General features: G+C 44.3%; 4 protein-coding genes and 1 pseudogene across 6 annotated transcripts; 3 read left to right on the top strand and 2 right to left on the bottom strand.

Annotated features, from left to right (window-relative positions):
* The first annotated feature begins 25,668 nt into the window (after positions 1–25,668).
* LOC100276850 (uncharacterized) lies at positions 25,669–28,345 on the top strand. Its single transcript, NM_001374070.1, has 6 exons — positions 25,669–25,860; positions 26,020–26,118; positions 26,225–26,336; positions 26,447–26,508; positions 26,691–27,092; positions 27,330–28,345. Exons 2-6 carry the CDS (start codon positions 26,029–26,031, stop codon positions 27,987–27,989), a joined length of 1,326 nt encoding a protein of 441 aa, NP_001360999.1. The 5' UTR covers positions 25,669–25,860; positions 26,020–26,028; the 3' UTR covers positions 27,990–28,345.
* Positions 28,346–28,528: 183 nt separating this feature from the next.
* On the top strand, positions 28,529–43,682 carry LOC100192513 (uncharacterized). Its single transcript, NM_001137733.1, has 2 exons — positions 28,529–28,729; positions 42,149–43,682. The coding sequence occupies exon 2, from the start codon at positions 42,904–42,906 to the stop codon at positions 43,207–43,209; it is 306 nt and encodes a 101-aa protein (NP_001131205.1). The 5' UTR covers positions 28,529–28,729; positions 42,149–42,903; the 3' UTR covers positions 43,210–43,682.
* Positions 28,951–42,428, bottom strand: LOC103627563 (PH, RCC1 and FYVE domains-containing protein 1-like; annotated as a pseudogene).
* Positions 43,683–46,644: 2,962 nt separating the features above from the next.
* LOC100274901 (uncharacterized) lies at positions 46,645–53,023 on the bottom strand. 3 transcript variants are annotated; one of them, XM_008683364.3, is made up of 8 exons: positions 52,674–53,023; positions 52,025–52,123; positions 51,152–51,515; positions 50,586–50,720; positions 50,121–50,203; positions 49,871–49,976; positions 49,677–49,770; positions 46,645–47,382 (listed from the first exon to the last, which is right to left on the bottom strand). In XM_008683364.3, the coding sequence occupies exons 1-8, from the start codon at positions 52,826–52,828 to the stop codon at positions 47,369–47,371; spliced, it is 1,050 nt and encodes a 349-aa protein (XP_008681586.1). In that variant the 5' UTR covers positions 52,829–53,023; the 3' UTR covers positions 46,645–47,368. The 3 variants fall into 3 exon arrangements, with proteins under 3 accessions (XP_008681586.1, XP_020408781.1, NP_001142629.1); XM_020553192.3 differs by having other exon boundaries at positions 52,025–52,492; positions 52,674–53,008; NM_001149157.1 differs by lacking the exon at positions 46,645–47,382 and having other exon boundaries at positions 49,340–49,770; positions 52,674–52,993.
* Positions 53,024–68,025: 15,002 nt separating this feature from the next.
* On the top strand, positions 68,026–69,088 carry LOC100281838 (chitinase 1). The gene is given in 1 exon segment (NM_001154758.2): positions 68,026–69,088. A coding segment is annotated over 1 exon segment (861 nt). The 5' UTR covers positions 68,026–68,092; the 3' UTR covers positions 68,954–69,088.
* The last annotated feature ends 2,436 nt before the right edge of the window (positions 69,089–71,524 follow it).

Below are 71,524 nucleotides of genomic sequence, written 5' to 3'. Positions count from 1 at the left end.
ACCACCAGTGCTGAAACCGCCACGACGGGCCACGTCGACTCAACAAGCTGAAGGTTTGTTGCTATATATCTCTTGCATGACTCATGTGGTGAGCACCGCGTTGGTAGTCGAGCGAGCAGAGGAAGGACATGCCTACCCAGTGCAACATCCTGTTTATTTCATCAGTGAAGTTCTGGGTCCCTCAAAGAAAAAATATCCTCAAGTTCAGAAGCTATTATATGGAGTACTTCTAACTGCACGCAAGCTACGTCACTACTTCGACGACCACAAAGTCATAGTAGTCACTGGTTTTCCGATAGGGGATATTTTTCGCAACAAAGAAGCCATTGGCAGAATAGCCAAGTGGGCCTGCGAGTTGGGATCTCATGACATTGAATTTCGACCTCGCACTGCCATCAAAACTCAAGCACTGGTTGATTTCGTATCAGAATGGACTGAACAACAAGTACCAGATAACCCAGAAACTGCAGAAGTATGGCGAATGTATTTTGACGGCTCGTTAAAGCTGCAGGGAGCAGGCGTGGGGATCCTCTTTACCGCACCTGGGGGCTAGCACCTCAGATATGCCCTTCAGTTGTTATTCCCAACCTCTAACAATGCAGCCGAATATGAAGCTCTGATTCATGGACTGAATATTGCTATATCACTGGGCATCAAGAGACTGATGGTATACGGAGATTCTCTGGTAGTCATAAGCCAGATAAACAAAGAATGTGATTGATCGAGCGATTCAATGGGAAAATACTGCGCTGCCGTCCGGAAACTAGAAGATAAATTTGAAGGTCTGGAATTTCACCATATAGAGAGAGACCGAAACATGGCAGCTGATGTATTGTCCAAGCTAGGATCCAGTCGAATTCAGGTCCCATCTGGAGTCTTTGTACAAGAAATACCACACCCAAGCATCTCACTGGATCAGGCAGAAGAATGTAATACCTTGAGCTAGCTAGAGTCAGATTCCGATGACTGGAGGAAGCCGATCATCAGATATATAAAGAATGAAGAGGAACCAGATGACAAAAATGCAGCCGAGCGCATCGCTAGATAGTCAGCTCACTACACACTCATTGGGGAAACACTATACAGAAGAGGCGCATCGGGCGTCCTCATGAAATGCATTCTCTCATCTACTGGGAAGCAACTTCTGGATGAGGTCCATGCTGGGCAATGTGGAATACACGCAGCATCCAAGACGCTAGTCGGGAAAGTCTTCAGGTCGGGATTCTATTGGCCAACAGCAAAAAGTGATGCAACCGAGTTAGTTCAGAGGTGCGAAGCCTGCCAGAACTTGTCAAAACAACAACATCTACCAGCGCAGCAATTGTAGACCATACCAGTAACTTGGTCGTTCGCATGCTGGGGACTGGATATGATTGGACCTTTCAAGAAAGCTCAAGGAGGATACACTCATATACTGGTAGCAATCGACAAATTCACTAAATGGATAGAGTTCAAACCCATTGCTTCTTTAACTTCAGCTAAGGCCGTGGAATTCATACAAGACATAATATTCAGATTCGGAATACCGAATAATATCATAACTGACCTAGGATCCAACTTCACAAGTTCAGAATTCTTCGATTTCTGCGAACAAAAGAGCATTCAGATCAAATATGCTTCGGTGGCACACCCCAGAGCCAACGGGCAGGTTGAAAGAGCTAACATGATGATATTGGAGGCACTCAGGGAAAAAGTCTTCGATAAAAATGAAAAGTTCGCAGGAAAGTGGATAAGAGAGTTGCCCTACGTCGTTTGGAGCCTAAGAACTCAACCTAGTCGAGCTCTGCATGGAAATACTCCTTTCTTCATGGTCTACGGGTCAGAGGCAGTACTACATGCTGATCTCAAGTTTGGGGCGCCAAGGTTGATCTTTTAAAGCATAGCAGAAGCCGAGGCTACTAGGCTGGAGGATGTTGATATACTCGAAGAAGAACGACTGAACACGGTAATTCAATCAGCACGGTACCAACAAACTCTGAGGCGCTATCACGATAAGACCATGCGACGTCGATCCTTCGAAGTGGGAGACCTCGTCCTCCGCCGAATTCTAACGGGGGAGGGACGTCACAAGTTGTCGCCTCTATGGGAAGGACCATTCATAGTAGCAGAGGTTACTTGGCCAGGATCATATCGTCTCACTCAGATGGACGGCACGGAAATTGGGAACTCATGGAACATAGAACACCTCAGGAAGTTTTACCCCTAGCTGTATCTCAAAAGCTATCAGGACGACAATGTACTCTGTAAACTGGGAAATATATCATCAATAAAAAGACCTCAAGAATACTCAAATTGTTCATGGTCGACCTGCATTCTTACTTAACTCGGGGTGACAACTATGCCCCGCTAACGGAGCAATCGGCTTAAGTCGGCAACGACTTAAGACGGTGCAACATGCTCGCGCTTACTTAACTCGGGGTGACCACTATGCCCTGCTAACGGAGCAATCGGCTTAAGTCGGCAACGACTTAAGACGATGCAACATGCTCGCGCTTACTTAACTCGGGGTGACCACTATGCCCTGCTTACGGAGCAATCGGCTTAAGTCGGCGATGACTTAAGACGGTGCAACATGCTCGCGCTTACTTAACTCGGGGTGACCACTATGCCCTGCTTACGGAGCAATCGGCTTAAGTCGGCAATGACTTAAGACGGTGCAACATGCTCGCGCTTACTTAACTCGGGGTGACCACTATGCCCCACTAACGGAGCAATCGGCTTAAGTCGGCGATGACTTAAGACGGTGCCACATGCTCGCGCTTGCTTAACTCGGGGTGACCACTATGCCCCACTAACAGAGCAATCGGCTTAAGTCGGCGATGACTTAAGACGGTGCCACATGCTCGCGCCTGCTTAACTCGAGGTGGCCACTGAAAAGAGCGATCGGTTTGAGTTAATACTAACTTAAACTGGTGCAGCACACTCGGCGCGCATACAGTTACTCATATAGGGGCGGCCTCTATGTCCCATGAAGAAGTCTCAAAATCATCACACAACATTTTACTTCTGCAAATTTAGATACTGCTGAATTCTAAACAATAGGAGAATAATAGTAGCATTAAATATTAAGCAGGTGTCCTCTAACAAAATATCCGAGCACGTTAACCACGCGCTCAAAGCACGCAATGTTTTTCTATTTTGCAACATTCTTCTCAGGAGCAACCGACGAAGAAGGGCGACTTGAGGAATCAGGAGCAGCGTTCACATCAGCCCTTATGTCGTCGGGGACAATCACACCAGGTCTCCTCATCAAGATCCGCCCTGCGCGAATGGCTTTATCCATAGCTCTGTCACGCTGGGCCCTCAGAGTAGCGGAAGTTTCTTCAGCAACCTTGACAGCCAACTGAGCGGTCTCTAGCTCCTGGGCGATGGACTTCTTGGAAGCACACAGTTCCTTGATGACAGCATCTTTAGCCGATATCAACTGCCTGAGGCGAATCACGTCGTCCAAGGATTCCTGCAGCTTATAACGATGATTGTCTAACTCCTCCATGGTGAAGCGATGACTCCTCTCCAAGATGGTCAACGAGTTGCTAGAGTCACGATATAACCTATCGAGATTGTCACGAGAAGTAACAAGGGCACGTTTTTCTTCCTGCAAACAAGAATCAGCTCCTTCAAACGTCAAGCAAGCAATAAGAACACAACAAAACAAAGCCCAGATTTTCAGGTCACCTTTTCAGAATCGAGCTGAGCGCGGAGAGTAGAGTTCAGCACGTTAGCATCATTCAGAACAACAGAAACCTGGGCTAGCTCAGTCTGACCTTGGGAATACTTTTCCTCAAGATCGGAACACCGCCGGACCAGTTCAGCATGACTTTGGGAATGCTTCTCTTCAAGAACAGAATACTGCCGGGCCATATCTGGCGAAGAAACAGTCAAGCAAAAGGGTTAAAGTAAGAAGCAGTTTAATAAGGTAGCCAAAAGGAAGCAGAAAAGCACTAACCAACATTCGCCGCCTCTAAGACAGAAACACGCTGCTGTTGGGGTCGTGCTTCGGTGCGCCGAAGGTCTCACACGAAGAAGCAGCTTCGGCTGAAGTCGTCTCCAAGAGATGGCCGAAGGTCCCTTTTCATGGAGCTTCGGCGTTTTAAACCGACATAGAGATAGAATGACCTTTTTATACATATAGGTCTGAGTCAATGCTGTAAACTTTCGCAAGGGGCATAATTGTAATTTGTCACAGGCTGCGACCTGTGCCTATAAATAGATGAACAGTACCTCTGTACTGTTCACGCGAACTTGTCATTTGCTTTCGCATCACGCTTGTACTTTTGCCTTCCGCAGGACCGAAGGTACATTTGTAATTCAAAGTCATTTATATTCATTGATACAAGTAGAGATAATTCTATGACAATATTTAAATGTTTATTTCATATTCTATGATTTATGTGAATGCTTCATTCTTCGTTGTTATGCTTACGAAGGTATGACCTTCGTAACCTTCGTCCGAGATGCTATATATCCCGAGGGGATATATTGTTATGGAGGACGAAGGACCTTAACGCTTAACATTTTTTGTGTTGCCTTGTTCTTAATTCTTAGCATTTGAGAACAAGTCCCCAACATTGGCGCCCACCTCCGGTCAACTCACTTCCACCTTTCTGAGCTGATGGCTTCGTTCAACACTCAAGCTGGAGCTGCTTCGGCTTCGAAGCTGGTGCTCCCGATAACAGGCGGTTCTTGCTCAGAGCCAGCTAACAAAAAGCAGAAGAAGGAGGCTCAAAGAAGGGTGCAGCATGTTGGAGTGCAGGGACCCTTCATTAAGTCAAAATGGTCTCACATTCCAATTACCTTCTCTCAGGAAGATCTTCAGCTCAAGGACTATCCCCACAATGATGCTATGGTCATTTCTTGTGTGATCAAAGGGTTTCTGGTTCACAATGTTCTAGTTGACACAGGCAGTGCAGCTGACATTATATTTGCCAAAGCCTTCAGACAGATGCAAGAGCCTGAAGACAAGATTCATGATGCTACGCACCCTCTTTGTGGCTTCGGAGGGCGGCAGATTGTGGCACTCGGGAAGATTACCATGCCGGTAACCTTCGGATTTGTTAATAACACAAGGACTGAGCAAATTGTGTTTGATATTGTTGACATGGAATACCCCTACAACGCCATCATTGGTCGTGGTACTCTAAATGCTTTTGAAGCAATTCTTCACCCAGCTTATCTCTGCATGAAGATACCTTCGGATCAAGGGCCTATTGCTATTCATGGGAGTCAGGAAGCTGCCAGAAGGGCCGAAGGAAGCTGGACTGATTCCAAGGCAATCCATAATATAGATGGAGCTGAAGCTTGTGAACAGTACAAGTTCAGGAGGGAAAAAGCAGCTTCGGCTGATCAGCCGAAGCCCATGCTGCTGTGTGAGGATATAGCAGAGCAGAGGGTGCTATTGGGCTCGCAATTATCTGAAGATCAAGAGAAAACCTTGATAAGGTTTTTATTCAACAATAAAGATGTTTTTGCATGGTCAGCCAATGATCTATGTGGAGTGAATCGGGATGTTATTGAACATTCGCTCAATATTGACCCATCCTTCAGACCCCGCAAGCAGAGGCTTCGGAAAATGTCTGATGACAAGGCCGAAGGGGCTCGCAACGAAGTAAAAAGACTCCTAAGTGCAGGAGTTATCAGAGAAGTGAAGTATCCAGAATGGCTAGCTAACACTGTTATGGTGAAGAAGGCCAATGGAAAATGGAGAATGTGTATTGATTTCACAGATCTCAACAAGGCTTGTCCGAAGGATGAGTTCCCGCTGCCACGGATAGACTCTTTAGTTGATGCAGCAGCTTCTTCGGAACTCATGAGTCTCCTGGATTGTTATTCAGGCTATCATCAAATCTGGATGAAAAAGGAGGATGAGCCGAAGACTAGTTTCATAACCCCAAGTGGTACATATTGCTATCTTCGGATGCCTGAGGGGCTTAAGAATGCTGGAGGGAGTTTCAGCAGGATGACTGCGAAGGTTCTCCAATCTCAGATAGGCAGAAATGTGTTGACCTATGTTGATGACATTATTGTAAAAAGCACGAAGCAAGAAGACCATATTGCTGATCTGCAGGAGACCTTCGCCAGCTTCAGACAAGCTGGTCTGAAGCTGAATCCAGAAAAATGTGTCTTCGGAGTAAAGAAGGGTAAGTTCCTTGGATGCTTGGTTTCAACAAAGGGAATTGAAGCTAACCCAAATAAAATCGAAGCTATACTTCGAATGGAGCCACCAACCACAAGAAAGGGGGCCCAAAGATTGACAGGAAGACTGGCATCTCTTAACAGATTTATATCCAGATCAGCGGAAAGAAATCTACCCTTCTTCGAGGTGCTAAAATCAGCTGAAGTCTTTCAATGGGGCCCAGCTCAACAAAAAGCTTTCGAAGAACTCAAGCAATACCTGATAGATCTAACAACATTAACTCCACCAATGCCAGGGGCTCCTCTGTTGTTGTATGTGGCAGCTTCGCACTCAGCAGTAAGTGCGGCACTTGTGCAGGAGAAGTTTGATGGACAAATCAAGAAGCAGGTCCCAGTATATTTTGTATCTGAAGTCCTTAGTGTCTCGAAGAAAAATTATACAGAACTGGAGAAGGTGTTGTATGCCGTTCTAATGGCATCCAGGAAGCTTCGGCATTATTTTCAGGCATATAACATTATTGTTCCTTCTTCGCAGCCGTTGAAAGATATCATGAGAAATAAAGAAGCTACTGGCCGAATTGGAAAATGGGCTGCGGAGCTTAATGAATTTTACATTGATTATGTGCACAGATCCTCGATCCAATCTCAAGCATTGGCAGATTTTATTGCCGACTGGACGCCAGGGGCTCAGGGCGAAGAAGCGAATAAAGATGCCGAAGCATGGACAGTGTTTTGTGATGGCTCCTGGGGAACCTTCGGAGCAGGAGCAGCTGCTGTTTTGGTTTCACCATCCAAGGTTAAAACTTGCTACGCAGCAAGACTGGATTTCAGCTGCACAAATAATATTGCTGAGTACGAAGCCTTGCTCCTGGGTCTTCGGAAACTAAAGGCGATGGGGATCAGGAGGGCGATCCTTAAAACTGATTCTCAGATTGTTTCGGGTCATATTGACAAAAGCTGCAAGGCTAAAGACCCGAAGCTTGAAAAATACCTAGACACAGTCCGAAGGATCGAAGCTTCCTTCGAAGGATTCTCTGTTAAGAATATCCCTCGAGGGCAAAATGAACATGCTGATTTGTTAGCCAGGTCTGCAGCACAGGGGCTGCCGCTACCTTCGGATGTATTCTTTGAAACAATAAAGGCACCTTCGGTGGAGTTACTTGAAAGAGCAGTTCTTACTATTTCCCCTGTGTACAGTGAAGATTGGAGAACTGAAATAATTTCTTACCTTCAGGGCAACTTCCTATCAGATGACGAAGCTTATAATAAAAGAATAGAGGCAAGAGCTCGTCCGTATATCATTATAGAAGGGGAGTTATACAAGCATGGAGTTTGTGCCCCGTTGCTCAAGTGCTTGTCTAGAGCCGAAGGTATAGAGTTGATGAAGGAGATACATGCAGGCCTTTGTGGATCCCACATCGGATCCAGGCCGTTACTTGGAAAAGTGTTCCGTCAAGGATTTTATTGGCCGAAGGCAGCTGCGGATGCAGCTGAGTTAGTTCGAAAGTGCGAAGGTTGTCAGAAATGTGCAAGAGATCAAAAACAACCTTCGTCTTTGACACAGCTAATACAACCCATCTGGCCACTGCAAAGGTGGGGCCTCGATCTGCTGGGCCCATTACCACCGGCTCAGGGCAATCTGAGATATGTTGTAGTTGCTGTGGAATATTTTTCTAAGTGGATTGAGGCGAAGCCATTAGCTACAATAACTTCGGCCACTGTCCAAAAATTTTTCTGGCAGAATATTGTCTGTCGCTTCGGAGTACCGAAGGCTATAACTGTAGATAATGGAACACAATTTGACTCCGAAGAATTCAGAAATTTTTGTGATCAAATTGGCACGAAGATCCACTTTGCGTCAGTCAGGCACCCGGAGTCAAATGGGCTTGTTGAAAGGGCCAACGGCATCATAATGACAGGAATAATGAAGCTAATCTTCAATCAACCAAGGGGAAAGTGGCCAGATCAGCTTACCAAAGTGGTATGGAGCCATAACACAACAGCATCAAGATCTACAGGCTTTACCCCATTTAAGTTGTTATTTGGTGACGAAGCAATAACCCCGGAAGAGGCCAAAGCTGGATCAATAAGAGTGGTAGCTTCGGCAGAATCAGGTCCCGAAGATACTTGTCTCGTGGAAAAAGATGCCTTAGAAGGGATCAGGCTCCAGGCCGTGGAGAATATCAATAAGTACCAGGCTGAAACAGTTAAATGGCGAGATAGAAAGGTCCGGCTAAAAAATATTGAGCCAGGACACTTGGTGCTTCGGAGAGTGGCCAACCCGGATACAGTGGGCAAATTGCAACTGAAATGGGAAGGGCCTTTCTTAGTAGCATCTTCGTCAAGGCCTGGTTCGTACAGACTGAAGGACATGGATGGCAATGAAATTCCAAGATCTTGGAATGCGGATGAGCTTCGGCGGTTTTATGTATAACTCGATGTAATTTTGACTTTTCTTTTCTTTTTCATGGCACCCTTTTCCTTTCTAAAGGGGGAGAAAGGTTTTTAATGGGGCCATCACATGTAATTTTTCTTTTTAGTTTTATAAGAGCAAAATCCCCCAAAGATGTACATGTAAAAGCTGAGAGCGCACCATCGAGTGCCGAAGCTGAAAAAGAGAAAAAGCTCCGAAGACGTCCCTAAGGGGATGCAGAGCTTACAGCGAAAAGTCAACGCTGATTCCGCCGAAAGTAAAAGGCGAAGAAGCTCCAAAGACGTTCCCAAGGGAATGCAGAGCTTATACCGTCTAAGTAAAAGACGAAGAAGCTCCAAAGACGTCCCTAAGGGGATGCAGAGCTTACAGCGAAAAGTCAACGCTGATATTGCCTAAGTAAGAGGCGAAGAAGCTCCAAAGTCGTTCCTAAGGGAATGCAGAGCTAATGTGTGGTTGTTTTCAAGTAATGGCTGACAATATGGCTTCGGACATATGCTTCGGATATCCATTCGTGCATTACATTACATCATAACATTCGCATGCATAAGCATTCATTCATAGCATTTGTGTTCCCAAGTGGCTGCTTCGGCAAAAAAGCTTCGGAGAAGTGCCTTTTTATGACTTGTTACGCTATGTTGTGTGCAAAAGTGAAAAGTTCTGTTGCTTTGACACAAAGAAAAGTTTCAGTATAAGGGAGAACTGGATTTTTATGAATCGTTGTGTAAAAGAGTAGTAGTCTTTTATGTTTTGTCATGTAAAGGAAAGCTTCGGCAGAAAAGAGAAAGTAGTTCTTTATGTTTTGTAAAGGAAAGCTTCGGCAGAAAGGAGAAGTAGTCTTTTATGTTTTGCCATGTACAAAAAAGCAAAGCTTCGGCAAAAAGAAGAAGCGACCTTTTAGGCTTCGTTGTGTACGAAAAGAAGGGAAGGTGTTTTTTCGCCTTCGGCTCAAAATACTAATTTCGTCCACAACAAAGCGCCTCAAGCAAAAGGGTAAGAATATATTACAAGGTATGTACAAAGTTCCTTGAAGGTAGTCTAGTTGTGTTTACAAGAATTGTTACAAAAATATCCTGAGTTTTTCTACAGTACACTTCTACTGATCTTCATTAAGTTTCAGCTTCGACGACATAATTTAGGCATCATCTTCACCTTCGTCATCCTACATAAATTAAGAGTTTATGAGTAAAAATCAAGAGCAAAGGAAAAAGGTAACTCCGAAGTATCATTTCTTACTGGCTCAAGATGACTTCGTGCTTCGTCTCCAGCTTTCTCCCGCCCGCCTTTTGTCCATATCATTTTTATAAATCTATTGGAGATGCTTCGGGCGAGGTCAGGCATATCATCCAGGATTGATGGAGATAAGGTGAAGTTGGGCCTGTTGACAATTTTTCCGTGTTCGCAGCCGGCCTTCAGAAATGCAGCAGCAGTCCCTCGAGAAGCCACCCAGGCACAGAAGTCACCATGCCCAGCTATGACTTCGTCGAGCTCGTCAATTTCCTCCTCAATGTGTTCAAAGGTTTTCGGTAGATCTTCAGCTGAGGGGATAAATTTTTCGCTGCTAGCTCCAACCGAGTAAAAAATCTTTCTTAATCGTTGAATGCACTTGTTGCTAAATTCCAGGCATTTTTCTTGAAGATTTGTCAGTAGTTTTCTCAAATCTGAATTCTGCTGAGCTCCGGCTTCAAGTTTTTCATTGAGATCTTGTTTCTCTCGTTCGAACTGCTCGGACTGGCGGAGAAGCTTCGAGTTTAGTTCTGATATTTTTGCTTCAGCTTCCGCTAGTAAGCCTTCGGCTGCCTGGAGCTCAAAGTTCTTTTTCTCAAAAGCATCTGATTGCTCCTTTATTTTGCTCTCTAAATTTTCAATTATAGCTTCGTGCTTCTTATCTTCTAGATCTTGCTGCATCCTCAAAGCTTTGCTTAGAAGCATGCTCTACAAATAAACAAACCTTCGTTAAAGAATATTGCCATTATTAAAAAGCAATAGAAGTTAGGGAGAAGGATGTTTACCTTGAAATTTGAATAAAATAAGCTGCCAACGATATGTTGTCGTCGATAGCGGCTGATGTCTGTCTCTAGCTTCGGAAAACCGATACTCTTTGATAGAGTACCGATGACCTTAGCTCCAGCTGAGTCCCGGATGCAGCCCAGCTGTTCGTCATCAATGCCCCCAAATAGGAGGGCACCTGACTTGTAGCCGCAAGACTTGGCGTAGTCTTTAAGTTCTTCTATTTCGTCCTTCGTCAGTTTTTGCCCAACTAAGTTCTGGAAAGAGTAGACTTCGTCGTCCGAAGGGTCTTCGGCTATTTCTTTTCCTTTCTCAGGCACTGTGGCCATGGTTTTTTCAGTAGTCGCACCAGCTTCTTCCGCAGCCATGTCTTCCAAAATCTTGTTGACATTCTCAATCGTGGATTTTAAGTTTGTATCTTCGGCTGTAGCGGCTTCGGTAGCCGCGACCCCCGAAGCTACGCCCTCGACGATTGTTGTATCTTCGGCAGCTGCCGATTTTTGGATTGACGCCCTTGGCGGCGTCTTATCGATAACTTCAGTTACCGCAATGATTCTTTGCCGCTTGGGTTTGCTTGTCTTCGTTTGATCCGGCTCGTCCACCTTTCGAAAAAGCTTCGTCAGTTGGAGCCCTAGTGGACTTAGCTTCGTGGGCATGGGTTCAGTCATTACCTTTAAAATTTCATCCACGTCGCTGGTAGAAGGCGGTGTGGGGGACCCCTCTTCTTCGGGAGATTGGCGCTTCGGAGTGGATATTGTTCTTTTCTTGATAATTTTCTTTTTCTTTGCTGGTCCTTCTTCACTTCTGATCAGAGTTTCGGTTTCAGCCACTCTTTTTCTTTTGTGGCCTTCGGCACCCTTATTCAACTGCTCATAGTCTGGATACTCGAGGCCCAGGGCATCGAATACTCGGTTCAGCCTCCGCTTCGGTCGGGTTCCGAAGGCTGCTGTCATTAATTGATCCTCCTTTTTGGAGTAATTCCCCAAGATTTCATTGCACATTGTCTCAACTGTGTCTAACCACTCTTTGCAGGGTTTCTTAAAGTACTTCTTGAATTTAAAGTGATAAGGCAGACGAACTAGCTCCCCCTCCTTCTTCTCTCCCTCCAGCTTCGGCATTTCCCACTCTTTTAGAGTAGGGAAAACCCTGAATGCCAAGAATTCCTGAACGAGATCCCTGGTGCCAATATTTTTTGAGATAATTTCAAATTCACCCAGAGCAGCCCAGGTGGGACCTTTTAGGTCGCCAATGTGGCATTGTGGCCTTGTCTCTCCGAAGGTTAACTCCAGAGGGCTTTGAGCCAATTTTTCTTTGCCTTCATCGACTTTTACATAAAACCACTCAGATTTCCAACCTGCTGACCATTTGCTTCGGTAGCTGATGACAGGACACTTTGTTGACTTCCGGTAGGCAAAATTGTAGCAACCAAAATTATCATGTAGCCCATCTTTTCTAGCCCTTGTTTGGTAATGTAATTCGTGAGCACGGCAGAAGCTGTCAGCAAATGGTTCCACAGCTTGGCTTCGGAGGGCCCAGATATAAACATTGAGCCTAACGATGGCGTTAGGAGTCAATTGATGAAAGTAGATACCAAACCTCCTTAGTATCTCCGCAACAATACCGTGGAGAGGGAATCTAAGCCCAGCCTTTAAAAAACTCTTGAAAATAACAATCTCATCCTCCCTTGGCTTCGGGGTGGTTTCTTCTTCCCCGAAGCGGAGTAACTTCTTCTGGTCCTCTTTGAAATAACCTGCTTTCACCATCTTCGAAAGGTCAGCTTTTGAAACAGTTGATTTCCCAAAATCTAGGTGGCTGGGCTTGCTGGGCGTAGCAAGGTGATAGTCATCTTCGGAGTCAGTCCCTTCAATGTCTTCTTCTCCTTCGACAGTTGTTGGGCCTGCTTCAGCAGCAGGCATTTCTTCTGTAGTTAGTAGACCGGAACGCTGCATTGCTTCGGAGATGGGCACAGTGTCTGAACCTTCGGCTTCGTCTCCCTCACGTACAACTTTGGCAGTAGATCGTATTCTCGCCATTTGATTCTAAGTTTGAGAAGTCAAAAACTTTTTTCCTTTCTTCTCTCTCCGAAGCTCTTCTTTCTGACGAAGCGGACGTTGAGAAGCACCTTCGTTCGATTCTGAGACTTCAGCTTCGGCTATGGTGAAAAATTTTGGCAGCGAAACAGTGCAAATAGCAATGAATGCTGTGGTAACTTCACACCCACCTGTTTGTTTATATAGTACTGCAGGTAGGAAGGCGAAGCGGTGGAACTGTTACACCAGGCGCGCAGTAACTCATACCCGCTGCGCAGTGGACCGCAAGGATAAAACAGTAACTCTGCAAGGTGGGACCGACACGCGCTCGGAAGTCGGATCGTTTCTCCGCAACGAGCTCAGGGAAGGTGTTTTTTGGACCTTCGGCTTCCCGAAGCTGAAGAGGCTTTTTTCACGGGTCAAGCTCGTTACGAAGAACGATCTAGCACCGCGAAAGGGGCTACTGTTGGGGTCGTGCTTCGGTGCGCCGAAGGTCTCACACGAAGAAGCAGCTTCGGCTGAAGTCGTCTCCAAGAGATGGCCGAAGGTCCCTTTTCATGGAGCTTCGGCGTTTTAAACCGACATAGAGATAGAATGACCTTTTTATACATATAGGTCTGAGTCAATGCTGTAAACTTTCGCAAGGGGCATAATTGTAATTTGTCACAGGCTGCGACCTGTGCCTATAAATAGATGAACAGTACCTCTGTACTGTTCACGCGAACTTGTCATTTGCTTTCGCATCACGCTTGTACTTTTGCCTTCCGCAGGACCGAAGGTACATTTGTAATTCAAAGTCATTTATATTCATTGATACAAGTAGAGATAATTCTATGACAATATTTAAATGTTTATTTCATATTCTATGATTTATGTGAATGCTTCATTCTTCGTTGTTATGCTTACGAAGGTATGACCTTCGTAACCTTCGTCCGAGATGCTATATATCCCGAGGGGATATATTGTTATGGAGGACGAAGGACCTTAACGCTTAACATTTTTTGTGTTGCCTTGTTCTTAATTCTTAGCATTTGAGAACAAGTCCCCAACAGCTGCTGAAGCAGCACCGGATTCCAACGCGCCAGAGACGAAGCTCCTTCTGGAACAGAAGCACCCTGCAACTTCAGTTGACTAGCCATCCCATCCACCAATGCCTGATATTAAGAACAGATGAGTGTAATAACAACAGTTTATCCGGTGTAAAAGTCAGACTAGGATAAACCATAATACCTGGAGGTTGGATAAGAATGAGGAAACCCCCAAATCGTGAGAGATCAACTGATGGCTCGGCGAAGGATCACCACCCGGAGCAACTTGCAATGAATCAGCAGGAACCAATTCAGTGTCATCAGCAGAACCCAAAACTTTGTCGTCAGGTACGCTAGCCTCTAAAGCGACTCCTTGACCAAAGGCTTGGGCTACCACCATGCAACCAGAATGTGGAGGAGACCCTACGTGAACATCCATGGAAGTACAAGAGGGAGAACCCGCTCGGACGCCCTCGGGGGCTGGGTCATAGTTTGCGCTACCCATTCGAGCCGGATCGTCTCCGGCAACACCCTCAGGGGCTGGGTCGCAGTTTGCGTTACCCATCTGAGCCGAGTCACCCTCGGCAACACCCTCGGGGGCTGGGTGAGCGCCAACACCATCCTTGAGGGCCGAGTTCTCTGCAGCAGCCACCTCTAAGGCTGAAGGTCCCTCAGTCACTTCCATGGGAGTAGGACAATCCAAGTTAGCTTCTTGACCCTTAAGACCGCGCTCCAAGGTCGATGAGGCGCGGGACGCTGCCCGGGATGACCCTAACCCAGCGTCGAACACATCAGCACAAGCATCCATCGCGTCACCATCCGTCGGTTCTGATAACAGATCCTCTGGAACCATATCTTCAAGAGTTTGATCAAAGTTCGCCAGAGACAATTCTTGTAGACCAATGAGGGCAGACAAAGCAGGAGAAGGAACTCCACTACTTTCCCCACTGGCTACGTAGCGCCGACTGTTCTTCCGAATCAGAGGGATTTCATCTTCTTCTTCCTCCTCATTTTCATCAGCAACACGGACAACACACCCATTGGGGTCAGCGTCAGATGGGTCGCACCCATTGGGGTCAGCATCGGTAAATTCAGGCACGGGCACTTCCTCAGCAGCAGGAGCCGAAGGACCAGCATCCTGATCCAAGCTAGACACTCGCCGAAGACGTCTCTTCTTATTTTTCTGCTCATCGGCAGGAGAAGCAGGCTGATTGGCTCGGCAAGGGCGTTTCGGGCGAACACTGACAGGCCTCTGAATATCCAAGGCTTTACTAGCTTCTGGGAGAGGCGCCACCGTCAATGTTCCAGCAGGAGCGGCATCAGAAGAATCCTCGGCTAACATATCAAGCATAACACTTATCTCTGCATCACTGGGATCCAAAGGCACCTCAAAGTGAACCTGTCGTTCATCATCAGGAATTTCTCCAAGCAAAGCAACCAAAGCACTAACTTCTTCGGCAGAGGGTCGCACTCTAAGGCCCAAACCGCCATCACCAGCAGGAGGATTTGACACGAAATGGGTAAAGGCCTTGGAAGGAGGCAAGTTCCAGGCCGAGTAGGCAACATGGGCACCAACATTTGATACCTTGCCTCTGAGTATCATTTCGAGCCGGCTCACCAAGTCTGTAGCAGGAATTCTTCTATTGGTGACCCGGGTGGAGTCAGCTAGGCCTCGGTACAGATAGGCCGGGTATGCCCTGTCCTTCAATGACAGAACATTCTTGAAGACAAAGTCAGCAACCACAACCTCTGCAGTCAGACCCCTCTCCTTCAACAATCCAACTTCAGCTAGCAGAACTCCTGCCTCAGCCACATCTTGGTCTGTGGGGGACTCGGTCCAGCTCGGAGTGCGAACATCCGGCTGTCTCCCTGACCGTGGGGGGAGAGAATTTCCGTGATTCTCAACAATAAACCACTCCAAGCGCCATCCTTTAATGCTGTCCTTGAGAGGAATGTCGAGATAATCAGTTTTCCTTCCGCGGCGCATCTCCAAGCTCGCGCCTCCCACCAGCTGATGCTGTCCTCCGGCCATCCCAGGCCGACAGTGATACAAATATTTCTATAGTCCAAAGTGTGGCAGGATGCCAAGAAAAGCCTCACATAAATGAACAAAGATGGAGATTTGCAGAATGGAATTAGGGTTCAGATGGGTCAGATTCAAGTGATAGAAATCAAGGAGACCGCGGAAAAAGGGGGAAATAGGAAGAGCAAGACCGCGGAGAAGAAAAGGAACATATACAACGGATTCGTGGGTGTCCTCTGTTGGAACAGTGACCACATGTCAAATCCGCCAAGAACAGAGCTCCTTCAGAGGAAGAACCCCGATGGACACGAGATGGAGAAGATCAGACTCAGAAATAACAGACATATGGTTACCTACGAAAGGCAACTGGCTGTTGGGATCGATGGGGGGAATGACAGCAACAGATGAATTTGATGCTTTCCGCTTGGGCGCCATCTCAATCTTGCTGGCGAGCGGAACGAAAGCAGTATCGCGTGAGCGCAAGGAAGGCTTGGAAGCAGAAAAGCAAGAACTAGGGCACGAAAAGCAGAGGCGCGCAACAATGCAGTACACACGGGGTTTTCCTGGGTCAGATACCGTTTCCAGAAAGCGCCCAGTCATCACCCGACAGTTATTCCTAAAAAGCTGGCGTGCCATGTCATCACTCGGCCGTTATTTCCAAAACGGCCGACGCGGCCCGTTCTAACTTGGCTGTTACCTCTAAAACACCGACAACACCATCAGTCACTCGGCTGTTACCTCTAAAACGCCGACATCACAATAAGTCACTCGGTCGTTACCTCTAAAACGCCGACATTGCCGTCAATCACTCGGCTGTTACCTCTAAAACGCCGACATTGCCGTCAATCACTCGGTTGTTACCTCTAAAACGCCGACATTGCCATTAGTCACTCGGCTGATTACCTCTAAAACACCGGCGTCACATCCATCACTCGGCCACTATCACTAAATCGGTAAGGTAGCTCCAAAGGATTCGGCCGTTACTTCCAAAACACCGGTATCATCAGCAACCGTTTGGTCGTTATCTCTAAAACACCGACACGACCCACCGTAACTCGGCCGTCATTCCTAAAGCAACGACGAGATTTCGGATGACTCGGCCGCAACCACCAAAGCGCTATCATTACAAATAAGGCAATTAGAAATGTGATTCGATGATCACAGATACTCCTCGCACATTGATAAGATTGGCGAACAGCGAGAAAGCAACATAACACATACAGAAGTGGAGCGAAATCACTTTTCATTATAAAGGGAAGCTACAGAACTTACAAATCAACTCGTTATGAGTTGATGACCTCCGTACTACTACATTACACTTCACTACTCTATACTACTAACTACTACTACATTATTTCATTATACTACTTCTAATCTATACTAACATTTAAAAAAACCAGTGGCATTTAGCCACTAGCCTTGTTGCTGCCCTTGCTGCCGCTGCCATTGCCGCCCTTGCTGCCACCGTCGCCGCCCCTGTCGCCGTCGCCGCCCCTGCCGCCGTCGCCGCCCCTGCCGTTGTCGCCTCCGTCGTCGCCGTCATCACCGCCATCGCCACCGCTGCTCTCCTCGGACGAGTCCGAGGAGTCCTCCTCGTCCGAGGAGTACTCCGACTCATCCGAGCCCTCGAGCCCGGAGCGCTCGACGGCCCGGATGTAGGTCCAGACCTCCGCGGCAATCCCCTGGGAGTCGTCTGAATCATCAGACGACGCCGGGGGAGAGACGGGAGCCGGAGATCCCTCGGACTCGGAGGAGAACTCCTCCTCCGAGTACTCCGAGTCGCCGAAGTCCTCCGAAGGAGGAGTCGGCTCACGTTTGCGCTTGTCACCAGAGCGAGGAGAAGAACCGCTACCTTTCTTACTCTTGCCCATGGTGGCAGTGGAGGGAAGAAGAGGAGAGTAAGCAAGAAGCAAGAGATGTGAAAAAACCAGAGAAGCAAAGGCACTATTTATAGAAGAAGAAGGCAACCGCTCACCTCCTACCACGGTCACTGAACAGTCGCAAAAATTCAATATGCACTTCAAACCGTCTGAAGACACGTTTCACGCAACACAACACCCATTGGGACTCCAGTCAACTGCGCGGGCGATATGATTACACCCGCGGTCACATCAAATTACTACTCAGAAGCAGTTTGCTAAAACACTCATCGTACCAAGTCGTCCCTTGCCCACACCCATTGGGGGGGACGCCCAGGAATTATCAGTATATTTTTCAAAACCGTCACATCCGTGCAGTGCATGCAATGAATACCTCAAGACAAAAGTGAGATATCAGTAAGGATCAAAGGAAAGCCAAATATAGCCGGTGAAGTACAAGTCTGATCGACAGAAGCGGCATGAAGACTAGCCAGGGGACGTCTATCGAGCGTCCAATCAGTCGCAGATCAAATAAATTGTACTACCTAGCAAGATATGGGCAGATCATGAACTCGGCCTCAAAAACAAAATACATGCTGACCTCTAAAGCATAATATCAATAACATAATGCTGACTTCTAAGGCATTCGGCAAGAAAAGAGGGTGATCCTCAGAAAAAGGGCACGAAATGAAGACCTTCGAGTGGATTATTTTCAAAAATCCACTCGAAGCTCGAGGGCTACACCCATTGGGAATGAATCATCATCTCAGATCAAGACAATGCTGACCTCTAAAGCATAGGGCAAGATCAAAACAAAGCTGACCTCCGACGAAGTAAAAGTGGAAAATAGAAGTGGTTTCTGATGATACTCGAAGTGAAGACCTTCGAGTGGATTGTCTGCAAAAATCCACTCGAAGCCCGGGGGCTACACCCATTGGGTGCACCTTTGGTGCACCCAATGAAGTTCGACAGTAATAAATCGTTTCTACCGGATTACCCAGAAAGCGCTTCCTGTTACAAAAAAAGACTGCAAGCTGGACCTAGGATCATTGGGCTGATTATTTCAAAATCAAACCAAAGATCAGGGGCTTGTGGGGGACAGATATCCCCCAGGCCCACTGGAAGGATAAAAGACCTCACGAAAGGCCCAAGGTCCCAATAAATCATAAGGTCATCCCTTCGTGGGCCTGGGGAGGAACGACCAGTGAAGCAGATTGACGTAAGGCCGGATCAGTGCGAGCCCAGATGGCCCGATGACTTCGAGCAAGTAATCACAACAGTGACCCGACCTTCCCGCGCTGGAACCCCGTACAACGGAACCAAGCGGGGAGGGGTCGGCGGAACTATAGGAAGATAGATTCAATTGGTTCACTATCATTTAGGCGCATGCTGTTATCATATCCGCAGGTAATGCCCCACGGTCGAATATATAAGGCCTAGGGGGGCACCCCTTCAGAACGATCGATCTCACTACCCAGCCATCTACCCCAACTCTCTACGTTCCTTGCACTAGAGACTTCTCTTGTAATCCGCCACATAAAACATTCCCGCCAGGACATAGGGTGTTACACATCTCTAAGCGGCCCGAACCTGTACATCATTGTTCACAGTTTCTCGTGCGCCCTGCACGAACCATCGAGCTACAATCGGTAACACCGTCCTACTCCTAAAAAACACCTTCAGGGGTAACCCCGGGTGTGCGGTCGGACCCAAAACACCGACACAACCCCTCTCAAGTGATCCAATGTTCGACTTGAATACCACGGTGTTTTTCTTTCTTTTACTCTTTTCTGTTTGCTAGGAATCTCCACAACTTGGAGCCTCTCGCCCTTACAATTGTTGATCACAAAGAAGCACAGAAGTAAGGATGGGAAGAGCAACACACACAAGACTCAAAGCATGAGCACAATCACGCACACAAGCCACAACTTGAGCTCACAACACAACTCAAAGAGTTCTCTACTCAAATGGAGCTCAAGTCACTATCTCAAAGAATCAAATGCGCGAGAATGAAGTCTTGGTGCTTAGGAATGATCAATGAATGCTTGGATGACTCCTCCATGCGCCTAGGGGTCCCTTTTATAGCCCCAAGACAGCTAGGAGTCGTTGGAGGCATTCCAGGAAGGCAATCCTTGCCTTCTGTCGGGTGGCGCACCGGACAGTCCGGTGCACCACCGGACATCCACTATTCATTGTCCGGTGCGGATCTCCTTCCTAAAATGGCACAGCCGACCGTTGCAGAATTGTAGCCGTTGGCGCACCGGACACTGTCCGGTGCCCTCAGCCAACCGTTGGCTGGGGCCACGCGTCACGCGCGGATTGCGCGGTCGACCGTTGCGCTAGCGGCAGTTGGCTCACCGGACAGTCCGGTGCACCACCAGACAGTCCGGTGAATTATAGCCGTACGCCGCCGACGCATTCCCGAGAGTGTCCAGTTCGCTAGAGCCATCCTGGCGCACCGGACATTGTCCGGTGCACCACCGGACACTATCGGGTGCACCACCAGACAGTCCGGTGCACCCAGACTGAGCAGCAGTTGGCTGTACACAGCCAACTTCTTTTTATTCCTGATTCTAGCACTTAGACAAATATATTAGTACATATAAACCAATGTACTAAGTCTAGAACCATACCTTCTTGTCGATTCGCACTTCATCCATTATTTGACATATAATTACTCACTCAATATGTGTTGAGCACTTAATCACCAAAATATACTAGAAATGGCCCAAGGGCACATTTCCCTTTCAGAGCTGACATCCTAGCTCGGTTCGTTAACGAGCCAGCTCGCGAGCTAAACGAGCTACCATATTCCAGCAAAAAAAACTATATGTATATCATTTACAGAATAATTGATGAACATGTTATATATATGTGAGGTGTCTATGGCCTATGAATTAAACTAATAATTAATGAACTATGTCTATGTGTTAATTTAGGCTATGCAAATATAATTATGGGTTAAACTGATGAACATATATGTGAATTGTGAATTAATGAGTGATAAATTGTGCTAATTTGGTGTTATATTGACGTGGTTTGTGAAACTATGAGTATAATTACTATTTTCTATTGTTAAATTAGTTTGAAATTAACTAAAAAATAATTATTATGTACATTTTATTTTTTTCTGCTCTAGCTCACGAGCTAAACGAGTCAACTTAAGCTCGTAAACGAGCCGAACTGAGCTGACTATGTGGCTCGTTAGTTTAACGAGCCAGCTCGAGCTCGAACGAACCGCCCTACTCACGGTGTCACGGAGCGAGCTGGTGCCCGCTGCGCCAAGTGTCCACTGACTGGTGGTGAGGGTTGCGTTTTTTGTTTGTTTATTCAGAGGCGGTGACTTGTCGATGAGAAGGGGCCATGAAACGAAACCGGAGATATACGACCTCTTCCTCCTCCTCCTATTGCTGTTGGATAGTTGGAGTATACTACTATTGTTGTTGCACCCAAATGTTAGCCTACTTCGTGCTGGTTGGGTCGGTCGTAGGCGTCTGTTGTGTCGAAGGAAGGCACATCGCTCTCTGATTCTCGACGCCTAGGCTTGATCGGTGAAGCCAGACTCCGAAAGAAGGTGAGGCCCTCCCGCTTTTTTTTACTGGTGGAAGTGCGTTGCTCCCCTTTATATACTGGACAGAGCAGGAAGACTTATGAAGGTGTTTGACATGGCTAGAGCTAGTCAAACACTTGCGAACTTCATGGAATTTTAAGAGATGTGATACATCTTTTTAGATTCTCTCTTTTGCAGATTTGAAATTCTTAAAAAACAACATAAACATAGAGTTTGAAGATTTTTATCCGTCATTGCCATTGACTATGAGAAAACAATCTTGACTCCGGAGCAAAGCTGCTCCATCAAGAGTTTAACCAGAGCTACTTTGAAGTGAAGTGGAGCCATGCCAAACACCCCATAGTTACATAAAAAACAATGTCTGAGACTTTTCATATCTATGGGTCATAGGTTGTCAACTATGCTATCTGAGGGCTTGCCGTTGCTGGGGAAAAGTTGGTTCTTCCACAGGAGCGTCCTGAGCTTCTCTATGAGGAGACATATGTGAGGAAGTAATACGAGTGGTTACCCTCGAAGTTCTTTCACTCTTCTCATATCTTGTCCAGGGACGCTTGACTGCCTTACGTCTGTGACGAGCCCCCATTGTGACCTTCTGTTGATGTGATTCGACATTCATTGTCCATCGAAGCGTGGGGTAGTTGGGCACAAACGTTTGCAGTGTCCTTTAGACTTCGATACACACTTATTCATGCACATGTTTTGAGTGGTCAGAGAGCCATAAATATGTTAGCATGCACAAAATTTTATGGGATCTCTAGATCGTGGCACCGAAGAGTCTTATCGAGTAAATACGACTTAGAATGATTTAGCTCAGAGCGATTGGGGTCGGGTCCGACCTGTTTGGGATACCTATCTAGATTGGGGTTTGCTTGAGGCGATCAAGGTCCAACCCGATCTAATCGGGATGACCAGGGCGAGGCTGCCTTGATCGAAATCAACCTACTCATGGTAGCCAAATCGAGTTTTGCTTGTGCGACTAAGGTCGAGGTCTGACGTGATCGAGATAACCAGGTCAGGTTTTACTTGTGCGATAGAGGTCGGAGTCCGATCTAGTTGGGGTAACCCCAAGTCGGGACTAACTAGACTGTTTTAGGTCCAAGTCGAGTTTTATACTATCTTATAGTGAGATTTTGGGTTGTCTGAAGATACCCTTGATATAGGTACACATCACTAAATATGTAGGTAGATTATCAAGATCGACCTCAACAAAAGACTACTTGCATTGCTTATAATATGACTTTACCCAAAACTATTCTAATCTAATCAACATAACAAAGACATAAAAACCGATATAGCTTTTAACATGGTCATGATAGATCTACATGGATTTTAATAGTGATTGATGAAATTGATCTAAATATAAACATATCCACACTAAGATGGCTTTGCTACCGATTGAAAAAAATGGTCTAGGCATAAACATACGCACATGATGTTATTCTTAGACTAACCTAGGATCACAGAGTTTCACATAACGCGGAAGTTCTAAAATGAGTGACAGACCAGAGTTGAGCCTAAGTGATCACGCTTTGGACGGAATTCTCACAGATGTTTTTGTGCTTTTTGGCATGTCACGCACGAAACCGGAATGTGCACATGCCACGCTTTATGTTCCGAACCACGACAGTGACTGATGTCGTTACCAGATGAAATGGAGTTGGCATCCCATGCCTTTGCTTGTGCGGCTCAAATGATCTTCTAGGGCAAGTTAACAGATCACTTTAAAGTGCATTCAGTTAGGCTCAAGGAATCCCTTTTTCGTATCCATCTTACTACTTGTTACGTGAGAATCCATCAGAAGTAATAACTAACTCGACAATACGACAAAACTCACCTAAATAAAGCACATATTAAGGAAGAGGTGTTTGGTTTCTAAAGACTAATTTTTAGTCACTTCATTTTATTTCATTCTATTCACTAAATTACTAAATACGGAAATTAAAACTCTATTTAATTTTCTGTATTTGACAATTTAGAGACTAAAAAAGAATAAAATAGAAGAACTAAAAATTAGTCATAGAAACCAAGCACATCTGAAGACGAAGATACATTTTATATTGACCATAACATTTGGTGGTTAGTTTTTATCTAAAAGTAATTATAATTGAAAATATCCTTTTGAATTTATAAATTTAAATTTAAAATGTTTTGAACGATCCCATATGTTGACATAATCTTTTTATTCAATACTAAAAAGTGTTACTTTGATATTTATAGCCGTATGGCTTAAGAGGAATGCTATTGTTTTTGAAAAATCAAAATCCTTTTCTCCTGTGCAGTTATCTTCTCTACTATCCATTGGTTGCATATGTAGATTGGGTTACAGAAGCAAGACTCACCGGCTATGGTTGGAACGACTTCGTAACAGTTAATGCTTGTGGCCAAGGAGTGTTTTACCTATGCCACATAGATGGCGGTCTAATCTTAGGCTTGACAGTTACTAGAGCTCAGCTGCCAAAGTTTGTTTTCTATTGACTCTTGGATGACTTTCTAGTTTTAAGATTATTTGCCTCTATAGAGCTAAGTTGGTTAGAGCCTTACGGCTGTGCTAGGTGCTTCTTTTTTAGGCCGGAAGTTTTTTTTATCTCCAAGAACTTTGTATCTTTTTAATGTTCTGATCTTGGTTTAATTTAATCTTCCATTATCGAAAAATTATAGTGTCTATAAGAAAAATTGCTAAAGTTGGAAAAGATACTATTTTTTTGGCCAAAAAATATTAAAAGAATCATATGAGCAAATAACTATATTGAAAGGCCTCCAATTACAGGGAGTTTACCTAATTCGCGACGATGTAAACGGGTCCCATCTGGAAACATGTGGCCAGGAGATTCGTGCATTTTGTAGCGCCAACACGAGGGAGCATGTGGGCATGTGGCCAGGGGCCGGACACTTGTGGGCATGTGGCCCTAGTGGGGCGACGGCGACCGCGACTTGCTGACTGGTGTTGCGTGACGTCAATGGATCATTTTTTTCAAGTATGATAGACACCTTATACCCTCGGTATTTAATCATAAATATAATTAAGAAATAATATATACGAGAATTCATGTAAAGACGGATTTAGTCTAATACTTTTTCTCAATTAACCTCTACCAACCTCTCAAGTGACATCATATTAAATAAGGCTATCCGTCCTAAAGTGTACCTAGGACGAAATGTCTGTAAGGACATGTATAACCCTGACACAAGACACAACTAAAACACGTATAATATAATGAATGGTTCTAAAACATGTATTTTACTATATTAATTATACCAATCAAAATATTCAATAAATTTAATCAACCAATCAACAATATCCTATGTCACGAACATAGAGCCAAGAAATATGTTTTCCATAAAAGACATGTCTTAAGTTTCTTTTTATATTTACCTTTTAGACACAGGCGATGCAAAGACAACCTTGACCCTAACACAAAGCCAACAGTGTGGTCTGTCCCCCGCTTTATCCTATCCGCAGTGGAGCGCCAGCAGCCCAGCACTTCTTTTATCAGTCCAGGCGTCCACGTAGCGTTGTCGCTCCAAATTGAGAGGCCAGGATATTTCGCCGATTGTTATGGTTATGGCCACGAATTTAGAGGCTGGGGATATTTTTTTTCCCTGCTAAAGAGTACTCCTAGCTTTCTTATCCTCAAATCACACGGCATCATTTTCATAATTCGAGTTACTCCATATATGACAGGCGTAGAGAGAAAGGGCACCGCTAAGGACTTGTTCTTGTTCGGCTAGATTAAATTTCTTACTAGTCACAATTGAATAAGAGGAGATTTAAGACCGTGTCCAGTAGTTTATCCATATAGTCACCTAAAAACTCTGTTTTTACTGCTTTATACTGTATATTACACTGTTTGTAGATCAAAATTTCAATATAAGTATGAGAATGAGTAAGCTGCTAAAGATAACCTAATTCATCACAAATCCGGATGCAAACGAACCGTGCCGAAAGAAGCACTCCGGCATGAGAGATTTTGAGAAGGTTACCCCTCGTTTGGCTAAAAAACTGGAGGTTCAGGGAATTGTCGTGGTACTACAAGGCTACGAGTCTACGACCACAATTTACACATTTCGGATGCAGAATGCACGCATGCAGCAGTGCCTAAACGTGCATGAAGACCCTCACCCCCGTCCTTCGCCGCATGGTTACTTGGTCAGCGAGCATAAACCCGTTAATTACCCGCCCTCGCGGAGTCGGTGCATGGAGCGCCTAAAAATTGCCACGCGGCCCCACGAGTGATTAATTATAGAGGCCACGGCCGGTGGAGGGAAGCAAAGCATTCGGCATTCGGAACACATGACAGCGACGGGGCCGGAGGAGCAGACACAGCCGCGAGATGACGAGAACCAGCGGCCTCCCGAACCTCTCTCTCTCTCTCTCTCTCTCTCTCTCTCTCTCCTTCGACTCAATTCTTTGATTTCTTTCTCCCCACCGGAATTGGATTATTTCCGGCGCCTCCGAGAAAATCGCAGCCACGAGAAGGAAAGGAGGTGGGCAGAAAAAGAACGGGGAAAGTGGAAAAATCCCGTCCGACGTGGCGAGCCCGCCCATGCTCTTTTTCTCCCCGTCCTCGACACCTCGTCGCCTCTCTCCCTCCTCTTGTCTATTCTTCTTCTCCAGTGCAAACCGGCGCTTCTCGCGCCGTCCTTCCCCTTCTCCTTGCGCAGGTTCAGGCCTGACCGCCTGAGAAACTGGAAGGTGGCGGCGACCTCGGGGGTTGATCGGCGACTTGGGTCGGATTAGTTTCCGGAAGAGCACTGGAGGAGAAGGCCTGTTTGGAGGTAATACCTGCGACCTTCATTCCTTGTCTTGGCTTTCCTGGCCCGGCTGGGAGAGATCGTTTCGGCCGGGTTTGAAATTCACTCGACCCGATTGGTTTGGACGGTGTAATCGCACCTTCTTGGGGCCTAAATTGTGGGTGTTTCCTCCGCTGCCCGCAGCAAATTCCGATGGCAACCGGCGAGACCGCCGTGGATCGTTGCAAGGACCCTCTCGGCCCCCGCGACATGGATTTGTCAGGGGAGGAGCACGTCCCCAAGGTATTGCTACTGCAGCGGCGAATCGCGGCCGTGGCTGCAGTATCCGTGCGATCCGCGTGTTCTCATTCTGTTTCTTCCACGCTTGCCTGACGGCCCTGACCTGCAGGCGCGGAAGCCGTACACGATCACGAAGCAGCGGGAGAAGTGGACGGAGGACGAGCACCGGCGGTTCCTGGAGGCCCTACAGATGCACGGTCGCGCCTGGCGCCACATACAAGGTACGTAACGTACCGGCCTCCCTCTCTCTTTCTCTGCACCCTCGTTCGTTCGTTCTTCGTCAGGACGAGGAGGAAGCACTCACTCTCTTCTTCTCTGCCCGTGCGTGCAGAGCACATCGGCACCAAGACTGCCGTGCAAATCCGGAGCCACGCGCAGAAGTTCTTCACCAAGGTCGTGTACCCATTCTGGCCATTCATTCGCCTCTCTCCCAGTCCCAGCGCAAACGAAAACGAATTCTTTCATCTCTGCCATGAAAAAAAACGATGGGTCCACATGCTAGTGGAGCAGACGACGATCGGCAAGGTCTGCCTACACCTTTTCTGATGTCGGAATTGCGTCGTGTGTGTGCGAAGGTGGTCCGAGAGTCATCGTCAGGAAGTAACGCCTCCGCGGGCGCGGCGCCGGCAATCCAGGTCCCGCCGCCGCGCCCCAAGAGGAAGCCGGCGCACCCTTACCCGCGCAAGGTGGACGGCGCGGCCAAGAAGCCCGCGCCGGAGCTCAAGCTGATGGAGAAGCTGCCCCCGCGTGACCGGGATGAAGGGTCGCCGACATCGGTGCTTGCCTCGGCGCGCACGGCGTCGCGAGCGGAGGTGTTATTAGGCAGCGCGTTCGCGAACAGCTCGAGCGCCAGCAGGTCGCGGGGCCTGTCAGCTTCCGGTTCGGATGAGCGTGGTGACGGTGGCGGCTCGCTGGTCTCGTCGGTGGCCGGGGAGCACGGCTGCGCATCGCCAAGAACGAGAGCGCCATATACCAAGGTAACATCATGTTCTTTGGTTGTTTCTTTGTGAACTGCGAACCACATGTACTTTCCATTTTATTCCTCGAAAGCAATACTATAAAATAAGAGATCTCATAAAATAACTCACTGATGAATGATGATATCTCTGGACCATTTAAATTAATTTTGCAATTGTATTACACCCCAGTGCTGTCTGATTCAGCAGAATTACCAAATGGGATTTCCTGACATATTGCTTCAACGTGAATTTCAGGTGCTCGTTGAAGCAAACGAAGTGTCGGATCTAGGACCGGAAGCTCCAGTCTTGAAGCTGTTCGGAAAGAAAGTTGTGGTGAAAGACCTGAAAACGGACTATTCACCTGCGGCTGCGAGCGTTGCCAAGGCAAGCAGAGACCGGAATCCTATCGGTGCCGCAGGAGCGAGCTCATGGAGTCCGTGGCCGGGCAGCGTGCAGGTGCAGCAGCTCATGTACTTCGTTCCCCAGCACGACGGCCTCGCGGCGCAGCCCGTCGCGCCGTGGTTCGGCTACAGCGGGAGCGTGCCGTGCGCGGTGTTCTACCCGCAGGCGGTGGCTTCAGCTCAGGAGCACCAGCAAGCTTCAGAGCCTCTGGATCACAAACGCGCGCAGACGGAAAGGTCCCTGACAGGTTCGAACATGGCCTCCAGCGCCGCGTCGGCGGCGCAGAACTCGGACACCGCGCAGTCCCACCACGGTCCCGGACAAGAAAACACCGGCGACGGCTGCGCGGCGCTTCGGGCTGCCATCCCGCGGCTGGCCAAGTGCGCGAGTTCGGCTTCCTGCAGCGGGAGAGGGTTCGTGCCGTACAAGCGGTGCGCGGCCGAGAGCGAGGCGCCGCGCCCGGTGGCGCCCGGAGAGGAGGATGACGGCGAGCTGACGAGGCTGTGCTTGTGACAACTGACAAGAGCTGAAACCTCGGTGTAAAGAACTCACGACGCACTTTTTGGATGTTGGGCTGCTGCTGACATGCATGGCTGCCTGCACATGCTCTGCAGAAGCAGCTAGCCTGGGAACAGGTTTTCCAGGAGAGACGGATGAGCAACTCTGGTTCTTACCCCTCGGTATATACGCGTATATATAGGCAAAATCTGTACTCATATTCCGCTTTTGTTTCACCACTTGTGTAATTTTTTCCCCAACATGAGATAGAGAGGGTTGTGTGTGTGTCAATAGTCTGAGCACATGTAAATTTTAGGCTTGTACCATCTGGACGAAATGTAATAGGGAGCAGGCGGAATGAGCCACTTTGCACTTTGGTGTTCTTCAACTTGGTTCTGGACTCTGAAAACACTCTGCACAATCTATTGCGCTCGCTGTAAATCTTTCTAAAATCGGAAGTCGGGGCCATTGTAGAGTAATGCGAAGTTGCAGGCCGGAGGAACCCCAACCCCCCCCCCCCCCCCCCCCCCCCCCCCCCCCCCCCCCCCCCCCCACGGGAACTCTGCCGTTGGCAGTTTCATCGCGGTCGCGGCGCGGCGGCGGGGTTGGTCGGAGGAGGCGACGGGCGGTGGCTGAGGGCCCGCGCCACGCGCCTCGGGAGGAGGCGTCACCGGTCGCGCCAAGGGAAGCAGGCTTCACAGGGGCAGGGAGCGGGGGTGCACAGACCGACAGACGGCTACGGCGAGGACGTTCCGGTACGTCTCTGCTCACTCAGTCACTCGAGTGAACTAGGGTTAGTCAGGCTACGAAATCCTACTCTTCACCTATGGTCACCGATCGGTGTAGCCAACAAATGTACTCGCGTCGCCGCGTCGGGAATCCGAATCACAGGCTCCAACCCGATCCCGTCGAACACAAACCCCAATTCGCGTAGAATTGAATTGTTATTGAGTCGAAGTAAAACCATGGACCTAAGTTTAATCCAGAACGGGGATATGCTGCGGTTTATCTGCTTAATAGATAGGATACTATCATTCCTTCTATCTCATCTATCCTACGACTTTACCGAACAATATGGTGTTGCAGTGTACATGTTCTACAGACACTGTGACAAAGAACTGGCTTCTCCTGTACATTTTCCTTATCGACATTGTGCTGCCAAGTATTCCATGCTGTTGTACTTTGCAAATACTCTGCTCTCATTCTCTTCCCACCATTTCTGTGCCTCGGTCTCCCCAAAATGCTTCCGGCTGCGAGATCACCATGAGCAAGTTATCATAAATAAATATTATTCAGTTTTAAGCCAACTGTGATGAATGCCGTAAAAACATTGGAGAGAGGCTTTGAGGAGTTCACCTGAACCGGATGCTCTTGATTCCCTTCTTACCATCGGGGGATGTAACGACTGAAATGTACACCCCACGCTCAATTTGCTCGATCATTCCACTGGAGTCAGTAGGAGCAACTGTGCTATCTGTTCCCCCGTCATAACCTCTGCTGCTATTGGAGGCTCTTCTGCCATTCTGATGCACAGCCGAGTCATCCGCCACAACAGTGTTAGAAGACGTTGTAGATTGCATATCCACTTCCTCTATGTTGTGTTGATCCCTGATGCTGTTTAGCGGTGGAATTTTGCCGGTGACAGGAGTTTTGTCGGGTGGGTCAGGGACGATCCTGGAATCATCTAGTTCCAAATCATCTAAAAGTTTATTTGATAAAGCATTTCTCTGCACAGGTTCGCAGAAGATTACTTATATGACATCAGACAGAAAAGTTCTAAAGGACAAACCCAGTGCTGGGGAATTCCACATGAGTGGGGTTTAGGAAACGAATAACAAGTCAAGCTTTACCTCTGCATTTTTGCAGAGATGCTGCATCGAACATAGGACCTTTGGCTCAGAGGAAAGATTTCTCACCACTGTGTCAGAAAAGTTCTAAAATGTTGGAATTTTTTATAAGACAGACTTATACCTGATTTGTTAAAATCTTTATAATCTCTTTTGCAGCATTGCACTTTGTGGCCTCGTCCCTTGCTATCAACCAGGTTTCCTCAAGTTTTCGTTTATACAACTGAACTTTCAGGCTCCTATGCCGGCATTCTTCTGCTAGAGTGGTTACCTGCTTAGATAAGAGCAAGATCACCATGTGTCTCACCAAATCAATGATTTGAAACACATTTTTTTTAAAAAAAAACAAGATAGTTCCGTATAAGAATTATTATATGGGTCCCTAGAAAATAATAAGTTATAGAAATTACCTGTGCTTGAAGCTGTTTGACCTCCTCCAACATTATCTTTTCTATCAAATCTTGTTCTTTCCTCCTCTTATCAGTAGTTCGTGTTAAAGGGGCAGCAGTCTTTTGTGAGACTGGATCATTCATTCTCCCTATACGACCAATATCAACTGGCTGCTTCTTTGATGTCAAACAATGTGAAATGTTGTCTCTTGCACATTTGAATTGATCGGGGCATTCTACCTGTCCCCACCTTTGTTTTTGCATTTGATTCAGAGTGGCTGATTCCTGATTTCTCTGGTTGGGACTTCGTATGGAACCCATTTTTTCCATGATGAAATTTGCTTCCTTAAGCATTCGTGATAACTTTGGTGTATATGTTCTTGTTTCTGTTAAAGGCGGTTCTTTTTGGATCTTTGATTCACAACTCATTTTGCCATGCTCAGCTGTTTTATTCAGTTCATTGAAACAAGCATCACACACACGACATCTTTTGCTCTTATCTGGTGCAAGGGTGGCCCTTTGAACCTTGTTGCTGCTGCAAGAATTGCAGAACATGGAACCACAGTTGTAGCAGTTGTGCTTCTTCCTTGTAAACCGGAATGCCAACCTGCAACTGCTGCATACAGTATCCTTGCTTGAGATTTCCCCATGCACACAAATTACAGCCGTGAAGTTGGAAGAACAAACTATACTGTCCACCTGTTTATCTTCCAGGGCCTCCACTAGAGTTGGGAAGGTCCTGTCAAGGTAATCCCCCAAACCAAGTTGCCCTTCTGTGCCTTTGCCCCAGGTAAACACTTTCCCATTCATTGTCAAGACTGCAACATGGGAATTTCCGCTGGATATATCTTTGACAAACTCAGTCTTAAGTGGCCCTTCAACCATACAAATACATGCGCTATCAGATCGAGGATTCCCTAATTGACCATGGTCCTTGCTTCCAATGGTAAATACGACACCTGTTATGGTTAGCACAGCTGTTAATGACATACCGCATGATACCTGAGTAAAATCACAATCAATGAGTGATTCAACACGAGTTGGTACAAGCTTCGACTTTTTGTCAGTATGGCCCAGCTTCTCTCCACTTGCGTTACCCCATGTGAATAGCTTCCCACCAGGAGCATTGCTCTTGGGTGTTCCTGATGTTTCCACAATAGCAGCAGTGTGCCATGGTCCACATGCGACGGACTTAACTCTTAACCCCCTCAAGGACTCCACTTCTTTCGGCTGAACAACACTACGTGTGTCACCATGTCCAAGAACACCAAATGTCCCATGTCCATATGTGAACAGCTTACCTGTGGAGGATACTATAGCTGTGTGCCACTGACCACATGCAATCTTCGCCACAGATATACCATCTGAAGTTCTGATCAATTTATGTGGGAACCATGGGCTTCTTTGACACTGATTGTTCTTGAACCCTAGGCTGTGAATCCCTTCACCCCATTCATAAAGTTCTCCTGAAACTGAAACTGCACAGGTGTACTTTGCCCCCAATGCAATAGTCTTCATAGGTGTGGAGGCAAGAGAGTCAATGATTTTAGGGTCAGAGACACTGTCACTTGTTTTGTGTCCCAATCTCCCTCCATTTTCCTCACCCCAAGAGAATACCTTACCCTGCTTAGTAACTATTGCCGCGTGTTTCTCTCCACAGGCAATGCTCTGCACATCAAGAATCTGTGACGATTTCAATAACCTTGGAAGTGATATATTGGTTCCTGATACATGTCCATTATCTGACATACGACCCAGAACATCACCCTATACAAAAATGTCCTTCAGAGAATCTGTTGCTGCATTTGACCCCTTAGATTGTTTCAGTTTAGGCATTTGCATAATTCTTTGGTCGTTAATTGTTTCCGCAGATTTTATGTCTCTCAAATTATTTTGTACTCGATTTATCAATTCGGGACTAATCTTTTCCATGTAGGAATCTAGTTCTGACCATGCTCTCTGTCTTGGAGAAAAGAATGGTTCAGAGCAATCCAAATTATTATGGAAGTACTTGTTCTGTATCAACCTAGGACTGCCATATAGCGAATGTACCTTCATGAACAAATGATTGGAGAAATTATCATTTGAACAGTACAAGTAAAAGCATGATGCAATTGAAACATATGACAGTTGCGCGCGCCCGCGCGACTATTTACAGTCACCAGTGATGGTATAGCACTTAACTAAAAAAGTTGCGCCTCAAAGTATATGCAGTGTTAGTTTAAATTCCATTACTAAATATATTGTTATCATATTTTTCGGTTGGAAAATAGTAATATGATATTTTCACTATAAAGTACTCCCTCCATTCTAATTTATAATTCGTTTGACTTTTTTACCCTAAGTTTGTCCGGCTCGTCTTATTAAAAAAATTTCATAATTATTGTTAATTTTTGCTGTGATATTGTTTAGCATATAATATACTTTAAATATGGCTTTGAATTTTTCATTTTTTCACAGAAAATTTGAATAGGACGAGCCGGTCAAACATGACACAAAAAAGTCAAATGGATTATAATTTGGGACGGAGGGAGTATAAACTAACAAGGTAGCTATCATCAACATAACCTCATCATGATCTAATATGCCAGTCATCATCAATGTCCTTTTTTTTTCAAGCATGGAATTCAGAACATGCTACTTAGTGTGAGACAAGAAATTTCACAAGCAATGTCAAGCTCGCACTTAGACAATGCTATCATGTTCCTGCATAAAAATCATGGCATGCATGAATTCCAGAATGAACCTTTGGGAAGTTTCTTCCATCACGCACAGTGAAAAGCCTACTCCTTTGCTGAATATAGCTAGGAGGGCTATTCGTGCAGCTGTTTATCCGACGGCTGTTTGTTGAATTAACCAGAAGTAAAGGGGTCGATGGTGCTGATATTAGGGCTGTAAGGCCTAAATACCAACATTCAGCTTGATCTCTATCTTTGCAGACCTGGATTAAATCATCCCCAAATAAAAGGTTATGTAAGTTAAATAAGTAAAGAAATTACAAAATTTAAACAACACTGGGCTACTCCATAGTCAATACCAAGTCAAGCGAGGATTCACCATTCTTGTATATAATTGACAAGGAGTGAGATTCCTTTTCTGGCCAATGCAGACGCAAAAGTTTTGTCTGCAAAATATTGAATTCTCAGTAAATCAGTGTCTTAGGACCCTAATGTGTTACTACTAAGAGCTAATAGCATATATTTGGAAAGGGAAAGTTGCATACAGTCTTCTGTCCAAGAACTACACTGAACACTGAATTCAAGCTTAAATGTTTCCCCCTATTTTTGGAGTACCATATTAGTGCTCTCTCATCCTGCAAATGCAATAATGTCAAATACATAAGAGAGCCAAATATGGTATGCAAGTTTATAAAAGTTGAAGATGTTCAGTTTCAGTTTACTCAAAAACCAAAACTGAGCTTGCTTCGGATGTAGCATGTAGTTGAGCGGAATAAGGAGAAACAATAATCTAAGAATATATTTTTGTCTTGTTACTAGTGTCACACTAGAGTCTGTTTGTTTTTGCATATACAGATTTTAAGCAAAAAAAAAAACACGCCTTGCCATTTCTGATTCTGCTGACTTCTGCTTTAGAACTTTGAACTAGCAAAATTGAGAATCTAGAATAAAAAGATCTCCATGGTATGTCGATTAAGTGGAAACAATCAGAGCCTAGGTTCAGTTTTCTCGCTTTATTATGTAGGTCCAGTTTCTACTTGTTGTTTTATTATCCTTGTCTAGTCAGTAGAGTTGCCTAGACTCCTCGCCATGGATATCTGTAATTAATCTTTTCCTAGCTTAAATGAGAAGGCAGAGCTCCAACCTGTTTTCTCTAGAAGATATATTATTTGTATACTGATAGAGCCATAATGTGTTTTTTTTTGAAAATGGAAAATATCCGGCCTCTGCATCCACGCGCAACTAATCCTTACAAGGTAATGTGCTTATTTGGTTGATATATACCTGAATAGTTGTTGGAGAAATGGTTGATTTGCCAGTTTACCTTGGTACAAAAAATGCATTAGTGTAAGAATAGTTTTGCATGTCCATTTCAAACTTACTAACAGAACTATAGCATATCCTTTGTCTTTTGTCAATGGCAAGAAAACAAGAGTAGCTACAAATGATCACTGGAAAGTCAAGAAAAATACACTGAAGAGTTTTTGGTCATTGATAACAAAGGAGAGGACCGAGAAATTGGAAATAGAAAATTTTATTTTAGAGTGTCATTAATCCTAAATATAGACTTGTTTTAAACTTCACATAGACTTGCAAGACTCGTCTCACATGTCACTAACAAAGTCCAAGTTCAGGTAATTACATTTTAAAGAATCTAGACCTCTAGATGGGTTTCGATGATTAATGATGTTACTAGATTATTATGATTAACGTGTGTTTATAGAAACAATATAAGTTAGGTCATGATAATGATGATTGATTGAACGTATATAGATTTTGTGCCTCTATTAATGGTACTCCCTCCGAAGGGCGGGCCTGGTGCAGCGATAGAGCCTACCGTTTGTAACTGGAAGGTCCCGAGTTCGAGCCCCAGCCTATGCATATTATGCGGGTAAGACTTGATGCTTAAAGATGTTGAATAATTAGACAAATTCCAGATTAAATTCCGAATATAAATCATGACCAAATCAGAAGAACTGAAGTAAAAAGCCAAATCAGATGATGCGTACTGATTAGACAAACTGATAGATGGCGCGCGCCGGAATGAGCAGGGTCGACGATGTCGAAGCAGCGAAATGAGCAGGGTCGACGAGGCAGAAGATCACGAGCAGTCGCGTGAAGACGCTTCCCAAAAACCTTATTCGCCCTCTCCCGGTGCAGGATCTAGAAGACGAAGGGTTCCGGAGACCTGCTCTCCTGATCGCAGATGCACGTCTGTGGTCGGGACTAAGGGAACTAAAAGACAGCTCAGCTATGAAGAGAGGCGAAAGCGAAACTGGGATGATTTGGAGGCTGGCTGCCGGGCTCCTTTTATAGGGCCGAGTCCGCGACCCCCGATCTTATCCGCCCACAAAAATCTCGCGATCAGTTGAGATTTTATAGCGATCGGTTAGGATAAACGTAACAGCCAAGTAACCAAAAAATCAGACGGCAAAAGGAAGCCGCGCCCCCGTAAGGCGAGGGGCTGGATTTCGGCGGACCATTCACGCGCATGTCGTGCGCCCGCGCCCTTTGCCCCGGCCAGGCCAGGGGAGGCGAGGCGAGCGAGCGCGCGCGCGTGTGGCTCTCCACACTCTCTCCTCTCATCCATGACTTGGTGAGTGAGTGTGGCTTTCATATTTAAGCTAGCTCTACTCCACTAGAACTAGAAATATGGTGTTATTGGTTGCACCTATTCCCTAGCCATCCACTTATATGGGCTTTTGTGATTTTTCTGGGATTTATTTGAATTTCTCAATTGGGCCTAGCCCATAAATCCTAACAATCCCCCACCAGATCTCAAATGCCCATCTGCAGTTTTCGCCACTGTTCACTACTGTTTAATATACTAGTTTTTCAGCAGAGACTGTTAAGTTGAACTTCCGCCTAGAACTCCAAGCTACACCAACCCACAACTTGGACAATGAACTATGCCTTTAATTGCAAGTTTTGCGTGAATGAGTTTCACTTGAAGTCATGACCAGTACTTGGCTACCAGTAGTCCCCTTCTCGGGTGGAGCATATACGTCGTACTCCAAGGTCTCTTCATGAGTTTACTAGAGATCACCCAAATCTCATAGACTGCGACGTTAGACAGTCTAACTCATATAGGTATGTTCTTTCAAAGAATGTTCTGCAGGACAACATCTTCGCTAATACAAGCCAACAGAACACATTAAGGCACAAAGCCAACCTGCCTTACAGCATTTGAGAGTATTGCATCTTTACTTAGAGAGGGTCAAAGGTTACTCTCCTCAGTTCACCAATGGCTTGTTCTTCCCAGGACCTAATTCACGGGATCTCCGATCACATAGACTGGGTTTCCACCATGGCAACTTTATTCGGGTCTCATACCCATCTCTCTAGATGCGATTTCTATCACATTACGTGGTAGTCCCTTGGTAAACGGATCTGCCAGATTTTTATCTGTTGAAATATAAGTCACACTTATAACTCCGGAGTTTCTCAACTTTCTGACAGACTTCAATCGTCTTTTGACATGTCTTGATGACTTTCCATTATCCTTAGAACTCGTCACTTTAGCAATCACTGTCTGATTGTCACTGTTCATAAGGATAGCTGGTATTGATTTCTCAACCACCGGCAAGTCCATCAAGAGTTCACGCAACCATTCTGTCTCAACGGTTGCTGTGTCAAGTGCAGCTAGCTCAGCTTCCATGGTTGACCTCGTCAAGATGGTCTGCTTGCATGACCTCCATGATACCGCACCTCCACCAATAGTAAAGGCATAACCACTGGTGGCATAAAGCTCGTCTACATCAGATATCCAGTTCGAATCACTATATCCTTCAAGTACTGCATGCTGACCAGAATAGTGAATTCCATAACTCATTGTACCTTGCAGGTAGCGCATAACCCGCTCAAGTGCATGCCAATGATCAGTCCCGGGGTTTGACATGAACCTACTCAATTTGCTCACAGCAAACGAGATATCGGGCCTTGTTGCACCAGCAAGATACATGAGTGAACCGACAATCTGAGAGTATCTCAATTGGTCTAAACCAATTCTCTTGTTCTTTCGCAGTGTCACACTGGGATCATAAGGTGTTGGAGAAGGTTTGCACTCAAAGAAGCCAAATCGCTTCAAAACCTTTTCAACATAGTGAGATTGCGAGAGAGTAATCCCACCATCTGCCTTAATCAGCTTGATGTTTAGAATCACATCAACTTCTCCCAGATCTTTCATATCAAAACTCTTTGATAGAAAAGACTTGACTTCATTGATCACATCAATGTTTGTGCCAAATATCAATATATCATCAACATATAAGCACAATATAACTCCTTCGCCCCCACCACAGCGATAATATACACACCTGTCTGCCTCATTAATGGCAAAGCCTGCAGACGTTAGAGTCGTGTCAAACTTCTCATGTCACTGCTTTGGTGCTTGCTTCAGACCATACAAAGATTTCAATAACTTGCACACCTTGCTTTCTTGACCATTTACTACAAATCTATCAGGTTGTTCCATATAGATGTCCTCGTCCAGCTCTCCATTAAGAAAAGATGTCTTTACATCCATCTGATGAACAAGGAGACCATACGAGGCAGCCAAAGAAAGTAGTACTCGAATAGTGGTCATTCTAGCAACAGGTGAGTAAGTATCAAAGAAGTCTTCTCCTTTTTTCTGAGTATAGCCTTTAGCCACAAGCCTAGCCTTGTACTGATCAATTGTACCATCAGGCTTGAGCTTCTTTTTAAACACCCACTTACAACCCACAGGTTTGCATTCATAGGGTCGATCAGTGACTTCCCACGTACCATTTGAAAGAATAGAGTCCATCTCATTATGAACTGCTTCTTTCCAATCATCTGCATCTGGAGATGCAAATGCTTCTGCAATGGTAGTAGGAGTATCGTCCACAAGGTACACAATGAAATCATCACCAAAGGAATTTTCAACCCTTTGTCTCTTGCTCCTTTTAGGAGCATCATTGTCATCCTCCTCTAGGACAATTTCATGTGGCTGTTCAAAACTCTCAATAGGTGTACTATGTTCAGGAGTTATCTCAGAAGAGTATTTAGAATTGTTATGAATGTCTTTCATTGGAAATATATGTTCAAAGAAAGTAGCATCACATGATTCCATAATAGTATCAACATACACATCAGAAACTTCAGATTTAACTACTAAAAATCTATATGCTATGCTACACGAAGCATATCCAAGAAAGACACAATCCACTGTCCTTGGACCAAGCTTGCGCTTTTTATTAATTGGTACATTGACTTTCGCCATGCACCCCCAAGTGCGCAAGTATGAAAGTGATGGTTTTCTCCCAACCCACTTCTCATAAGGGATTTTCTCTTCTTTGCCCATAGGAATTCTATTCAGAACATGACATGAAGTCAGGACTGCCTCCCCCCACCATGCCTTAGATAAACCACAAGTGTCTAACATGGCATTCACCAGGTCAGTCAACGTACGGTTTTTCCTTTCAGCAATCCCGTTTGACTCGGGTGAATAGGGAGGAGTCCTCTCATTAATAATGCCATGTTCTGCACAGAAATCATCAAAGAGTTTGGGAAAAAACTCGCCACCACGATCTGATCTAAGACGTTTGATCTTTCTCTCTAGTTGGTTTTCAACTTCAGCCTTATAGATTTTAAAGTAGTCTAAAGCCTCATCTTTAGTTTTTAGCAAGTATACATAGCAAAATCTAGATGCATCATCAATCAATGTCATGAAGTATCTCTTACCACCCTTTGTCAACACACCATTCATCTCACAAAGATCAGAATGTATGAGTTCTATAGGTGCCAGGTGTCTCTCCTCAGCAGCCTTGTGAGGCTTTCGAGGTTGCTTCGACTGCACACAACTGTGACACTTAGAACCTTTGACTATGGTGATATTCGGAATTAAACTCATGGTTGCAAGCCGAGACATAGAGCCAAAATTAATATGACACAAACGAGAATGCCAAATACTCGCAAGATCAGCAACATTAGCACAAATATGGTTCATAGACTGATTATTGAAATCTAACAGAGAAAAGCGGAACAAGCCTCCGCAATCATAGCCTTTACCAATAAATTGTCCAGACTTGGACACAACTAATTTATTGGACTCCAAAACTACCTTGAACCTATCTCTACATAGAAGGGTTCCGCTAACGAGATTCTTGTGTATAGAAGGGACATGATGCACGTTCTTCAGCTGCACGATCTTTCCCGAAGTAAACTTCAGATCCACCGTGTCAGTGCCATGAACAGAAGCATGTGGCCCATTCCCCATTAGGACGGAAGAATCTCGGGCGCCCTGATAAGAAGAGAACAAGTTAATGTCAGAAAACACATGAACATTAGCACCAGTATCAAGCCACCAGCTAGGTGATTGAAATACTGAGAAGATGAAAGGTAAATTACCATACCCTTTGTCTTCCTCATTGCTAGCGACCACTGTGTTGACATTGCCCTTTTTGCCACGGCGATCCACTCGATCGGGACAATCTTTGGCAAAATAACCCGCCTCGCCACATGCGAAACATGTCAATTCAGCCTTGTTCTTCTTCTTCTTGAAGTTGGTAGTTTTGTTGGGCTTGTTAGATTTTGGCTTTCCTTTCCCCTTGTTGTGGTTCCTTTGAACCATGTTGGCGCTGGAGTGGCCCTCGCCTCCTTTAGATCCCGTGTCCTTAGCCCGAGCTTTCTCCTCAACATCCAGAGACGCTATCAAATTTTCAACTGATATCTCCTGTCTCTTATGTTTCAGAGATGTGGCGAAGTTCCTCCATGTAGAAGGCAACTTTGCAATAATGCACCCAACCACAAATCGGTTAGGAAGGACTATCTTAAGGTGGTCGAGCTCCTTGGCTATACACTGTATTTCATGAGCTTGCTCTACAATAGAGCGATTATCAACCATCTTATAATCATGAAAGCTCTCCATGATATACAGGTCACTACCAGCATCTGATGCACCATACTTAGTAGTAAGTGCATTCCACAACTCTTTTCCGTCTGTGTACTGAATATTCGCATCAACCAGACGATCAACAAGGGCGCTAAGAACGGCTCCCGTAAATATAGTATTGGCATGGTCGTACTCTTTCTCCTGTTCATGAGTCAGTGGACCCTCAGGTCTGCCTTTACTAACATGGAAGACATTCATAGCAGTAAGCCAGAGCGTGGCCTTGACTTGCCATCTCTTAAAGTGCATACCATTAAACTTTTCTGGCTTCAGCGCGTCGGCAAAAGCAACCATACAAAAACTAGGAAATTGTCTACAATAAGTTTTTTGGATTGTTGAATAATTAGACAAATTCCAGATTAAATTCCGAATATAAATCATGACCAAATCAGAAGAACTGAAGTAAAAAGTCAAATCAGATGATGCGTACTGATTAGACATACTGATAGATGGCGCGCGCCGGAATCAGCAGGGTCGACGATGTCGAAGCAGCGAAATGAGCAGGGTCGACGAGGCAGAAGATCACGAGCAGTCGCGTGAAGACGCTTACCAAAAACCTTATTCGCCCTCTCCCGGTGCAGGATCTAGAAGACGAAGGGTTCCGGAGACCTGCTCTCCTGATCGCAGATGCACGTCTGCGGTCGGGACGAAGGGAACTAAAAGGCAGCTCAGCTATGAAGAGAGGCGAAAGCGAAACCTCCGATCTTATTCGCCCACAAAAATCTCGCGATCAGTTGAGATTTTATAGCGATCGGTTAGGATAAATGTAACAGTCAAGTAACCAAAAAATCAGACGGCAAAAGGAAGCCGCGCCCCCGCAAGGCGAGGGGCCGGATTTCGGTGGACCATTCACGCGCATGTCGTGCGCCCGCGCCCTTTGCCCCGGCCAGGCCAGGCCAGGGGAGGCGAGGCGAGGCGAGGCGAGCGAGCGCGCGCGCGCGTGGCTCTCCACACTCTCTCCTCTCATCCATGACTTGGTGAGTGAGTGTGGCTTCCATATTTAAGCTAGCTCTACTCCACTAGAACTAGCAATATGGTGCTATTGGTTTCACCTATTCCCTAGCCATCCACTTATATGGGCTTTTGTGATTTTCCTGGGATTTATTTGAATTTCTCAATTGAGCCTAGCCCATAAATCCTAACAAAAGATACCCTTACTCAGACCCCACACAGTGTGGGAAGCATACAGCACTGGATATCACCTTTATTAATGGTACTCCCCCCAATGATTTCAAGTCGCCTAGTCGCCTGGTCGAACACTGGGACTGACCAGGCGACTAGTCGCGATTAGGCGACGAATTTAGATTAGTTCAATTTACCTTCCTCTTGGATATCTTGATCTTTTCATAAAACAACTCATGACCCAACAGAGCTGAGTGTTAAGAGAATTAAAGAAACAACTAGCAAAACAATACAGTTACCAACGGTAAGCGACATTAGATACAACCTTGTGTTAAAAGTTCTAAAAGATCAGTGTTGCAGTGATCAATCCTATCTCCTTTGGCAGAAAGGTAGTTGACTTCAGAATTGGGGAGGTGTCACTATTATCCTATAGATCCCTAGTTTGCCAGTAAAACATTAAGGGGGAAAATGGACACGTGAATGCAAGGTTGCATAGCACAATGTTCCGTTTATAAATAAAATTATGAATTAAATGGAAGAAAAAGTGTAAACATATAGCCAAACTACTCACATAAGATAGCCTGACAGTGCAGAATTTGGGTTTCCCTCTCTTCCCACATTTCAGGAGATGTGCACCTTCCTTGAGGGTAATAATGGCCTGTAGAAGGGAACAATCTGTCAACCACAAAGTGATATTCATCTAAGGCCAGTATCAATGGGGCTTCAAAGAAGTTTCATTTTCATTTAACATTGTGACACATGAACAAATTTGATGAGTTGGCAGATTAATTATGAAGAGAAAGGTAGAGAGAATTTTATAGTTTCATCTAGCTGAAACCCGTTATCACAGTTACCAATATAAAAACTGACGTGGCAGCCTTGTAACTGTGTTATATGAAACTCTACATTGAGACTAAGGCCAGTCTCAGTAGAGAGTTTCATAGTACAGTGATCAAGATTGTCACATCAATTTCTGATGAAACTCTCTCTATCTCTATTCATAATTAAATACAAATGAAACTTCCACTGAGACTGACCTAACCTACATCTTTTTCAGCATTAATATTGTCTTGTACATACTAAAACTATTAAACAAAGGGACACAGAAAATATATTGAACAGAGCTGAGACACGCAGAAAAGGAAACTCCATGTTTACATTCATGATTCTCATTCATAAGAAATCATGCTGTCTAATCTATATGCTTTGTTTTCTGAATAAAATGCAGGGTATTTATTGGCTCCCCCTGGGGAAGGAGATGTGCAGGTAAGGAAGAAAGAACAAATCCTGTGATATGGATGGCATGCAGCGATAAACTACAAGAAGCTCCAGAAGAAGGCCAGCAGGAGGATGAAAACTGCGGCGCATATGTTATGCGTAGATCTGCTCGAGGTACCACAATTCTCTGGAGGGAATGCGCAAGAAGAGCTGCATACCTGCTCCACTCCTCTGGTCGTGGATGCAGAGGTCCTCCACTCGAAGCCCCCGGCCATTGCAGGTAGGTAGCTACAAAGGACTAAGCGGACGGAAAGGCGGCAGCACCTTGAGGCTTGAGCGAAGCCCAAGCCCGAACCTCCTTTGATCAACAGCGGGATGGAGCTAAAGATGGCAGTGAAGTGACGGAAAGAGCGCTGCAAGGAAAGAATGGAAGAGAGCAGGAGGTAAAGAGAGAGAGAGAGAGAGGGTAGCTTGAGGACGGTTGAGCTGAGGCGAGCTGCGCGGTTCAAGGGAGCCGGAACGGGAAATCGCAGCGATCTCTTTCCACATTCCAGTTTGAAGTCTGGTCTGTGGCGGCTACCGTTGTGCTTTGGCGTTCCTTTTGCGACAGTTTTTGCCCTGGTGCAGGCTGGTGCTTGGTGCCCTTTTGGTTAATAAACTGCGCTGCAACGAAATGTGGTATATTACTTCAGTTGAAGACCGGGGCTTATATGTCCCTTGAACTCTACCGAGAGAGAGAGAGATGCAGTCACGCAGAGGGTTGACATGCACGCAGCACACACAGGCAGAGGACATCTCCGTGCGCGGCAGAAGCACAGGTGCACAACTGTGGTTCCCACCCTCTCCTTTATTAATACTAGACTAGTAGTTTTTTTTTCTGGCATGGCATTGGCCATTGCAGCATCCATGCCATGTAGTGGGTACGGTACGAGTACGACCGACCCCCTCACTGCTGTACGAGGCGTTTCTGAAACGTTGGATTTCATCTCAGTATATGTCGAAGTTGCAAACAAAGCCCCGAGAAAATCGGCCCTTCTTGGCGAGCATCTGACAGTACTCTGCCTACCTTAATTAGCGGAAGATGAGGCACAAATGGTATCCCGATTCATGGTACCCTCGACATGACTCTGGGCATTTGGCAAGCTACGGAGCAGTAACAGGATAGCAGGTGTTGCAACCAGACGCTTAGCTAGGATTCTCTTCTGGGACAGCTAATGATGGGTGAACAGTACTGTGGTACGAGGTACTCTCCATTTACTTCCCGTTCATGGTCCATCAATGTGTACCAATAGCGATCGACGCGTGAGCGTGACCGTGGCCGTGTGCGTCGCCAAAAAAAAGGACTGACGGCGACCAAACTGAGCAGTAGCCACTGGATTCTGGTAAAGCACACATGTTTTACTGGAGCAATTAATTGTGCTGCCGTATCGAATTGTAAGATGCTCCGATCGACACCTGCTAACATCAGTGTCCTGAATCTTCGCTACTGTTTTGGTGAAGGAAGAAAAAGAAAAAGAAAAGATGATGCATGATGTGATTTACCCAAATTTTATAGATAGTTACATTTTGGGGGACGGATGGAGCATATGGTAAAGACATAGACAGGCAGTAGTATCTAGCTGTTGATCTGTTGTCAACAAGGTACCTAAAAAATGTGAGGGATTCACGGCTGGGCTGTGAGTGGGCCCGGCCCGGACATGTGAAGCATGGCCAGCCACCAGCCTAGTCTCCTAGGTGAAACAACGTATCACTGACACTGACTCTGACTCGACTCGGCATTATGGGTGATTTGGCCTAATATTAATGGCGGTGGTCGATGCTAGCTACCAGTCGGCGGGCTGTATTGTAGTAGTCGCTTCGTACTACAACGTCAGGGATTGATCATTTCGTTGCTGTTCAGGGGCTGGTAAGATCTGGCGACCTGTTTCGTTTCGTTGCTGTTCAGATTCTTCAGGCAACGTAATGACCGAATAAAGTCGGAACGCATCATCCGTGCTGCTTTGCCTTGCTTTGCTTTGCTTTGACGTTGCTGAAATTTAGACACCAAAATCTGCTAGCTTCCATCAGTGGCTACCGTCTGGGCGAATGTGCATTTGTGATCTGTGCTTGTGCATCCAGGGCTGCAATCTGAGTCTGTGGCCTCTGCGACTGTCGTCTACGTGCACGGTGCACACATACACGTAGCCACTGTTGTAGTGCCAGCGCATGCATTTCCCTTTCAGTTGGCAGTTTCTACCGTCCTCCAGACGGAGCAAGCAGGCGCGACGACCGTGCATGCATGCATGCAGGGCAAGTATATATTAGTATATTACTCTACTCATTACATGGACAGAGCTGTCCCCGGGCAGCACAACAATTCGTGCGAGGGAGGCGAGCATGCATTTGGCACAGGAGGAGGATCAAAAGGGAGCCATCGATTGCTGCTGCTCCGTCTCTCAAGTCTCACCACGCTGGCTCCTCTTTAGAGCACCCTGCACCCTGAGTCCTGACAACACAAAGCTCTTGAAAGCGAGGCACAGCACAAGCCCCGTCTGCTCTGCTCCACCACGAAAGGATCCTCCAAGTCCAAAGCCAAAGGGGAAACATGCGTCTGAATCATGCGTGTTTGTCTACACCGTTCGCTGGCCGTTGTTCAGCCTTATGAACTTGTATAAGTCCCCCAAACCGTTACATATAAATACTAATCACTATTGTGTACATACTCCCTCCATCTCCAAATAAATCTGTGCAGGTTAAACTATCTTCAATTTAACCAGCTTTGTATAAAAAGACTAACAACATTTATTATATAAATAAAGAATATAAATTTGATATCATAAGTGTTGACGTGTTTCTGTAGAAATCCACTCAAAGTTTAAAAAGCTTAACTTTAGATAGCTTCAGAAATTTATTTATTCAGAGAGGGCCTTGTGATCTGGTAGTCTTTCTTTAGCAAAGCTAAGTTAATCTTAGAGGGGCTCCAACGTTGCCCCATCATCCCCCACCCTTAGCAGAGTGTACGAACGGGGGACAGCTCTAACGGTGCACGCTCGTGCTCTCCCTCGGGAGGGTGAGGGGCGTTCGGCGTGGAAGGAGGAGTTCTAATCTTCTCCCTCCACTAATCAGCCTATTTAATTGTGAAATTAATTTATTTCAAGTTTAGTTACTTGATAATAATATGTATTACGGTGCTACAAATATGGTAGTATTTTATTTTTTAAAACTGTAAAAACTGATGTAAAAAACCAAATAGCTTAATTAAAGAGAAATATGGAGTTGAATATGGGGAATAGTTGAAGAGAAGATGGAATAGGGAAAGAATGGTTGAGGATGAGTATTTAAATATGAATAGAAAGTACGAATTGTGAGATTTGGAAGAGAGTGGTTGAAGAGAGTTTTAGCCGTCGATGTCGACCGTATCTCTGCAGGTGGCCCTGTTTGTTCCGGCTTCTAACAGCTTCTGGCCACCAAAAGCTGTTGCGGACTGCCAAACGTCCAGCTTTTCAGTCAGCTTCTATAAAATTCGTTGGAGCAAAAACCATCCAAAATCAATATAAACACATAATCGGTTGAGTCGTTGTAATAATAGTAATCTGTCACTTTCTAGATCACGAGTCCTATAAACAACTTTATCTTCCTCCACACGTAATCGTAATGATACTCAGATTCTTCCCACATATAGATTTTTCCCACAGCCAGATTTTTCAGAAAAAGCTGGTTAGAAAAAGGCAAAAAACTGAACCAAACAGTCCCATAGGTTGTTCATTGATTCTACCCTACGACCTCTTTCAGCCCATGCGTCCTTTCCCGCGCGGCGGTAATAATTCCATGTCAAAAACAGAGCATGTACGAGAAGCGATCTATCGACCGATTCAAAAACTGTAGTCCGACTCGCTTTTAGGCACAGTGAAGAGCAACATGCTTTGCCTTGCCTAGCTGCCCCGCACTGCACGAAGGGGCAGATCCAGCAGCAAAGCGGGGTGGGCTCGAGCCCCCGCTGCCCAGATCTGGGCATGTTTATTTCAGGTTTTCTAGCTTTTTTTTATAATCTATTTGTGAGAATAATCTAAGTATCGCAAGAAGTACGTGCAAAGAAATATAAAGAGCTTTATAGGATTAGGATCTAGAAAGTGATGATTTTTTACTATCGCGAAGAATCGGCCGACTCCATGTTTAGGTTGATATTGTACTGTTTTCAAAATATAATCTAATAAAAATAATTATATAGACGAAGACTAAATAATAAAACAAAAATGTTAAGCCTAATTAATCCATGATTAGCAAACGTTTACTGTAGCATCACATTAGCAAATCATACAATATTTATGCTTAATTGATTCGTCTTATCGTTTTGTTTTTATCTATATAATTGATTTTGTGATTAAATTATATTTAATACTTTTTATTAGCATCTAAACATCCTATCAATCTAAATATTCGATTTGATAGATGCTAAAATTTATTAGAGGGAAACGAACATGCCCTCATCTACACATTTGCATCTATTTAAGTTTGAAAAAAAAGACCAAGAATAAAAGATTTTCTGCTCCACAACCAGCCAGCGTTCCATTGTTCTTTTTCTGTCTCACCCCAAGGCCCCAAGTGATAAGAACACTCCATCTCTACTATGTAAAACATGTCGTTCCGAGTCACCCTTCCCCCCGCATAAAGTAAAATTGTGCATCACTGGTTAAAGCTGTTCAACTAGCATATCATCAGCTACTATCTCACTGGTTGGAGAAGCATCACAACTAGCATATCATCAAGGTTTTCAACTCCTCATCAGCTGCATTGGCCTTCTCCTCCGTGAGGTGTGCGATGTTGTCCTCTACATGGGCGGACCCACGTTAGGCTGAGTGGGAAGCACGGGCCTCACTTAATTTTCTGGTTCTTGCGAAGTTTGTATTATTCACTGTAGCTGTAAAGGTCCATTAATAATTATGCTTCTATTTAAGCCCCCACTCAAACTTTTGGCTGGGTCCGTTCCTGGTCCTCTACCTGGGCATCATTGACATATTGCAATAGTACAATATGACAAAGAAAATCGATCGTGAATTCCATGCAATATGACTCGGACTCGATCTCGGTTGTGGACCCCCAGTTCTACTCGGAGCGTTTCTTGAAGTTCATTCGGGCCGTCTTCCCTAAGAATTCATAGCTCATCAACCAATACTTGCTTCAAAGATGCCCACCTGCTGCCGTTTTGTTACTGACGTTGGCCAAGCACGCGAAACCTCATCCACACGACAGTTCATGTCTTCAAAACTAAAGAATAATGATATGTATCAGGGGACAGATATGTATAAGATGTTGAATGTGTGCCAGACAAGCAGCAAGTCAAGAATGCAGATTCTATCAAGACAAGAATAGTCGCAAAACAACTACACAGCCTGGAGCTGATGCAAGAACTTCTGGTTTAGGCCTTGTTCGTTTACGTCGGATTGCACCCGGAATCGTTCCAGCTAATCAAAGTTTATATAAATTAGAGAAGCAATCCGGCTAGGAATCGTTCCGACCCACCAATCCGACACAAACGAACAAGGCCTTAGTGTTTACTGTTCACTTCGAGTTTCTAGTTCCAAAATTTTGTTATAAAAGGAAAAGGTGCAGAAGCATAAGCTCACCTAAAAAGAAACTTCAGCTCAAACAAAAGCAAAAACTGGCGTAGCGTGTATTATGCTGCATTGCATTACCGCTAAGGCCTTGTTCGTTTCTATCGGATTGCACCCGGAACTGTTCCAGCTAATCAAAGTTTATATAAATTAGAGAAGCAATCCGGTCAGGAATCGTTCCGACCCACCAATCCAGCACAAACGAACAAGGCCTAAAGTAATCCCTTGCGATGTGAAAGTGATTCAAAGTGTAGATGCTCACTGCTTATCCAAAGTAGAAGACTGGAACATGTTAAGAAGAGTGACCTCGAGTCCTCGATGATGGTAAGCCGGAAAGCAGGATCTGCTAGCCGATCTTGGTGACGATCTGCTAGCCGGAAACGCAGAGATCCTGGTGGTGCGGATCTTGGTGAGGAGGCGATGACAACAAGTGTGGATCTTGGTGAGAAGGCAACTGGCGCAAGGGAGGCGGCAGCAGGTGAGAAGGCGACGACAGCGGCAGGTGAGGGATGCTGTGGTAGCTACGGCGACCGTATGGGGCAGTGGTGACGGAAGAAGCGTCGGGCAGTGGAGGCGGAAGATCATCGGGCGGTGGAGGTGACTGTGTAGGGTGGAGGTAGCGATGTCGACGACGCAAGCGAGAGAAGTGAGGGGAGCAGAAACCTGACCTCGGGAGGTCGGATTTCTTGCATTGGAGCAAGAAAATGAACAGAATTGAAGGACTAAAATCACTATACTATTCAAAATTGAATAGCAAGAGCTAAGAAAATGAACATAATTGAAGGACTAAAATCACTGTGCTATTCAAAATTGAATAGCAAGAGCTTGTTCCGTTAGGAGGATTGAGAGAGATTGAAAAGCATTAAATTCCCTTCTATTTAAATTTAAATAGGAGGGGATTAATCCCCTCCAATTACTCCAATCACCTCAATCCATCTCTAACCAAACAAGCCCTAAGAAGATTTTGATCTCTCCAATCCCTTCCATTACCCTTCTTCCAAACATTCCCTCAATGCCTGCCATTAACCGAGCCACACATATCTAGGTATTGAGTTTCCAAATGTCTCCAAGGAAAACATATATCCAAATTGCTCATGGACTGGCTTAGGGCATGTACAACCCAAAAGCCCTGGACCAAATTTTCAAGTACAAAAGACTGTTAAAACTTAAAAGACATACAACCTTAAATGTTTAGATCATAAATATAGATAATAGACAATATGTATGGAGATACGTGTAAAGACAGACTCTTCACAAAGAGGTTGTCTCTTGTATTTTTTTCTAACCCCTAGAGACCCTAGTTGGATGGATAAATTGAACTAAAAAAATACTTTAGAGGGTTATATAGACATCATCTATAGGTGAGATGAGTAATTTGAACTTTTCCCCTTGTTAAACACCTATTGCATGTCGAGTTCGAGTTTTTAAAATACCATTCTTATTGTTATAGCTTGAGGCAGGTCAAACCTCCAGAGGTCAGTTTTTTAAATACCCTTTTGGACGTTGATCCCACTTTCAGGCTTTCAGCGGATGGGGCGGGGCAACACATGTGGTTGGCACGCTAAAACAATGACAGATACGATGCTCATATGCTCTTACAGAACTACACATTAATCAAAGTAGCACTTGCATAAATAAAATGTAAAAAGACGCATTTAAGGACTAATATGTTCAGTGTCTAAGCCAGTACGTGAGACATGTAGAGTTCTCCAATTATGATTTCAGCAGATTTTGTAAAACTAAGTGCCCAAATAGCAGCCTATTAATAAGTGCCATAGGGTAAGATATGGCATGATAGCAGAATGCTGCGTAAGTGTCGAGAATTGTCTGATATGCAGCTATGATGTTTCTCATGTCCCACATCCCCAAGTTTGGGGTTTTGTTCCCTCTGCATGTGTTTCTTCATTAATCTTGTAGAGCAATGAAGAAAGCCAGATGGTTATGCACCTTTTGGTCGAGAAGATCCGACTTTCCACCTGTCAAACTCAGTCACACTCAAAATAAACGAGCTTGCATTCCGATGTCCCCCACCACCATATTCCTACAAGCAAACAATATCAAGCATCAACACATCTATATAGCGTCCTCTTGTTAGATGAGGTAAATACAGCCTAAATCTCATCGTCAGGGAAAAGATGTACCTGAGAGATACAGGTTGTGTCTTCTTGTTCTAAACTTCTTAGACTTACTTTCAGTATCTGGTCATTATTCAACTCAGGAACTTTGTATACAACAGCCCCAATACCCCTGAAACAAAAGGGCACAGCTTACATCATTGAAACTAAGTTTACCAAAGTCCAAATAATGTGCTAGATAGTGAGTGTTGAATATGAAACAATACAAAAAAAAAAGAGTCTGGATACATATATCAATAGGAGGGGGGAAACTTGCCTTAGATTAAAATCACGGCTCTTGCTAGCTAGTTGATTTCCAAGTTCGCTTCTCAAATTTGAAATAGCATCAGCATCAACAGCCTAATGGACCATAAAAAAGGCAAAACTATATCAGGAAACAAGTAGTACCCATGACAGAATATAAAGGCAGTAAAAATTAACATAATCTTATGGCTTTGTTTGGATAGTCTAGTATTGACCCAAATCCACGTGTGTTGAGGTAGATTGGGGTGTAAATTAGTTTAAGTTACACCCCAATTCACCTCAATACACGTGGATTGAGCTCAATACTAAAGTACCCAAACTAGGCCTATATGGTACCACCAATACACCATATAAAACCAATTAGCACTGTACCTGCTAGTAGAGCAAAACTAGTAAGGGCATGAATAAAATAAAAAGGTCACTAAAGGTTGAACTTCGATAATAAACAATATGAAAAGTAATGTTGTGACGTAATTACCAGACAACTCCCAAACTGGCCACATCCCAGGGAAATTTCATAGGATTTCTCCAAACAATCATCTATTAATCTTTGCTTCTCTAATAATGTCGCTTGTCCATGGGAAATGACATGCTCAGGATCCAACTCCAACAACTGTTAGCCAGATAAGTAAACATTAGTAGGAGACACCATGTGTCCAATATCCAAACTAACTAGTCTACTGTTTTTTATAGGAGCACCAGATATAACACAGTTATCCTGTATTGGATGATAACATCTCACGAAACATTTTCCTGATTTTTCTACCACTTCATTTTGGTGAAAAGTTATACAACTTTTCCCATTGGCTGATCAGATGCATATTATTCAACTAAAACAAAAAAAACCTTGATTATACATCAAATGAAAATACCGGTTATTTAAGCAACTGTTTTCTATACATGAAGCTTGAGATGTTAACATAATAACTTCAACTAATCAGTAATTCAGGTACAAAACAACAGCAGGTGATGTAAGGAGGAATGCATTTCCTTTTTGCAAGTAGTCACTGCTGTACCAAAGGACTAACATCAGGTAGGCGTTACCTGATCAAACAATTTATTATTTGCATTGACATTGAATTCAATGTCCAAATCTTTAAGTCCACTGCTGAAGGCCTTGCTATTTGGAATTTTCCATCTCCATAAGTCCCCGTCTTCAATAAACTTAAAAAGCTTGTGTACTGTTTCAGCCTTGTTGTCAGGTACATATTTGACCTTGGCTACATCTTTACCACTTTCATTACCCCGTGAGGTGCTAACTTCTGTTAAGAGCTTGTTTCTAAAGAAGTCAAATGCAATTGTCGCACCACTACGCTGCATGTCTATCACCTTGGTCACATTTTGCCCAAGTGTGGCATTCACACACAAACTTTCAAAAGCGGTCTTATGATGGTCCAGGATTGTTATTCTGAAAAGGATAGATATTTAAGTGTCAATACTGTTTAATTGAACAGAGGGTTGAAAAATATTCTGCATAGCGTACAAAGAGTTTAACAGAAATCTATTAGGTTTTGATTAATGAATTTATGCAACAGAATATGGCAAGGTAACCACTGCTGAGCTACATGTAAAACGATGACATCTCGCATACTCTCGTATGCATTAAACAAAATGACAACATGGAGAGGGGATGTGCATTATTTGTCAAGGAGAAAAATATTTGAAACCACAGATGCAATCAGTGGGCCGGCACAAAAATGTGTTCTACCCCTGAGCTATATTGGCAGCCCCAACTCACATTTCGAGTCTGAAGGCTAACTTTGAACGTGACCTTTGATTTACATATGTGATTTTACCTCCCTCTAGCGAGATAGAAATCGAGAATGGAGGTGACTTCACTAAGTTTTCTCACACAAAGCAATTCCAACTCGGTTCTGAATATGGAAACTGGTTGCAGGACTGCAGATGCTTACATACCTTTCGACTTTAGGGGCTATATCTTCAACAAAACCAGGAGGTCCCACAAAGTCAAGAAGGTAAACATCTTTTATTTCTTCCAGTGGAAGTGAATCACTCCTACAAAACAGACAAAAAAATATCATAGCAGAAGGAATATACCAGAACAAAAGCATCAGCATAATTGCACAGAGTTTGTGTCACTAAGATGAAAATCCCACAAAAGTATAAAAAAAGGTGCCGTGTGTTTTATGATTTAATGAAATCCAACAGAGGTAGTCCATTCTAGCTCTGATTATGCTAAACCTAGTACAGATTGAATCCTTCCCACAATAAAATACAACTAGAAGAGTCGAAGCAGAACTTTATAATGCCTACAATCACTTGAGGCTCACACTTTCATCAGGTACTTACTGTCCGATGTTCGTATGTTTAACACAGCACCATTAACTTAGATCACCGCACCTTTGGAATTAGAGAATTGAACATCTGAAGCCACAGTCAATAGTTGAAGTATGGTAAAAGCTTTGTTCAAATCTACAGTACTGCAAAAGTAAACACCTGCAACGCAGGTGCTTTCTGCGGTGTTGCAGATCTCAGCAGACCCCATTGCGTGCATTAGAGTTCGCAGTGGATAGCAACTTCGGAGCATAAGAGGGGATCGTGGTACCTGATGGGGTCGTAGACGGTATTGGGGAAGAATCGGACCGGGTGGGCGGCGCCGGAAAAATAGAGGTGAGCGGCGAGCGCTGCGAACGCGCCGTCCGGGCACGGGTAGTGGTAGAGCACCGCTGAGACCTTCTGCGCGGCGCCGGCGCAGGCCATGCGATCGATACTCCGGCCGGGCACGGGAACGCCGCACAGGTCAGGGAGTGGATTCTAGAACCGAGCAGTGGCAGGCTGGCAGCCAGGCACGGAGCGCCGCACAGGTCAGGGAGTGGATTCTAGAACCGAGCAGTGGCAGGCTGGCAGGCACGGAGCGCGGAGGACACGGTTGAACTCGCCGAATCGATGAAGGATGTATAAGGATGGAAGTGGACAGTCATAGTTTTTTTTATAAGGGGGTGTTTGGTTTTAGAGACTAATTTTTAGTCCCTCTAATTTATTCTATTTTAGTCACTAAATTGTCAAATATGGAAACTAAAATAGAGTTATAGTTTCCATATTTTACAATTTATAGACTAAAGTGGAATAAAATGGAGGGACTAAAAATTAGTTTGTAGTAACCAAACACTCCCTAAGAGTCATATGTTAAACGTCGAATTAATTTTTTTGGTGATGGTGTGATCCAAAAATTGGGAGGATGATATCGTCCCCGCTCTATCCTATTTTGACCTCAAACCAAACATATTCTAAATGAGTATCTTGACAAAGTAGCTAAGTCGATGCATAATTTTTAATGATGAAATTTGTTAATGTAAAGTATAATAGAAATGGTCAGACTATTCACACAAAAAATGTTCTTCATTGTTACTAATGGGGTGTTTAATTTCTAGACACTAATTTTTAGTCTCTCTATTTTATTTCATTTTAGTTTTTAAATTACTAAATACGGATACTAAAATAGAGTTTTAGTTCCTAAATTGTCAAATACGAAAACTAAAATTTTCGTATTTAGCAATTTAGGGACTAAAATGAAATAAAATGGAGGGACTAAAATTAGTCCCTAAACACCAAACATTCTCTAAGATAAACAAATACATCTCATCTCCCATATATAAGTAATTTGTAGTGTTTATGATCATGAAGTATCTGTCAAATGACTATGAAACATTTTATATCTAGTACAACACAAATGTAACTGGATAAATAGAATATAGATCAACTCGTGTCACAGTGTGTCCAGAAGGAGAAAAGGTTAAAGCACAAAGGAGACTCTATCAACCTTGTCAAAAACAATATCCCCAAACAGAACAAGAACTCTGTCAACCTTGTTAAAAACAATATCCCCAAACAGAACAAGAACTCTAAGAAGTTCAAGAAGCAGATGAAGCATGATCACTAGGCTTCTACATGCAACAATCAGCCAACACATTCAGATAGTTTCTCGATTCCCCTAATACCTGACTCTACTGCAAGAAGACAAGGCATTATAAGAGGAAGTGCCCTGAGTTACTGTAGTATCTTCTGGAGAATGGTAAAGATCATGTCACTTTTATAGATGAGTCTTTCTACTTGGAATGTCTCAGTTATTTTTGGTGGATTGACTTAGATGCAACTGTTCATGTTGCCAATTCTATAAAGAGATTCCATTCAAGCCAAAGACTTTCAAAGGGCCAAAAAACAATTAAGTTGATACACAAAAAAAGCAGATGTGGAGGCTGTCTTAGGTCTAGTCTTAGTATTAGATGATGGTTTCCATTTAGTTTTGAGAGATGTACTATTTGTTCCTTACTTGAGGAGAAACTTAATTTCAGTTTCTAGACTAGATGATCAGAATGTTCATTGTCACTTTGGTGGTAGACGGTATATCATTCGATTTAATAATAAAGATGTTGATCTCACTGTCCGACGAGATATGATTTATTTACTTTCGCACAGTGGTGTCGTTAACATCTTAGACACACCAGAAAACGTTCCATCCAGCAATGGCAGAAAAAGAAAGAGAAAATGATGGAGAAACCTTGTCGAAATTATGACACTATCGTTTAGGTCATATTTCAAGGGAGGGGGAATAGAACGTCTCGTTAAGGAAGAGATTTTCCATCACTTAGACTTTATAGACTTAGAGCAATGTAGAGATTGCATTAAAAGTAAATTTGCAGAGTAGATTAAGAAAAATTCTAAGCAGAGTATGAGAGTATTAGAGACTATTTATACAGATATTTGTGGTCTTTTTCCAGTTAGGGCAGTAGATGGGTTCGATTCATTCATAACCTTCATAGAGGACTACTCTCACCACGGTTACATTTATCCTAAGAAAGATCAGAAGTTTTAGACAAGTTTAAACAGTTCAAAGCTGAGGTAGAGAATCAACATGATTTGAAGATAAAGATAGTTAGATCAGATCATGGGGGTGGTATTACGGACGCCATATAGAGTATGGCAGGTCCTAGGGCCTTTTGCGAGACCCCTAAAAGAAAATGGCAAAGTTGTGCAGTATTCGACACCTGGTGAACCCCAACAGAATTGGGTAGCCAAAAGGTGAAACATAACATTGATGGACATGGTAAGGAGTATACTAAGTTACTCCAGCTTGCATTGGATCTGTGGATGGCGGTTTTAAAAACAACTATCCATATACTCAACAGAGTCCCTAGTAAATCAGTATCTTAAACTCCATATGATGTGGACCGGTAGAAAGCCCACGCTCAACTATCTCCATATATGGGGTTATGCAGTAGAAGCTACAATATCTAGTTTTGGACATGGAAATCTAGATGAGAGAACCACTAGCTGCTATTTTATTGGCTACCCTACGAGATTGAAGGGATTTAGATTCTACTATCCATGCAGACAGACTAAGTTTATAGAAATCAAACATGCTATATTACTAGAGGATGACATGATCATGGGGAGTGAGGTACTCAAAGAGGTTGACCTTTAGGAAAAGATGACATATGTCCGGATTTCGATGGTTGAAGAACCATAATTCTCGATACTCGCTAAGGTTCCACCAATAGTTGTACCGACTAAAGTGAAACCCCTGGTACAAATGTTGCATAACCCAGTGCAACTACTACATAGCAAGATGCTTCACCTTCTACGCATCTTGACCCTTCTGAGCCGGTTGCACATGAGAGTTTAGAAGATAGTGGTAGTGTTGCGCCAAGTGATGCACCATTGCAGGAGCCCTAGAACGAACCAGAACCAGAAACAAGTTTAGGAAAGTCACAAGTTTACACAAGTGTAGGCACAGAAAGTGATGATATATATATATATATATATTAGTGAGAATTTGATGCAGAAGGTGATCCCACCATATATGAAGAAACTATGAAAAGTGAAAATTCATCTAAATGGGTTTCAACCATGGAAGCTGAATTAGAATCTATGAGAATGAACAAAGTTCGGGACTTAGAGATAATTCACCAAGGAGCCAAAACAATAGGCTGTAAGTGGGTCTACAAAACCAAGCGTGACTCCATAGGGAATGTAGAAAGATACAAGGCTAGACTTGTGGCCAAATGGTTCACACAAAGAGAAGGCATTGACTACCATGAAACCTTGTCACCTGTCTCAACGAAAGATTCATTCAGGATCATTATGGCATTAGTGGCCCATTTTGATCTAGAACTCCATCAGATGGATGTTAAGACAGTATTCCTAAATGGAGAGTTAGTAGAAAACATGTTTATGGCACAACCAAAGGGTTTTATCGTGCATGGAAAAGAAAATATGCAATGTCACTTAAGGAGGTCCATTTATGGATTAAAGCAAGCCTCCAGACAGTGGCATCTCAAGTTTGATCAGACTATCAGAAAGTTTGGTTTCGAGGGAAACAAGGAAGACAACAACATTTATGCAAAGTTTAAGAAAGGAAAATATATATTCCTTATTCTGTACATCTATGACATACTTTTGGCTAGTAGTGATAAGGATCTAGTAGTGGAAAAAGAGGTTTCTTTCCTCGAACTTTGATATGAAAGACATGGGAGAAACCTCTTATGTTCTAGGAATAGAAATTCACAGAGATAGACATAAGGGAGTATTAGGACTCTCACATGAGCCATACATAGAAAACGTTTGGAAACTTGGAACTCTCAAAAAAGCACGTTTGACATCCATTTGAAAGTTTAAAACTCTTCGAGCAACTCATAAAAAGTTTGTTCAAGAAAGCTCGAAGAAAGATGTGGTTCAACACATGACAAGAAGTGTTGATCGCTTTGACCCAAAATGCACAGGAGAACTATGTGAAAGTCGCCTACAGGGGGGTGGATAGGCGGAATCTGAAAATTATAAACTTAAGCACACACTACAAGTGGGGGTTAGCGTTAGAACAAATATTAAGTCCGGGAGAGAGGGGAAAATAAATCAACCAAGAAATAATGCGGATGAACACGGTGATTTGTTTAACCGAGGTTTGGTTCTAAAGAACATAGTCCCCATTGAGGTGGTCACAAAGACCGGGTCTCTTTCAACCCTTTCCCTCTCTCAAACGGTCACTTAGACCGAGTGAGCTTTCTTCCTTGATTTCCCGGGTCACTTAGACCCTGCAAGGACCACCACACGATTGGTGTCTCTTGCTTCGCTTACAAGGCTTTGAGAATAAGAATGAGAGAAAGAAGAAAGCCAACCAAGCAACAAGAGCAACAAAGAAACACAAGAAAGATTATTTCACAAGTCCTAAAGCACTAGAATTGAATTGGGGACTTTGATTGGATCGGTGGCTTTGATTTGTGTCTTGGAGTTTTGCACTTTGCTCTTGTGTTGAGTGAAGAGTGATGAATGCTTGGATGGTTGGAGTGGAGGTGGTTGAGGGGTATTTATAGCCCTCAACCACCAAACAACCGTTGGGGTTGGGCTGCTGTCGATGGGCGCACCGGTGCGCCAGCCACGTCACTCAACCGTTAGGGTTCGGGCGCAATCGACCATTGGAGCTTTGTTTTCTTGTGGCACCGGACAGTCCAGTGCCGCACCGGACAGGCACAGTTCACTGTCTGGTGCGCCTCTGACGACTGCTCTGACTTCTGCGCGCACTGTTCTTCACTGTTCACGGAGTCAGCGGCTTTTGCAGTCGACCGTTGCGTGAAGGAGCCGTTGCTCCGCTGGTGCACCGGACAGTCCGGTGAATTATAGCGGAGCACGCCCAGAGAAATCCGAGGGTGGCGAGTTTGGAGTTGTACGGTCCTTGTGCACTGGACACTGTCCGGTGGCACACCGGACAGTCCGGTGCGCCAGACCAGGGCACCCTTGGTTCCTTTGCTCCTTTGATTTTGAACCCTTTCTTTAATCTTTTTATTGGTTTGTGTTGAACCTTTATGCACCTGTAGAATATATAATCTAGAGCAAACTAGTTAGTCCAATATTTGTGTTGGGCATTCAACCACCAAAATTATTTATAGAAAAGGTTAAATCCTATTTCCCTTTCAATCTCCCCCTTTTTGGTGATTGATGCCAACACAAACCAAAGCAAATGTATAAGTGCAGAATTGAACTAGTTTGCATAACGTAAGTGCATAGGTTACTTGGAATTAAACCAATTTTTAGTCTTTACTAGATATGCATGAATTGCTTTCTTTTATTTAACATTTTGGACCACATTTGCACCACATATTTTGTTTTTGCAAATTCTTTTTGGAAAAATCTTTTCAAAGTCTTTTTGCAAATAGTCAAAGGTATATGAATAGATTTGCACGAAGCATTTTCAAGATTTGAATTTTCCCCCCTGTTTCAAATGCTTTTCCTTTGACTAAACAAAACTCCCCCTAAATGAAATTCTCCTCTTGGTTTTCAAGAGGGTTTTAATAGATACCAATTGGAAATATATTGAGATGCTAGTTTTGAATACATATACCAATTGAAAGTAAACATACCAATTTGAAATATATCAATTAAAAATTTTCGAAGGGTGGTGGTGCGGTCCTTTTGCTTTGGGATTAATATTTATCCCCCTTTGGCATTAATCGCCAAAAACGGAGACTTTGTGAGCCCTTTGTACTTTCTCCTTCTTTGGTAAATAAAATATGAGTAAAGATTATACCAAGTTGGAGAGTGATGTGGAGTGATGGCGAAGTGTAAATGATATCGTTAGAGTAGAGTGGAAGCCTCGTCTTCGCCGAAACTCCATTTCCCTTTCAATCTACAACTTAGCATAGAAATACTCTTGAAAACAAATTAGTCGTAAAAATAAAAGAGATATGATCAAAGGTATATAAATGAGCTATGTGTGCAATGTTTCAATCAAAATTCCGAGAATCAAGTATATTTAGCTCATTCCTAAGTTTGCTAAAGGTTTTCTCATCTAAGAGTTTGGTAAAGATATCGGCTAATTGTTCTTTGGTGTTAACATAAGCTATCTCGATATCCCCCTTTGTTGGTGATCCCTCAGAAAGTGATACCAAATGTCTATGTGCTTAGTGCGGCTGTGTTCAACGGGATCATCCGTCATGCGGATTGCACTCTCATTGTCACATAGGAGAGGGACTTTGCTCAATTTGTAGCCATAGACCCTGAGGGTTTGCCTCATCCAAAGTAATTGCGCACAACAATGCCTTGCGGCAATATACTCGGCTTCGGCGGTAGAAAGAGCTACTGAGTTTTGTTTCTTTGAAGCCCAAGACACCAGGGATCTCCCCAGAAACTGACAAGCCCTGATGTGCTCTTTCTATCAATTTTACACCCTCCCCAATCGACATCTGAATATCCTATTAAATCAAAAGTGGATCCCTTGGGGTACCAAAGTCCAAACTTAGGAGTGTAAACTAAATATCTCATGATTCTTTTCACGGCCCTAAGGTGAACTTCCCTAGGATCGGCTTGGAACCTTGCACACATGCATACGGAAAGCATAATATTCAGTCGAGATGCACATAAATAGAGGAAAGATCCTATCATCGACCGGTATACCTTTTGATCTACAGATTTACCTCTCGTGTCGAGGTCGAGATGCCCATTTGTTCCCATGGGTGTCTTGATGGGCTTGGCATCCTTCATTCCAAACTTGTTAAATATGTCTTGAGTGTACTTTGTTTGGCTGATGAAGGTGCCGTCTTGAAGTTGCTTGACTTGAAATCCTAGAAAATACTTCAACTCCCCCATCATAGACATCTCAAATTTTTGAATCATGATCCTACTAAACTCTTCACAAATAGATTTGTTAGTAGACCCAAATATGATATCATCGACATAAATTGGCATACAAACAAATGCTTTACAATAGTTTTAGTAAAGAGTGTAGGATCGACTTTACCAACTTTGAAGCCATTAGTGATAAGAAAATCTCGCAGGCATTCATACCATGCTCTTGGGGCTTGCTTGAGCCCATAAAGCGCCTTTGAGAGTTTATACACATGGTTAGGGTACTCACTATCTTCAAAGCCGGGAGGTTACTCAACATAGACCTCTTCCTTGATTGGTCCATTGAGGAAGGCACTTTTCACGTCCATTTCATAAAGCTTAAAGCCATGGTAAGTAGCATAGGCAAGTAATATACGAATTGATTCAAGCTTAGCTATGGGTGCATAAGTTTCACCAAAGTCCAAACCTTCGACTTGTGAATATCCCTTGGCCACAAGTCGGGCTTTGTTCCTTGTCACCACACCATGCTCATCTTGCTTGTTGCGGAATACCCATTTGGTACCTACAACATTTTGATTAGGACGTGGAACTAAATGCCATACCTCATTCCTCGTGAAGTTGTTGATCTCCTCTTGCATTGCCAACACCCAATCCGAATCTTTTAGTGCGTCCTCCACCCTGTATGGCTCGATAGAGGACACAAAAGAGTAATGTTCACAAAAATGAGCGACTCGAGATCGATTGGTTACCCCCTTATGAATGTCACCGAGAATGGAGTTGACGGGGTGATCTCTTTGAATCGCTTGGTGGACTCTTGGGTGTGGCAGTCTTTGACCCTGAATTTCTTGCTCATCTTCCTTGTCTTCATCTCCCCCTTGATCATTGTCCTCCTATTGAGGTGGCTCATCCTCTTGATCTTCATCATCTTGAGCCTGATTCTCATCTTGAGTTGGTGGAGATGCTTGTATGGAAGATGACGGTTGATCTTGTGCTTGTGGAGGCTCTTCGGATTCCTTAGGGCACACATTCCCAATGGACATGTTCCTTAGCACGACGCACGGAGCCTCTTCATCATATAACTCATCAAGATCAACTTCCTCCACTTGGGATCCATTAGTCTCATCAAACACAATGTCACAAGAAACCTCAACTAATGCAGTGGATTTGTTGAAGACTTTATATGCCCTTGTGTTTGAATCATATCCTAGTAAAAAGCCTTCTACAACTTTAGGAGCAAATTTAGATTTTCTACCTCTTTTAATAAGAATAAAACATTTACTACCAAATACTAAAATATGAAACATTGGGCTTTTTACCGGTTAGGAGTTCATAAGATGTCTTCTTGAGGATTCGGTGAAGGTAGAGTCGGTTGATGGAGTAGCAAGCAGTGTTAATCGCCTCAGCCCAAAACCGGTCCGGTGTCTTGTACTCATCAAGCTTGGTCCTTGCCATGTCCAATAGAGTTCTATTCTTCCTCTCCACTACACCATTTTGTTGAGGTGTGTAGGGAGAAGAGAACTCATGCTTGATGCCCTCCTCCTCAAGAAAGCCTTCAATTTGAGAGTTCTTGAACTTCGTCCCATTGTTGCTTCTTAACTTTTTGATCCTTAATGCGAACTCATTTTGAGCTCATCTCAAGAATCCTTTTAAGGTCTCTTGGGTCTGTGATTTTTCCTGCAAAAAGAATACCCAAGTGAAGCGAGAATAATCATCCACAATTACTAGACAGTACTTACTCCCGCCAATGCTTATGTAAGCTATCGGGCCGAATAGATCCATGTGGAGTAGTTCCAGTGGTTTGTCCGTTGTCATTATGTTCTTGTGTGGATGATGAGAGTCAACTTGCTTTCCTGCTTGACAAGCGCTTTGGGGATCTTCGTTTTTCTCGTAGGAGGAGAACATTCTTTTCTCCCCTGTCATGTGGTTTGTGCATCCGCTATCAACAATCCAACTTGAGCCCCGAGATGCATAAACCTACAAAACAAATTTAGACCTTGTTCTTAGGTACCCAAACAGTCTTGGGTCCTTCCACGTTAGAAACAAGCACCTTGGGTACCCAAACACAAGTTTTGGAGCCCTTGTGTTTGCCCCCAACATATTTGGTAACTACTTTGCCTGATTTGTTAGTTAAAACATAAGATGCATCAAAAGTTTTAAATGAAATGTTAGGTTCATTTGATGCAGTAGGAGTTTTCTTTTTAGGCAATTTAACATGGGTTGATTACCTAGAGCTAGAAGCCTCATTCTTATACATAAAAGCATGATGGGAAATAGAATGAGATTTCTTAGCATGAATTCTCCTAATTTTATGTTCGGGATAACTAGCAGGATATAAAATATAGCCCTCGTTATCCTGAACCATGGGAGACTTGCCCTTAACAAAATTGGACAATATTTTGGGGGCATTAAGTTTGACATTGCTTCCCTGTTGGAAATCAATGCCATCCTTGATGCCAGGGTGTCTCCCATTATAGAGCATGCTTCTAGCAAATTTAAAATTTTCATTCTCAATTTCATGCTCATTAATTTTAGAAGTTAATTGAGCTATATGATCATTTTGTTGTTTAATTAAAGCAAGATGATCATTTATAGCATCAATATTAACATCTCTACATCTAATACAAATTGTAACATGATCAATAGTAGATGTAGAGAGTTTGCAAGCATTTAATTCATCTATCTTAGCATGTAATATTGCATTCTCATCTCTAAGACAGGAAATAGAATCATTGCAAACATTTAAATCTTTAGCCTTGGAAATTAAACTAGCATTTTCAGTTTATGGCTAGAAATTGATTCATTCAATTTATCAATCTTAGCAATTAAACTAGCATTTTTATTTCTAAGATTGGCAATTGAATCATGGCATATGCTAAGCTCTTTAGTCAAATTTTCATTTTTGTCTACTTCCTGAGCATAAGCATTCTTTACCTTAACATGCTTTTTTTTCCTTTATAAGGAATTCCTCTTGGCTATCCAAAAGTTCATCCTTCTCATGAATAACTCCTATTAATTCATTCAATTTTTCCTTTTGTTGCATGTTAAGGTTGGCAAAAAGTGTAAGCAAATCATCTTCATCATCACTAGAACTACCATCATCACTAGATGTAGTATACTTGGGGCGGTTCTAGTTTGTACCTTCTTCTTTTTGCCATGAGGCGCTTGTGGCCGACGTTGGGAAAGAGGAGGCCCTTATTGACGGCGATGTTGGCGGCATCCTCGTCGGAGGAGGAGTCGGTGGAGCTCTCGACGGAGTCCCATTCCCAACATACGTGGGCATCGCCGCCCTTCTTTTTGTAGTACCTCTTCTTCTCCTTATTCTTCCCCCTCTTGTCGTTGTCCCTGTCACTATCACTAGACATAGGACATTTAGCGATAAAATGACCGGGCTTATCACATTTGTAGCACACCCTCTTGGAGCGGGGTTTGTAGTCCTTCCCCTTTCTTTGCTTGAGGATTTGGCGGAAGCTCTTAATGATGAGCACAATTTCCTTGTTGTCGAACTTGGAGGCATCGATGGGAAGCCTACTTGATGTAGATTCCTCTTTCTTCTCTTCTGTCGCTGTGAATACGACGGGTTGCACCTCGGGTGTGGAGGTGCCGCCTTGCTCCAAGTCGACAATTTGTTTGGAGCCTTTGATCATTAGTTCAAAGCTCACAAACTTTCCTATCACTTTCTTGGGAGACATTAATTTGTATCTAGGATCCCCATGAATTAATTGTACTTGGGTAGGATTGCGAAAAACAAGGAATCTTAGAATAACCTTGACCATTTCATGGTCATCCCATTTTGTGCTCCCGAGGTTGCGCACTTGATTCACCAAGGTCTTGAGCCGGTTGTACATTGCTTGCGGCTCCTCTCCTTGGTTGAGGACGAATCGACCGAGCTCCCCCTCGATCGTCTCCCACTTGGTGATCTTGGTCACCTCAACTCCTTCGTGTGTGGTCTTTAGGACATCCCAAATATCCTTGACGCTCTTTAACCCTTGCACTTTATTATACTCCTCTCGACATAGAGAGGCGTGGAGTATAGTAGTTGCTTGGGAGTTAAAGTGCCAGATTTGGGCAACTTCGTCCGAGTCGTAGCCCTCGTCCCCTACGGTAGGTACCTGCGCTCCAAACTCAACAATGTCTCATATGCTTGCGTGGAGTGAGGTTAGGTGATGCCTCATTTTATCACACCACATGCAATAATCCTCATCATCAAAATATGGTGGTTTGCCTAATGGAACGAAAAGTAAAGGAGCGCGTTTAGAAATGCGGGGGATATAGTAGGGGGATCTTACTAAACTTCTTGCGCTCATGGCGCCTAGAAGTGATGGACGCGGCGTCGGAGCCGGAGGTGGAGGGCGATGAAGAGTCGGTCTCGTAGTAGACCACTTTCTTCATATTTTTCTTCTTGTCGCCACTCCGATGCGACTTGACGCGGGGAGGTGATTCCTCCCTTCCTTTGGCGTCGGACTCCCTTGATGGAGCCTTCCCGTGGCTTGTGGCCTTCTCGCCGGTTTCCATCTCCCTCTTGGTGGATCCTCCCGACATCACTTCGAGTGGTTAGACTCTAAATGAAGTACCAGACTTTGATACCAATTGAAAGTTGCCTAGAGGGGGGGTGGATAGGCGGAATCTGAAAATTATAAACTTAAGCACACACTACAAGCGGGGGTTAGCGTTAGAACGAATATTAAGTCCGGGAGAGAGGGAAAAACAAATCAACCAAGAAATAATGCGGATGAACACGGTGATTTATTTTACTGAGGTTCGGTGCTAAAGAACCTAGTCCCCGTTGAGGTGGTCACAAAGACCGGGTCACTTAGACCCTGCAAGGACCACCACACGATTGGTGTCTCTTGCTTCGCTTACAAGGCTTTGAGAATAAGAATGAGAGAAAGAAGAAAGCCAGCCAAGCAACAAGAGCAACAAAGAAACACAAGAAAGATCCTTTCACAAGTCCTAAAGCACTAGAATTGAATTGGGGACTTGGATTGGATCGGTGGCTTTGATTTGTGTCTTGGAGTTTTGCACTTTGCTCTTGTGTTGAGTGAAGAGTGATGAATGCTTGGATGGTTGGAGTGGAGGTGGTTGAGGGGTATTTATAGCCCTCAACCACCAAACAACCGTTGGGGTTGGGCTGCTGTCGATGGGTGCACCGGACAGTCCGGTGCGCCACCGGACACTGTCCGGTGCGCCATCCACGTCACCCAACCGTTAGGGTTCGGGCGCAATCGATTGTTGGAGCTTTGTTTTCTTGTGGCATCGGATAGTCTGGTGCCGCACCGGACATCATAGTTCACTGACCGGTGCGCCTCTGACGATTGCTCTGACTTCTGCGCGCAATGTTCTTCACTGTTCACGGAGTCAGCGTCTTTTGCAGTCGACCGTTGCGCGAAGGGGCCGTTGCTCCGCTGGTGCACCTGACAGTCTAGTGGCACACTGGACAGTCCGGTGAATTATAGTGGAGCACGCCCAGAGAAACCCGAGGGTGGCGAGTTTGGAGTTGTTCGGTCCTGGTGTACTAAACACTGTCCGGTGGCACACCGGACAGTCCGGTGCGCCAGACCAGGGCACCATTGGTTCCTTTGCTCCTTTGATTTTGAACCCTTTATTTAATCTTTTATTGGTTTGTGTTGAACCTTTATGCACCTGTAGAATATATAATCTAGAGCAAACTAGTTAGTCCAATATTTGTGTTGGGCATTCAACCACCAAAATTAGTTATAGGAAAAGGTTAAATCCTATTTCCCTTTCACTATGCTCATCAAGCATCGTCCTAGCCATCTCAACAAGGGTTTGATTCTTGCGTTCAACGATGCCATTCTGTTGAGTCACATATAGAGAGGAAAACTGATGCTCAAGTCCCAAATAAGCACAAAAGGTTTTAAAATGAATATTCTTGAATTATGTGCCATTGTCACTACACATAGCTCGATCTCATGGTATTCTTAGAAAAGTCATTTTGTAACCAAAGAATCAAATCTCGAGCATGAGTAAAAGCCTCATCCTTCGCCTTTATAAAGAACACCCAAGAATAGTGAGAAAAGTCGTCAACGACCACAAGCACATACCACATTCCCCGTACGAGCAAACCCGAGCTGGACCAAATGAAAGGGAAATGTGCCCTTGGTCCATTTATAGTTGTTTTGGTGACTAAGTGCCCAACACATTACTTTGAGCTAACTATTTTGGTATGAGCATGAGCATAGGCGTGGATAAATCAAATTGAAGCTATAAAGTCCAAAAGAGCACAAATATGGACCTAAACGAGCAACTTTATGGAAAATGGTATAAGTGTAAGGTTTGTACTTTTTAATATGTTGCATAAGCCCTTTATAATGCTTTTAGTACTTGTGTTTGGGCTAAAATAAATATAAAAATGGCTATAAAACTTGTAAAAATCGATATCTTCTTCGTTTTAATTCCAACTTTAGTGGTTCTCGTACTTGCGGTTTCATAGCGACGCGTATAATGTTATTGTGTGGTTTGTTTAAGTTCAGTCGTAATCAGATACCAAACTAGAAATTGACACTAGCCTATTCAAACTTGTTACCACCAGTACTCGAGTGTGGATAATTACCATTACTATTTATGTTACATTTCGTAAACTAAACATCACCTAAACCTTGTCAGTGCCACTAGTGGCCCAAATAACTGTCCTTTTTAGCTATTTAATTTGCAATCCGTTACTTAATACCATGGCGATGACATTTATAAATAAACGTTCTCACTATAAGGGCATGTACAACACCGAGACTCCAGATCGGTTTTCAAAATACAAGAGACAACTAAGAGACTGCATGATACAACCCTGAGACTTTGGATAATAAATACAGTTAAGAGACAATATGTATAGAGAATCGTGAAGAGACGAACTCTTTGTGAAGAGTTCGTATCTTGTATTTTTTCACTTAGCCTATTAGAGACTCCCTCAAGAGATCTCGTATTAAATGAGGTTGCACATGTGGAAACAAATGACTCATCAACTGACCATGTGACCATATACTTCTGGAATGCATCTGGAAATAAATGACTTGTCAACTAACCATGTAACCATATACTTCTGGGATGCATTTGGTTTAGGTTAAGTATAATAATCACAATGAAAAGTCTATTGGTCAGTGTTTACTTGAATTAATAAATATAATAGAATAATGTGGCGGCGGCTAAGACTGGCCGCAGCGCTTTCCGCGTCGTGGCTCCTTCCCTTGTGCAGGGGTCTCTAAGCCCGCAACGGCTGATTCCAAATGGCTCCCTACGCGCTGCAGCGCAAGGGGAGGCCGTGTCCGTCCCCCAGATCAAGGGGAGCAGTGTAGCGCCCCCTTGCGTAGTGCTTCCCTATTTAATAGTTGAAAAAATAGTAATAAAAGATGAATATGGTTAGATAATGATATTTTATAGTTATAGTGGGGTATAAGAGGATAATATAGGGGAACCGCTGCGGGAGATAAAAAGATAGGAGGTGAAATGTTAATGATATGACAAAAAATGATATAGAAGAAAAAATTTAGAGAAACCCGCTTGGTAGTCTAAGAGGGGCGGCGAAGGAAGCAACGAGAGGCGGACGGGATCACGGGATGGCAGCGAGCCGGCGACGTAGGGTGTGTTTGGTTTAAGGAATCACTACATCTAAATTGAGGTGGTGCATCATGGGTTCATTCCTCAAATTTGGTGGGATGACCTCATTCCTCATTTTAGTACTAACTAACTAACTATGAGGAATGAGGTGATGATGGATTAACTCATTCTATTCCATAAACCAAACAAAAATAGTGAAGAGTGAGAAGATGATGGACTAGCTCATTCCTCAAACCAAACACCCTAGTAGGGATCCGGTCGCAACGGAGGGAGCAAGTGGCGGCAAAGGCGAACAGAGCGGATGTGATAGAGCAGAGAAAGACGGGGAAGAGAGAGAACATGGGTGGCCCACCCATCAGTGCTGACATGTGGGCCCTACATCGCCACGTCAGCAAAAAAACATCCAGAAAACCCACTCGAGGGGTCATTTTGCCCAGTTCTGGATAGTTGGAGCCTTGGAGGTGCAAAGTATCCAGTTTTGCAGTTCTACTAGGTTGTAAATTAGGCAACTGTGGCAAATACAAAGTTTTTTTTTGTTTCCAGATATGCTAGGTCGCCAGATATCATTTTGGCATTCATATTACGCCATAAAGTTGTTGGCACATAATGTACCTATTGCGTCTTAATTCGACGAAACGGTGGTGGTATTAACTAAGAAAAAATATTTCATTAACAAACACATCGTTAACCTACTCTGTTACCTTCTTTGCAGAGGCCCAAAAGCAAACACAATGCCAGCTGCCTACAAATACGCCGCCTCCATTCATGTGTGCACGGCACTAGCAGCGACACAATAATTAATCAGGGCTCATCATCTCGCAATCTCTATCTAGGTCAACCATGACGAACGGCTTCCTGTTTCGGGAGTACATCGGCGCGCAGTTCACCGGCGTCCAGTTCAGCGACGTGCCCATCAACTCCAAGCTCGCCTTCAACTTCATCCTCGCCTTCGCCATCGACTACACGCCGGTGAACCAGCATCCCACGCCGGCGCCCACCAACGGCGTGTTCAGCCCGTTCTGGGACACGGGGAACCTGTCCCCGGCCGCCGTGGCCGCCATCAAGGCCGCGCACCCGAACGTGGCCGTCATGGCGGGGCTCGGCGGCGACAGCGTGCAGGACATCGTCAAGGCCGTCTTCACCCCGACCTCCATCGACTCGTGGGTGGCCAACGCCGTGACGTCGCTCACGGGCATCATCAACACGTACGGGCTCGACGGCGTCGACGTCGATTACGAGCACTTCTCCCGCGGCGCTGACGTGAACACCTTCGTCGAGTGCATCGGCCGCCTCCTGACGCAGCTCAAGAAAAACATGCCGTGGATCACCACCTCCATCGCGCCGTTCGAGGACCCCGTGGTCCAGAAGTACTACCAGCCGCTGTGGGGCAAGTACTCCGGCGTCATCGACTACGTCAACTTCCAGTTCTACGGCTACGGCGACAACACCGACGTCGCCACGTACGTCCAGTTCTACGACCAGCAGTCGGCGAACTACCCCGGCGGCAAGGTCCTCGCCAGCTTCATGACTGGCAACACCACCGGCCTGATCTCGCCGGACCTCGGCATCAGCGCCGCCAAGGAGCTGCAGCGGCAGAACAAGCTGCCGGGCCTCTTCATCTGGTCAGCCGACAGCTCCAAGAGGAGCAGCTATGGCTTCAAGTACGAGATCGAGGGGCAGCAGATCATTGCCAACCATTGATCTCGGATCCGAATATCGTATGGGGCCTCGCCACGCTGTGATGGATGAAATTATAAAATGAATTTATCAAGGAATAGGCACGCTGCTACGTGTACTATTTCTATGAATGATGAATAAATAAAGAGATTGCATGGATCAATTTGTATGCTAATAATGTTTCGCAAGGTTCTCAAATTACATTGGTACGTCGTCTCCTCCCGTAACGAAGAACAGAGGGTGTAAACTAAATCCAGAACATACCTTGGAACAATAATTTTCAACATTAGGATAATAATATGAATATGCATGGAACATTGATTTTCACTAATAGACCACACTGAATGAATAAGTCTATTTTTTATCCACTCGACTCTTACATTTGTCTATTTTAAACTCTAGACTCTAAAACTATCTAAATTGTTACCTAATAAACAATAAATCATTATGTAAGGCCCAAAAATTTGTATGGGAAAATAATAATAAAAAATAAATATATGAAAAAATAAAATAGTAAATTCAGATATCTCAAATTATACTTGAGAGTTGAAAACTGAGAACTGAATTTCGAAAACCAAGAATTATTTTAGAAAAGAAGTAATAGAAAGGTTTTTCAATTCAACTAAATGATTATTCATGTCATTAAATGACGCACTATAGGCATTTTATACTTATGAATATGTGGTGAAACATTTTAATAAGGAGACATAATTTAAACTTGGGACCTCAAAGTATAAATGAAAATAAAATAGAAAATAGGAAAGGGGATCTAATGGAACTATTTATTCTTTCCATAAATAAATAACAAGGAAAAGAGTAAATAATAATATTGTAAACAGTAGATGTTATAATCACATTAGTATTAACTTTGACACTTGGGAATTTGAAGTTCAAAATGGGAGTTTGAATTTGAATTTGATTTGAATAGAGAAAAGAGAATAAAGAGAAAAGAAGGAAAAACACTATACATGATAAAACAAAATATATGGATAAATAAAATACTACCATACTAGTATGTTTATTTTGTACAAGTTCACAACACTATTTGAATTCAAATTTGGAAATTAAAAATAAAGAGAAAAGAAAAAAAGAGAAAAAGAAAGAGCTCGTGTGGGCCCAAACCGTTACACCCGCGCGGCCCATTTACCCCTTTACACTCGCGCGGCCCAAGTTCTCACCGCGCGCGGTCGCCGCTGACAATCGGGCCCCACTGCCGAGCCTCCCTCCGCGCGCGCCAGACCAGGGGCAACTGCGCCGACTTGTGGGCCATCTCTGTCATCCGCTCATGCGCGGGCTTGACTCGGTGTCACCGCTGGGGGGACCCATCCGTCAGCTCTATCCTCCCCCCCTCAACCACTTCTACGGCGCGCTCGGCTGGAAATCCGCCGGTGGCTTCGGCATGGTGACCGCGCACGTTCCACCATGACCGCACCTATCCAGCCGTATAAACCTCCCTCACAGCTATTCCGCCCCCACTTCTTCTTCCCTGCGCTCGCGTCTTCCTCCCCGTGCTCGCATCCTCTTTCCTGTCGCATCACGCCGCCGCCCTAGGATTCCCATCACCGCCTCCGCTTGGGTGCCAATCACTCGCCCGTAAGCTTCGCAGTGCCGGGGGAAAGGTTCCCAAAGACCCGCCACCAAGGATTGGTCGCTGGGGCCCCGGGAATTCGTCGTCAGCGTTGCGCTCGACCGCATGTCCGCTCCGTCCCGTGGTCCGGCTCACCCCTACTTCAATCGTGGGTGAGCACATCCTTCCCGTATTCGCCAGCGTCTAGTCTCATGTAGCACCTAGCGTTCGGTGGAATCGTGCACCGAGGGCCGATATGGAGTTTTCGGCCATGGCGCGCCGTCGTGGGAGCTTCGCCCCGCCGCCAGAGTCCGGCCAGTTGGAGCGAACGGATCTCGGACGCTGGCTTGTAGTTGAACGGCCTAGATTAAATCGTGTTATACCGATTCGCGTAGGAAACTGAGAGCCGTCCGATTTAGATCGGACCGTTGACAACTGATTCTAGGATAATTGAATCTGGTACGTAGAGTTTTGATCGTGCGGTGGTCGTCGCGTACCGCTACACAAAATGCTAGGTCTAATCCGGACGGTCGATCAGCGATCGGACGGATCCGGTTAAATGATACCCCTTCGGTTGCTCATTGCACAAAAGAACCCCTGCGGTCTTTACGAATCAACCCGTCGTCCAGTGCAACAGTGTTCTGTTTCTCGGCTTAGTTTGCGCTAGAGACCCTGCATTCTTTGGTATTTGACGCGCTGTCCAGAGAATTAGAAAATCATATAAATAAATATAGAAAAGGATTTTTAATGTAAAAATAAATGCTAGAACTTGTTTAAATCGTAGAAAAATTCATACTTAGTCCAAATTAAACCATTCCAATTCCTATAATTTTGTATTAATTTTTTTTAATACTTAGTGTCTCTATTTTGACATGAAAATAATAATAAAATTGATTTCTTAATTAATCTTATGCGAGACACATAAAACCTTCGGAAATTCATAACTCCTCCGTTTTAATTTCGAATTGGCTCGTTCGAGTTGCGTTAGCTTCATATCAATATTTACTATGAAATAAAAACATTTATTA

The sequence above is a fragment of the Zea mays genome, chromosome 5, assembly GCF_902167145.1.
Source record: "Zea mays cultivar B73 chromosome 5, Zm-B73-REFERENCE-NAM-5.0, whole genome shotgun sequence".
Lineage (NCBI taxonomy): Eukaryota > Viridiplantae > Streptophyta > Magnoliopsida > Poales > Poaceae > Zea > Zea mays.
This window is presented reverse-complemented; position numbering and strand designations above follow the sequence as displayed.

What these genes read in the sequence shown, in the direction of transcription:
- LOC100276850 (NM_001374070.1), top strand. Translation starts at nt 26,029, where the DNA reads ATGGCAACCGGCGAGACCGCCGTGGATCGTTGCAAGGACCCTCTCGGC. An exon ending in GGGAGGAGCACGTCCCCAAG is followed by an intron (nt 26,119 to 26,224) that starts GTATTGCTACTG and finishes CCTGACCTGCAG; the next exon opens with GCGCGGAAGCCGTACACGAT. An exon ending in CGCCTGGCGCCACATACAAG is followed by an intron (nt 26,337 to 26,446) that starts GTACGTAACGTA and finishes CCGTGCGTGCAG; the next exon opens with AGCACATCGGCACCAAGACT.
- LOC100274901 (XM_008683364.3), bottom strand. Translation starts at nt 52,828, where the DNA reads ATGGCCTGCGCCGGCGCCGCGCAGAAGGTCTCAGCGGTGCTCTACCAC. An exon ending in ATAGCCCCTAAAGTCGAAAG is followed by an intron (nt 51,516 to 52,024) that starts GTATGTAAGCAT and finishes TATCCTTTTCAG; the next exon opens with AATAACAATCCTGGACCATC. An exon ending in ACACAACCTGTATCTCTCAG is followed by an intron (nt 49,771 to 49,870) that starts GTACATCTTTTC and finishes GTTTGCTTGTAG; the next exon opens with GAATATGGTGGTGGGGGACA.
- LOC100192513 (NM_001137733.1), top strand. Translation starts at nt 42,904, where the DNA reads ATGCACGCAGCACACACAGGCAGAGGACATCTCCGTGCGCGGCAGAAG.